The sequence below is a fragment of the Aegilops tauschii genome, chromosome 5 (genome assembly GCF_002575655.3).
Source record: "Aegilops tauschii subsp. strangulata cultivar AL8/78 chromosome 5, Aet v6.0, whole genome shotgun sequence".
Taxonomy (NCBI): domain Eukaryota; kingdom Viridiplantae; phylum Streptophyta; class Magnoliopsida; order Poales; family Poaceae; genus Aegilops; species Aegilops tauschii.
This window is the reverse complement of record NC_053039.3, coordinates 440,012,599-440,084,687: the sequence shown is the minus strand read 5'-3', so window position 1 is coordinate 440,084,687 and position 72,089 is coordinate 440,012,599. Positions and strand designations below refer to the sequence as shown.

The window sequence follows — 72,089 nt, the reverse complement described above, 5'->3', positions numbered from 1 at the left end:
TCTTGGAGGCCTAAATCCGCAACTCCGGTGTACTCTCAGTATGCTTGATTTCCCAGATTCCCAAACTCTGGTGAACAAGGCTTTCATTGCTGAATGGGAGCACAAGCTTATAGCAGATAATATGCCTGTTAACAACGACAACAAGCGTAAGTTGAGCCAAAGAAGGATGGGCAACCAGTGCAAAAGGCTCGTACCTGGTAGCAGACTCATGTGGAATACAAGCCAAATTGGCAGCAGAATGTTAACAAGACCACCACTCAAGTCAAGAATGTCGTGACCAACCCAATACATGAGGAGCGTCAGCGCAATAATTCTTGCTTCAATTGTGGGCGGAACGGACATTATGCCAGACAGTGCCCCAAGAACAACAAGGCGAATGCCCTAATCAGGCCACAAGTCAACTTTATGGAGTCATGGCCAACCCAGCAAAACTTCACTGGGCACGTGCATCATATCTCTGCCGATGAAGCCCAAGATAAGCCAGAAGTCGTCATTGGTATGTTTTCTGTTAATGACATACCTGCCGTAATTTTATTTGACTCTAGGCTTCATTCTTTTATTTCTCGGAGTTTTGCTGCCCAAAAAAACTTTCCTTGCACGCTTTCGGGCAAAAATATGCTGGTACAGACCCCGGGACTATAATCAAGAGCAATCTGGTCTACCGTGATCTGGAAATCAATATCAACGGAGTCTACTTTCCAACCTCTCTGATAATCATTGAGTCTGAAAAGTTGGATATTATATTGGGTATGAATTGGTTGACCAAATATCAAGTTTGCATAAACTGCGCAACCCGAGAAGTCACTTTGACCAGTCTGAATGGGCAGACTACCAAATTCTACGCTCGCAAGAATATACCCAAGCAAGAATTGGTTTGCACCTCTGTGGCTGAATTGGAATTTATTCCTGTGGTCAGCGAGTACCCTGATGTATTTCCAGAAGAACTGCCAGGCATGCCACCAGATCGGGAACTGGAATTTGCAATAGCTCTTGTGCCGGAACTGCACCGTTATACAAGAAGTATTACCGGATGCCCTCATCAGAATTAGTGGAGCTAAAGAAATAGCTTGATGAATTGCTCCAGAAAGGATATATTCGTCCCGGCTCTTCACCATGGGGATCACCTGCTATTTTCGTGGACAAAAAGGATGGCAGTCTCCGTATGTGCGTAGATTACCGCCAGCTGAATGAGGTCACTATCAAAAATAAATATCCGCCGCCAAGGATTGATGATCTGTTTGATCAGCTCAGTGGGGCTAAAGCATTCTCTAAGATCGATTTACGGACCGGATATCATCAGCTCAAGATTAAAAAGGAGGATATTCCTAAGACCGCATTCACTACTCGGTACGGTCTTTACGAATATACCGTGATGTCCTATGGTCTCACCAATGCCCCTGCTTTCTTCATGCATATGATGAACAAAGTATTCCTGGACTTCCTCGACAAATTCGTGGTAGTCTTCATCGATGACATCCTCATTTACTCCAAGGGTGAAGAAGAGCACAAGGATCACCTCCGAGCAGTGCTACAACGACTCCGCGACCATTAGCTATACGCCAGATTCAGTAAATGCGAATTTTGGCTCAAGCAAGTTGGGTTTCTCGGACATGTACTATCCGCCGAAGGTATAGCCGTGGACCCGAGCAAAGTAAAGGATGTGCTCGATTGGGTGCCGCCCACGACTGTGACGCAGATCCGTAGTTTTCTCGGATTGGCTGGATATTACCGTTGTTTTATTGAAGGGTTTTCCAAGATTGCTAAACCCATGACGGAGCTGCTCAAAAAGGATAAGAAGTTTGAATGGACGGAGGACTGTAAGAAAAGTTTCAATGAGTTAAAGATACGTCTGACAACCGCACCTGTATTGACTCTTCCAGACATTTATCGCAGTTTTGATGTGTATTGTGACGCCTCCAGGCAAGATATTGGTTGCGTACTTATGCAAGATAGCAAGGTAGTAGCATATGCATCGCGACAGCTACGACCCCATGAGGGAAATTATCCTACTCATGATTTGGAATTGGCTGCGGTGGTTCATGCATTAAAAATTTGGAGACACTACCTCATTGGAAAACGGTGCCAAATTTTTACCGAACACAAGAGGCTCAAATACATCTTCACTCAGCCAGATTTAAACCTCCGTCAGCGAAGATGGCTAGAGTTGGTCTAGGATTATGACCTTGGAATAAATTACCACCCAGGCAAGGCCAACGTAGTTGCCGATGCACTCAGTCGAAAGCCCATCAGCTTAAATGTCATATTGAGATCCTTGCTGCCCGAACTCCAAGAGGAGATCGCTCAGCTCAACTTGGTCATAGTGGATGCTGGCCTCGCTAATATTTTGGAAGTTACACCCACACTTGAGATAGAGATCCGCATGGCCCAGCCAGCTGACACCGAGATGCAAAGACGTGCCCAGGGCCAGATGGCAGAACAAACCCCAGATTTCTTCAAGGACAAATTCGGTACCCTCCGATTCCGTGGACGGATTTGTGTACCCAATCAACCGGATTTAAGGAAGAAAATTCTGTCAGAAGCACACGAATCCTCATATTCCATTCACCCGGGAGGTACGAAAATGTATGAGGACCTTAGACAAATATTCTGGTGGGATGGAATGAAGAAAGACATCGCCTATTTTGTAGCCTGTTGTGACATATGCAACAAGGTGAAGGCAGAGCATCAAAAGCCAGCCGGACTCCTCCAACCGCTGGCGGTTTCACAATGGAAATGGGATGACGTTTGTATGGATTCATTACGGGATTGCCTAAGACTCAGCGAGGCAATGATGCAATCTGGGTCATAGTGGACACCCTAACCAAGGTCGCTCACTTCATTCCAATCAGCACCAGATACAGAGCAGATCAACTTGCACAGCTGTATGTATCCAGAATAGTCAGTCTGCATGGAGTACCGCGAACTATCACTTCCGACCGAGGTTCCCTGTTTACCTCCGCTTTTTGGTCACGCCTCCATCAAGCCTTAGGGACAGCACTGAAATATAGTACTGCTTATCATCCTCAGACGGATGGACAGACAAAAAGGGTAAATCAAATACTCGAAGATATGTTGCGAGCCTGTGCTTTAGCCCAAGGACCCAAATGGGAAGACTGTTTGCCATATGCCGAGTTTTCCTATAACACCAGCTTCCAGACCAATCTGAAAATGTCAGCATATGAAGCTCTGTATGGCCGTAAGTGCCGCACTCCTTTAAATTGGTCTCAAACTGGAGATAGCCGTATCTTCGGAACAGATCTCATGATGGAAGCTAAGAAACAAGTTAAGGAAATCAGAGACAGATTGCAATTGGCCAAATCTCGACAGAAAAGTTATTATGATGCAAAGCACCGACACATAAGTTTTGAACCTGGAGAGCACGTATACCTCCGAGTCACTCCTATGAAAGGAGTCAAGAGATTTCAGACTTGTGGAAAGTTGGCCCCCAGATTTATTGGTCCATTCCCGGTTATGTCTCAAGTAGGTACTGTTGCATATCAATTAGAACTACCCGCTGAGTTGGCAGACGTGCACAACGTGTTTCATGTTTCACAATTGAGCCGATGCATATCCTCGCCTGAGAAAAGGACTGCTATGGCTGAGGTAGAGTTGGCAAATGATTTAACTTATGAAGAGAGACCGTTCAGAATTTTGGATCAGATGGAAAGGGTCACTCGCAGTAAAGTAAGGAAATTTTACAAAGTTCAGTGGGAGCATCACACAGAGGCAGAATCAACTTGGGAGCGGGAAGAATTTCTACAGTCACATTACCCAGAGTGGTTTTCCCAAGCAACCAAATCTCGAGGACGAGATTCATTCTAAGTGGGGGAGGTTTGTGACAGCCTGGTTTTTGCCCTCTCTCATTTGCTTGATTTTTATTTGGATTAAATTTGAAACTTGGAGTTTTTGAATCTTTTCATATGGACTTAAACACCTGGGCACTCTTGGCTTTCACCCAAGTGCTCCATTTCCCTCTCTAATCATCATTCCCCTTCTCATCCACTCCAAAATAATCTTTGGAATATTTTTCTTAATTGAAAAATATTCATTTTCTCTCAAAAACCCTAGCCAGATCAGTATGCTCCAAAGAAACCCTAATTTTTATGGCCCAGAAAAATCTGAGATAATTCACATATATTCTTTGAACCCTAGGGCACCTTCCTGAGCAAAAATATTTCATCACTTTTTGGAATATTTTTGCTACAAAATTTTTTTTCTGTTCTGGACAGAAATTGTAGTTTCTACAGCAACTACCATTTTACTTGCTCCATTGTGCCTGGGTTTTCTTGTGCATTTTCACCTTAGTAACTCTTGGCTAACCTCCAAAGCACAGCCTCTAACTCCCAGCCATTTGACCTCAGTAACCTCTCAAAGTTACTGACCAGAAACTTACCTAACATGTAAAACTTTCCCTACTGCACCTGGATCCAAACCAAAGCGTGGTAACATCTCAAACTACCACGAACAACACGCCAGACATGAAGTTTAGGCTTAGCTCAGCCTCATGTCATAGTCCACGCGGTGACCGCGTTCGTCCAGGGGTGCTGGCATGCGTGTCGACGCGCTTTGAGTGCCGCCGAGAACTCTGTTTCGCGCATGCTCGCTTCCCCGACTGCCGTAGCGCGCCAAACTTCGCCACCATCTTCGTCTCAACTCCCTTAACTCCCCTCTGGCGCTCGCCGATGCCGAAGCTCACCGCAGCGAGCACGGGCACGGTCCGGCCAACCCAACAGTGCGGTGCGCACTGTGCTCGTCACCTTCTCCTCGTTCCTGTGCTCGTCTCCGTCCGCCAACAGTTGCCGCGTGAGCTGCGTCGCCTTCTTCCCCTCTCACTGACGCTGCTTGTCGCCGGGCGCCGTGGACAGGTGTCCACCGGCGGAGCCCGAAACCCCCCTCGCCGCTCGCCTATAAATGGAGCCGCCCCAGCCTCCTCGAGCACCATCCAGCACTCCCACACACCCCACAAGCGAGTAGGAAGCCGTAGCCCGGCCGGGCAGGCCTCGGGCCGCCGTCCCCGAGCTCGAGCTCGCCAGCGATCCCCTTTGGTCGCCGCGGTAGCTCCAGCCCCTCCTAGGCCAGGGCGACCCTTCCAGGGCCTCCGCCCCTCTCCGTGAAGCCGTTCCGCCCCTCTAGAGCCCCTGGAGTTGCCTCTGCTCGCCGTCTTCTTCATCTCTGGCGACCATCGTGTTCTGCCTCCGCTTGCGAGGTTGATTCCGACGCCGTCCGAACGCCCCTAGCTACGCTACGGGTACGACCAGGTGCGCCTCAACCCCCTCTTGCCATCCCTCCCTCTCGTTTTGGCCAAGGAGTCCTCGTCGCCGGTGAGAGCTCCGGCGGAGCTGCGACTCCCCCTGTTTCCTTCTCCCCCTCCTCCTAACCTGACTGGCGGGCCCGCTAGTCAGCCACTCTGTACGCGCGCGAAGCGGTACGAGTGGTGGCGCCCCTGGGCTTTACGCCTTCGACGTCACCCCCAGCCTGTTTATTTTTATTCAAATTCATTGAAATTTACAGAACACTTCAACTAGCCATAACTCCTCAACCATAAGTCCAAATGAATTGATTCTTTTTGCATCTTGTTCTTTGCAAAGAAATCTAGCAGCTCACCAAAGATGAGATTTTTCTGAGCTGTTTAGAATTTCTGGTGATTTTCAGAAGTGTTCTTGATATTTTCTTTTTGTGTTTAAAATTATTTTCAGAGGGTGAGGCTTGTCTTGAGGATCACCAGAAGGCTTGTGAACCTCATCTGCACTAAGGCAAGCCACAGCAACATTTTCATGGTGTCATTTCAATATTTATGATTTTCTTACTTGAATGAAATGATTAATCCATGCATTTAAATAACTATTGTGTTATTTATATTCTGTTAAGTGTTTGTTAGTTAATATGCTTGATTTACAGAATGTGGAAACTAGCTTAGTTGGTGAAGCAAAGCTAGGATCTATTTGTGGTGATGATAGAAATAATTTTTGTTATGCATGTTATTAATTATTTAAAGTTATGTTCTTGCATAAATAAAATGATAAAAATTTGCTAGAAAATATTCTGTTAAGTACTTGTTTAGTCATTTTACTTGACTTACAGAATGTTTGAACCTCACTTGGTTGGTAAAGAAATTAGGATTTGTTTGTGGTAAATCTTTGTTATTCATGTGAGAAATTAATTGGAGTTACGTTCTTGCATGAGAAAATAATGAAACTTGGTGCAAAATAGTTTGGTTAATATGTGAGTTATCTTGATCAACAAACTAATATGAGTTGTTGATGTTTGTGCTTAGTGTGAATGTGGATGACATCGGTCATTTTCGTTATTAAGTGATGCATGTGTAGTTTTGCATTTCATGGCATGTTATGACATCGGTCATTTTCATTTTAAGTTGAACCTGAATATAACTCAACTTGAATATACCGTTGACTGGGTCATGGTGCCGCTGAATCGAGTTTTTCGCAGTGCAACCACATTTGCCTTTGTGGGAAGGCCTTGATTCGGTCCATTGACATTGCCTCTGGTCGGTGCCTCCAACTAGGGAAGGTTATGTCGTGCTTACCCTGGCCCGGTAAGTAGGCATAACCTTGTGTGCCCGTTGTTGAGATTATGGTACCGGGTCCCCGAGTGGGATCGTTTTGGCCACGACGGTGGTCGGTGTGTCTTTGGTAGACACGGGGCCACCCAGGACTAGCCCGTTGGGGATTGGGTCAGAGTGGCCGGGAGAGTGTCATGACAATGGAAGGGTTTCGTCGGAATGCCGTTGGTCCACCCGAATGGGAGTGCGAGGCCATGGGTTCCGTGGGTACAGTGTGCTACCTCTGCAGAGTGTATAATCTATCGATAGCCGAGTCCACGGTCACGGACACCTCGTAGTAGGTCCCACCATGAGTCAACGTTTAATAAAATTTACACATTAAGCTATGAACTTTGCATTGTTGAGGATGGCAGAAAGGCCATCGAGATATTCGGGACCAGATATTGGTCATGGTTGTGATCGCCGTAAGGATCACGAGTTACTCTGGTTAAGACCACGTTGGTGGTTTGTTTGTGATCCGAGAATGATCACGGTTGGTAAGTTGTCCCGAGGGACGTTCGAGCATGATCACAGCATGTTTGACATATAGTGTTGCATTATTATTAATTGGTTAAGTATCATGATATTGTTTGCCATTATGATTATGCCTGTTGTGAGCTTGCAAGTACATTCAATGTACTGACCTGGCGTGTCATGCCAGATTTCAGGAAAGTCTCGTTGGAGAGGAGGGCTGCTCGAGTCTAGATCGTGTCCTCATCGGTGTCCCTGTGATATGGAGCTTCCACTACGATGTTATTCCGCTGCCAAGTAGTTCTTCTGATCGAGGCCCCTTTATGTTCACTAAATAATGTACATATTGTTCAGCTGCACCGGGTGTGCTGCTTGGCCTCGACAGCTGTTGTAATATAAACTCTGTTCCGCTAGCATGAATAAAGCGGTTGTTTTCTGTACCAAGATGTTGTGTGTTGCCAGAAGACATGGTCTCTGGGCTGGCAATGCATGGTAAACCGGTCGCTCTGAGCCGAGGTGCCACACGTAGTCGGCCTGGACCAGCTCATCGGCGAGGAGCTGAAGGACCGCCTGAAGCGGGTGAACGACCTCCTCGACGCAGCCAACGCGCAGCAGGACCGCCTCAACCAGCTCGCCAAGCCTGCGGGATCCACCTCGCTCTGCGCCGACGATCCTGACCAGTAGAACACGGCGTCTTCGCCACTCGGCGAAGCTCATTCCAGCCGCACCCGGACCCGGCACAACCGCGCCCCGGCGACTATCGGCGGCTTGGCCGACAAGCCGGCCCCGGAAGACCGGTGCCTACGCGGTCCTCCCCCGCCACCCGGCCGTCGTCCGGCTTCAGCCGACCCGGCCCCTCGCGGCACGGTCGCTATCCGGCTTGGCCCGTGCGCCATCGACGAGACCGACGCTCGCCACCGCCTTGACCAACTCGCCCTCTCCTTGGAGCTAGAGGAGAACAACGCTGTCGGGTCGGCTTGCTTCGGCGTGCGCATCTGGGATGAGCCCTTCCACAAAGGGTTCACGCTCCCCTGCGACACCCTCAAGTACAATGGCACAGTCAAGCCGGTGGACTGGCTCATCGATTACACCACCGCCATCTGCATCGCGGGCGGCAATCGCCGCCTCGCCGTGCACCGCGCCCTGCTCATGCTCCAGGGCTCGGCCCGCACGTGGTTGAACAGCCTGCTGGCTGGTAGCATCAATGCGTGGGTCGACTTCGAGCAGGCATTCGTGCGCAACTTCACTGGCACTTACAAGCGGCCCGGCCGCCCCAGCCAGCTCACCATGTGCGTGCAGGGGCCGATGGAGACCGGCTGCGAGTACCTCGCACGCTGGACTGAGCTCCGGAACAGCTGCGAGGGCGTCCTTGTCAGGCCATCCCGTACTTCATCAGCGGTTGCCAGGATGGCACCCTCCTCAAGCACAAGCTACTGCGCTCTGAGCCGGCCACCATGGTCGCGCCCATGGTGACGGCGGACAAGTACGCCAACGCCAACTCTGCCATGAGTTGGCAGACGTGCACAACGTGTTTCATGTTTCACAATTGAGACGATGCATATCCCCGCCTGTTAAAAGGACTGCTATGGCTGAGGTAGAGTTGGCAAATGATTTAACTTATGAAGAGAGACCGTTCAGAATTTTGGATCAGATGGAAAGGGTCACTCGCAGTAAAGTAAGGAAATTTTACAAAGTTCAGTGGGAGCATCACACAGAGTAAGAATCAACTTGGGAGCGGGAAGAATTTCTACAGTCACATTACCCAGAGTGGTTTTCCCAAGCAACCAAATCTCGAGGACGAGATTCATTCTAAGTGGGGGAGGTTTGTGACAGCCTGGTTTTTGCCCTCTCTCATTTGCTTGATTTTTATTTGGATTAAATTTGAAACTTGGAGTTTTTGAATCTTTTCATATGGACTTAAACACTTGGGCACTCTTGGCTTTCACCCAAGTGCTCCATTTCCCTCTCTAATCATCATTCCCCTTCTGATCCACTCCAAAATAATCTTTGGAATATTTTTCTTAAATGAAAAATATTCATTTTCTCTCAAAAACCCTAGCCAGATCAGTATGCTCCAAAGAAACCCTAATTTTTATGGCCCAGAAAAATATGAGATAATTCACATATATTCTTTGAACCCTAGGGCACCTTCTTGAGCAAAAATATTTCATCACTTTTTGGAATATTTTTGCTACAGAAAATATTTTCTGTTCTGGACAGAAATGGTGGTTTCTACAACAACTACCATTTTACTTGCTCCATTGTGCCTGGGTTTTCTTGTGCATTTTCACCTTAGTAACTCTTGGCTAACCTCCAAAGCACAGCCTCTAACTCCCAGCCATTTGACCTCAGTAACCTCTCAAAGTTACTGACCAGAAACTTACCTGGCATGTAAAACTTTCCCTACTGCACCTGGATCCAAACCAAAACGTGGTAACATCTCAAACTACCACGAACAACACGCCAGACATGAAGTTTAGGCTTAGCTCAGCCTGTTGTCATAGTCCACGCGGTGACCGCGTTCGTCCAGGGGTGCTGGCATACGTGTCGACGCGCTTTGAGTGCCGCCGAGCGCTCTGTTTCGCGCGTGCTCGCTTCCCCGACTGCCGTAGCGCGCCAAACTTCACCACCATCTTCGTCTCAACTCCCTTAACTCCCCACTAGCGCTCGCCGACGCTGAAGCTCACCGCAGCGAGCACGGGCACGGTCCGGCCAACCCAACAGTGCGGTGCGCACTGTGCTCGTCACCTTCTCCTCGTTCCTGTGCTCGTCTCCGTCCGCCAACAGTTGCCGCGTGAGCTGCGTCGCCTTCTTCCCCTCTCACTGACGCTGCTTGTCGCCGGGCGCCGTGGACAGGTGTCCACCGGTGGAGCCCGAAACCCCCCTCGCCGCTCGCCTATAAATGGAGCCGCCCCCAGCCTCCTCGAGCACCATCCAGCACTCCCACACACCCCACAAGCGAGTAGGAAGCCGTAGCCCGGCCGGGCAGGCCTCGGGCCGCCGTCCCCGAGCTCGAGCTCGCCAGCGATCCCCTCTGGTCGCCACGGTAGCTCCAGCCCCTCCCAGGCCAGGGCGACCCTTCCAGGGCCTCCGCCCCTCTCCGGTGAAGCCGTTCCGCCCCTCTGGAGCCCCTGGAGTTGCCTCTGCTCGCTGTCTTCTTCATCTCTGGCGACCACCGTGTTCTGCCTCCGCTTGCGAGGTTGATTCCGACGCCGTCCGACCGCCCCTAGCTACGCTACGAGTACGGCCAGGTGCGCCTCAACCCCCTCTTGCCATCCCTCCCTCTCGTTTTGGCCAAGGAGTCCTCATCGCCGGTGAGAGCTCCGGCGGAGCTCCGACTCCCCCTGTTTCCTTCTCCCCCTCCTCCTAACCTGACTGGCGGGGCCCGCTAGTCAGCCACTCTGTACGCGCGCGAAGCGGTACGAGTGGTGGCGCCCCTGGGCTTTACGCCTTCGACGTCACCCCCAGCCTGTTTATTTTTATTCAAATTCATTGAAATTTACAGAACACTTCAACCAGCCATAACTCCTCAACCATAAGTCCAAATGAATTGATTCTTTTTGCATCTTGTTCTTTGCAAAGAAATCTAGCAGCTCACCAAAGATGAGATTTTTCTGAGCTGTTTAGAATTTCTGGTGATTTTCAGAAGTGTTCTTGATATTTTATTTTTGTGTTTAAAATTATTTTCAGAGGGTGAGGCTTGTCTTGAGGATCACCAGAAGGCTTGTGAACCTCATCTGCACTAAGGCAAGCCACAGCAACATTTTCATGGTGTCATTTCAATATTTATGATTTTCTTACTTGAATGAAATGATTAATCCATGCATTTAAATAACTATTGTGTTATTTATATTCTGTTAAGTGTTTGTTAGTTAATATGCTTGATTTACAGAATGTGGAAACTAGCTTAGTTGGTGAAGCAAAGCTAGGATCTATTTGTGGTGATGATAGAAATAACTTTTGTTATGCATGTTATTAATTATTTAAAGTTATGTTCTTGCATAAATAAAATGATAAAAATTTGCTAGAAAATATTCTGTTAAGTACTTGTTTAGTCATTTTACTTGACTTACAGAATGTTTGAACCTCACTTGGTTGACAAATAAATTAGGATTTGTTTGTGGTAAAATCTTTGTTATTCATGTGAGAAATTAATCGGAGTTACGTTCTTGCATGAGAAAATAATGAAACTTGGTGCAAAATAGTTTGGTTAATATGTGAGTTATCTTGATCAACAAAGTAATATGAGTTGTTGATGTTTATGCTTAGTGTGAATATGGATGACATCGGTCATTTTCGTTATTAAGTGATGCATGTGTAGTTTTGCATTTCATGGCATGTTATGACACCGATCATTTTCATTTTAAGTTGAACCTGAAAGTAACTCAACTTGAATATACCGTTGACTGGGTCATGGTGCCGCTGAATCGAGTTTTTCCCAGTGCAACCACATTTGCCTTTGTGGGAAGGCCTTGATTCGGTCCATTGACATTGCCTCTGGTCGGTGCCTCCAACTAGGGCAGGTTATGTCGTGCTTACCCTGGCCCGGTAAGCAGGCATAACCTTGTGTGCCCGTTGTTGAGATTATGGTACCGGGTCCCCGAGTGGGATCGTTTTGGCCACGACGGTGGTCGGTGTGTCTTTGGTAGACACGGGGCCACCCAGGACTAGCCCGTTGGGGATTGGGTCAGAGTGGCCGGGAGAGTGTCATGACAATGGAAGGGTTTCGTCGGAATGCCGTTGGTCCACCCGAATGGGAGTGCGAGGCCATGGGTTCCGTGGTGTGGGTACAGTGTGCTACCTCTGCAGAGTGTATAATCTATCGATAGCCGAGTCCACGGTCACAGACACCTCGTAGTAGGTCCCACCATGAGTCAACGTTTAATAAAATTTGCACATTAAGCTATGAACTTTGCATTGTTGAGGATGGCAGAAAGGCCATCGAGATATTCGGGACCAGATATTGGTCATGGTTGTGATCGCCGTAAGGATCACGAGTTACTCTGGTTAAGACCACGTTGGTGGTTTGTTTGTGATCCGAGAATGATCACGGTTGGTAAGTTGTGCCGAGGGACGTTCGAGCATGATCACAGCATGTTTGACATATAGTGTTGCATAATTATTAATTGGTTAAGTATCATGATAGTGTTTGCCATTATGATTATGCCTGTTGTGAGCTTGCAAGTACATTCAATGTACTGACCTGGCGTGTCATGCCAGATTTCAGGAAAGTCTCGTTGGAGAAGAGGGCTGCTCGAGTCTAGATCGTGTCCTCATCGGTGTCCCTGTGATATGGAGCTTCCGCTACGATGTTATTCCGCTGCCACGTAGTTGTTCTGATCGAGGCCCCTTTATGTTCACTAAATAATGTACATATTGTTCAGCTGCACCTGGTGTGCTGCTTGGCCTCGACAACTGTTGTAATATAAACTCTGTTCCGCTAGCATCAATAAAGCGGTTGTTTTCTGTACCAAGATGTTGTGTGTTGCCAGAAGCCATGGTCTCTGGGCTGGCAATGCATGGTAAACCGGTCGCTCTGAGCCGGGGTGCCACACGTAGTCGGCCTGGACCAGCTCATCGGCGAGGAGCTGAAGGACCGCCTGAAGCGGGTGAATGACCTCCTCGACGCAGCCAACGCGCAGCAGGACCGCCTCAACCAGCTCGCCAAGCCTGCGGGATCCACCTCGCTCCGCGCCGACAATCCTGACCAGTAGAACACGGCGTCTTCGCCACTCGGTGAAGCTCATTCCAGCCGCACCCAGACCCGGCGCAACCGCGCCCCGGCGACTATCGGCGGCTTGGCCGACAAGCCGGCCCCGGAAGACCGGTGCCTACGCGGTCCTCCCCCGCCACCCGGCCGTCGTCCGGCTTCAGCCGACCCGGCCCCTCGCGGCGCTGTCGCTATCCGGCTTGGCCCGTGCGCCATCGACGACACCGACGCTCGCCACCGCCTTGACAAACTCGCCCTCTCCTTGGAGCTAGAGGAGAACAACAGTGTCGGGTCGGCTTGCTTCGGCGTGCGCATCTGGGATGAGCCCTTCCACAAAGGGTTCACGCTTCCCCGCGACACCCTCAAGTACAATGGCACAGTCAAGCCGGTGGACTGGCTCATCGATTACACCACCGCCATCGGCATCGCGGGCGGCAATCGCCGCCTCGCCGTGCACTGCTCCCTGCTCATGCTCCAGGGCTCGGCCCGCACGTGGTTGAATAGCCTGCTGGCTGGTAGCATCAATGCGTGGGTCGACTTCGAGCAGACATTCGTGCGCAACTTCACTGGCACTTACAAGCGGCCCGGCCGCCCCAGCCAGCTCGCCATGTGCGTGCAGGGGCCGATGGAGACCGGCTGCGAGTACCTCGCACGCTGGACTGAGCTCCGGAACAGCTGCGAGGGCGTCCTTGTCAGGCCATCCAGTACTTCATCAGCGGTTGCCGGGATGGCAGCCTCTTCAAGCACAAGCTACTGCGCTCCGAGCCGGCCACCATGGTCGCGCTCATGGTGACGGCGGACAAGTACGCCAACGCCAACTCTGCCATGAAGATCTAGGTGGCGCTAGATGAAGCCGGCAAGGCGAAGCCGGTTCCCCCTCCCAAGCCAGCCGGCGAGAGCAGCCGGCAACAGAACAACAAGCGCAAAGCCGACCAGCTGGCTCATCGCTACGACAACCGGCTCATCGCGGCCGCCGAACAGGCACCCGCGGCCGAGCCAGCCACCAAACGCCGGCAGACCGGCAAGACGGCGTGGCAACCCGCCATGAGCTTCGAGGAGATGCTCGACGCTCCTTGCAAGCACCATAGCGGCGTGAGGCCGTCAACGCACATGCTCCGGCAATGCGCCATCACCAAGCGCATCATGAGGGGCGACATCCCGCCTCCTCCAGCCCCGGCTCTGGGTGCGGGGCTGCCGCCTCCGCCTCCTCCACTCCCGCCCCCAGCTGGCGGCGCGATGCGCGATGACATCTACCCCGACCAGAATGCGACCTACGTCGTCTTCACCAGTCTCGGCGACGACAAACGTAGCGAGCGCCTGCTCCGACAGGAGGTGAACACCATCATCCCGGCCAAGCCGGAATACATGCATTGGTTGGAGCGCCCGGTCACCTGGACCCGGGAAGACCACCCGGCCGTGATGCCAAATCCAGGTGGCTACGCCCTCGTCCTCAACCCCACCATTGTCACACCCCGGTGCACGTGCAAGTTCTCCCGGGTCCTCCTCGATGGCGGCAACAACATCAACATCCTCTACCGCGACACCACGACCAAGCTCGGCCTCGAGGCCAAAGACTTGGAGCTGATGATACGTCTCCAACATATCTATAATTTATGAAGTATTCATACTATTATTTTATCATTCTTGGATGTTTTACAATCATTTTATAGCAACTTTATATCATTTTTTGGGACTAACCTATTGACCCAGTGCCCAGTGCCAGTTGCTGTTTTTTGCTTGTTTTTTACATCATAGGAAATCAATACCAAACGGAGTCCAAATGCAACGAAACTTCACGGAGATTTTTATGGACCAGAAGACCAACAGTGGGCCAAAGAAGCACCTGCGGGGTACGCCGAGGGGGGCACAACCCACCAGGGCGCGCCTAGGGGCCCAGGCGCGCCCAGGTGGGTTGTGCCCACCTCGGTGGCCTCTCGCACCCCCTCTTTACCCTATAAATTCACAAATATTCCAAAACCCTTCGGGGTTAACCTAGATCAGAAGTTCCGCCGCCGCAGGCCTCTGTAGCCACCGAAAACCAATCTAGACCCCGTTCCGGCACCCTGCCGGACGGAGGAATCATCTCCGGTGGCCATCTTCATCATCCCGGCGGCCACCACGATGAGGAGGGAGTAGTCCACCCTTGGGGCTAAGGGTTTGTACTAGTAGCTATGTGTTTAATATATCTCTCTCTCTCTCGTGTTCTTGAGATGTCACGATCTTGATGTATCGCGGGCTTTGTTAATATAGTCAGATCATATGGTGTTTTCCCCTCTCTATCTTGTTGTGATGAATTGAGTTTTCCCTTTGAGATTTCGTTGTTATCGGATTGAATACTTTTATGGATTTGAGAACACTTGATATATGTCTTGCAATTGAATACTCGTGGTGACAATGGGGTATCGTATTGATTCACTTGATATATGTTTTGGCACTCATCTTGCGGATTCCTAAGGTGACATTGGGGTAATCTATGCATAGGGGTTGATGCATGTTCTTGTCTTTGTTTCTCCGGTAGAAATCTTGGGGCACTCTTTGAAGTTCTTTGTGTTGGATTGAGTATTAATTATGAATATGAATTTGCTTTGGTGTTATTTTAGTACGAACTCTAGGATAGATCGAACGGAAAGAATAGCTTTGTGTTATTTTAGTACAGACTCTTGAATAGATCGAACGGAAAGAATAGCTTTGAGGTGGTTTCGTACCCTACAAACAATTTATTCTTATGTTCTCCGTTAGATAGGAACTTTGGAGTGATTCTTTATCGCACTTTGAGGGATGGTTATATGATCCAATTATATTAGCACTGTTAAGAGATTGCACTAGCAAAAGTATGGACCATAGGCCTCATTTTCAAGCATTGCAATACCGTTTTTGTGTCCGTTTACTATTTGCTACCTTGCTGTTTTTATTTATTCAGATTATAAAAATATATTTCTACCATCAATATTACACTTTTATCACCATCTGTTCGCCGAACTAGTGCACCTATACAATTTTCCATTGTATTGGGTGTGTTGGGGACACAAGAGATTTCTTGTATTTGGTTGCAGGATCGTTTGAGAGAGACCATCTTCATCCTACACCTCTCACGGATTGATAAACCTTAGGTCATCCACTTGAGGGAAAATTTCTATTGTCCTACAAAACTCTGCGCTTGGAGGCCCAACACGTGTCTACAAGAATAAACTTGCATAGTAGACATCAGCTAACCCGGACGATCTTCCACGGCATCGTGACCGGCCTCTCCTGCTCCCCCATCGGCCGAATCCGGCTCGATGTCCTGTTCGGCACCAGCGACCACTTCCGACGTGAGCCGCTCTGGTTCGAGGTGGTGGACCTGTCCAACGCGTATCATGCGCTGCTGGGCCGGCTTGCACTCGCCAAGTTCATGGCGGTCCCCCACTACGCCTATTTGAAAATGAAGCTGCCGGGTCGGAAGGGCCTCATCACCATCACCGGCGATTACGGCAAGTCCTTGGAGTGCGCCGGAGACGGCACCAGACTGGCCGAGTCACTGGTCATTGCCGAGGAGCAGCGCCAGCTCGACCGGATCGTCGCGCTGGCCAATGAGACACCGGCCGTGCCGGCTTCGGCTAAGGAGCCGGCCGACGAGGCCTCGTTCCAGCCCTCCAAGGAGACTATGAAGGTCAAGCTGAACCTGGAAGACCCCAGCTGCAGCAAGTACGTCCTCATGGGCACCCGCCTCGTCAGCAAATTGGAAGGCGAGCTCGTCGACTTCCTCCGTGAGAATCGGGATATCTTCGCATGGACCCCAAAGGACATGCCGGGTATCCCGAGGAAGTATGCCGAGCACAAACTCCATGTCCGTAAGGACGCCAAGCCCGTCCGTCAACCCCTATGTCGCTTCTCCGAAGAGAAGAGAAGAACCATCGGTGAGGAGGTCGCCAAGCTCCCGGAGGCCGGCTTCATCATGGAAGTGTTCCACCCGAGTGGCTGGCCAACCCTGTCCTCGTCCTGAAGAAGAACAAGACCTAGCGCATATGTATCGCTACACCAGCCTGAACAAGGCCTGCCCCAAGGATCCATTCGCCCTCCCGCGAATCGACCAAATCATCGACTCCACCGCCAGCTGTGAGCTCCTGTCCTTCCTAGATGCTTACTCCGGCTATCACCAGATAAAGCTGGACCCGGCCGACGCCCTGAAGACGTCCTTCATCATGCCCTTCAGGGTGTATTGCTACATCACCATGTCGTTCGGCTTGAAGAACGTCGGCGCCACTTTCCAACGCTGCATGCAGAAATGCCTGCTGCCGCAACTCGGCCGCAACATCCACATTTACGTGGACGACATCGTGGTCAGCACGAAGCAGCACCTCATGCTCCTCGACGACCTGAAGGAAACCTTTGCCAACCTGCGCGAGTACCGGATAAAGCTCAACCCGGAGAAGTGCGTTTTCGGCGTCTAGGCTGGAAAGCTACTCGGCTTCGTCGTCTCAGAGCACGACATTGGGGCAAACCCGGAGAAGATCAAGGCCATCGAGCGCATGCACAGGCCGGCTCAGCTGTGCGATGTCCAGAAATTCACTGACTGCTTGGCCTTGGTCAGCCAGTTTCTCAGCCGGCTGGGCGAGAGGGCCTTGCCCCTATATCAGCTGATGAAGAAGACGGCGCCGTTCAAGTGGAATGACCAGGCGGACGAAGCTTTCCGGGATCTCAAGCGCATGCTCTCCACCGCACCCGTCCTGGCCGCAACGACCGAGAAGGAGCCGTTGTTGCTCTACATTGCCGCCACCTCGCGGTCGGTCAGCACAGTGGTGGTGGTCGAGCGACCAGAGAAGGGCAAGATCCAGCCTGTTAAGCGCCCAGTCTACTACCTGAGTGAGGTGCTTTCCGCCTTGAAGAAGAACTACCTGCACTACCAGAAGATGTGTTACGGCGTTTATTTTACCGCCAAGAAGTTGAAGCAGTATTTCCAAGAGCATGTTGTCACAGTCGTCAGCACGGCCCCCATCGGCGAGATTATTGGTTGCCAAGACGCCTCTGGCCAGGTCACCAAGTGGGCGATCGAGCTAGCCAGCCGCACCATCCTCTACGAGCCCCGCACCACGATCAAGTCCCAAGCTTTGGCCGACTTCCTCATCGACTGGACCGATACCTAGTACCTGTCACCGCCGCCGGATTCGATGCACTGACGCATGCACTTCGACGGATCTAAGATGCGCCTCAACTTGGGAGCCGGCATCGTGCTGTCTTCCCCGAAGGGTGACCGGCTTCGGTACACGCTCCGGATCCACTTCACCGCCCCCAACAACGTCGCCGAGTACGAAGCCCTTGTGCACGGCCTCCGCCTTGCCAAGGAACTCGGCATCTGGCGCATCCTATGCTACGGCGACTCAGATCTGGTGGTGCAGCAGTGTTCCAGTGAGTGGGACTCTCATGACACCAACATGGCGAGCTACCGCTTCCTCGTCCAGCAGCTGTCCGGCTTCTTCGACGGCTGTGAGTTCCTCCATGTCCCGCGCATGGAGAATGAAGCCGCTGACGCACTAGCCAAGATTGGCTCATCCCGGCAGTCCATTTCGTTTGGCGTCTCCCTTGAGCACGTGCACAAGCCGTCTGTCAAGCCGTCTCCGGACTCCGAGTCCATCTTCGTCCCGGACAACCCGACCGCGTCTCTACCGGTCCCGGGGGCTGCTGAACCCAACCTAGGGACTGCCCAACCCGGCTCGGGGGCTGCCACACTCAACCCGTCCGCCGTCGTCCCCAACCCGGGGGCTACCACCTCCGGCTCGGGGGCTGCCGCCCTAGAACCTGCCATAGTGGCCATCTTCGCAGTGGTGACGGCCCCATCATGGGCCCTACCCATCTCAGAGTTCCTGGAGAACGGGGTTCTCCCCATGGACGAGACCAAAGCCTGGCAAGTGCAGCGCCGGGCGCTGATGTCGCTTGAAGCTACGTCGATATTTCCCTTAGATATGAAACCAAGGTTATCGAACCAGTAGGAGAACCAAGCAACACAACGTAAACAACTCCTGCACATAGATAACAAATCCTCGCAACCCGACGTGTTAAAGGGGTTGTCAATCCCTTCCGGGGTACGGCACCTCAAGATAGGCAAATGGACGTGAGATAAATTTGTAGTAAATTGATAGATCGAATGCCAAATAAAATAAATAGGGAACATTGCAGCAAGGTATTTTTTATTTTAGTTTAATAGATCTGAAAATAAATGCAAGGAAAAAGTAGATCGCAAAGGCAAATATATGAGAAAGAGACCCGGGGGCCGTAGGTTTCACTAGTAGCTTCTCTCGAGAAAAATAGCAAACGGTGGGTGAACAAATTACTGTTGGGCAATTGATAGAACTTCAAATACTCATGACGATATCCAGGCAATGATCATTATATAGGCATCACGTCCAAGATTAGTAGACCGACTCCTGCCTGCATCTACTACTATTATTCCACACATCGACCGCTATCCAACATGCATCTAGTGTATTAAGTTCATGGAAAATCGGAGTAATGCAATAAGAACGATGACATGATGTAGACAAGATCTATCTATGTAGAGATAGACCCCATCGTTTTATCCTTAGTAGCACCGATACATACGTGTCGGTTCCCTTTCAGTCACTGGGATCAAGCACCGTAAGATCAAACCCACTACAAAGCACCTCTTCCCATAGCAAGATAAATAGATCAAGTTGGCCAAGCAAAACCCAAATATCGGAGAAGAAATACGAGGCTATAAGAGATCATGCATAAAAGAGATCAAAGAAACTCAAATACTTTCATGGATATAAAAAGATAGGTCCGATCATAAACTCAAAGTTCATCGATCCCAACAAACACACCACAAAAGAGTTACATCATATGGATCTACAAGAGACCATTGTATTGAGAATTCAGAGAGAGAGAGAGATAGCCATCTAGCTACTAACTACGGACCCGAAGGTCCAAAAAGAACTACTCACGCATCATCGGAGAGGCACCAATGGAGGTGGTGAACCCCATCCGAGATGGTGTCTAGATTGGATTTGGTGGTTCTAGACTCTGCGATGGCTGGATGAATATTTCGTCGACGTCTTTAGGGTTTTTGGAATATTGGGATATTTATAGAGCAAAGAGGCGGTCTGGGGGGCACCTGAGGTGGGCACAACACAGGCGCGCCTGGCGCGCCCTGGTGGGTTGTGCCTCCCTCGGGGCATCCCCCAGGCGCAGCTAGGGCTCATTGTGTTCCTTCTGGCCCATAAAAATTCTCCGTAAAGTTTCATGGCATTTGGACTCCGTCCGATATTGATTTTTTGTGATGAAAAACATGAAAAAAACAGCAACTGGCACTTGGCACTATGTCAATAGGTTAGTACCAAAAAAATGATATAAAATGATTATAAAACATCCAAGATTGATAATATAACAGCATGGAACAAGCAAAATTTATAGATACGTTGGAGACGTATCAGCATCCCCAAGCTTAACTCCTACTCGTCCTTGAGTAGGGAAGTGATAAAAACAGAATTTTTGATGTGGAATGCTGCTTATCATGTCATATCATATTTTCTTTTCTTTATAGCATGGACATTTGGACTTTTATATTGTTCGAAGCAATAGTCTAGTTTTGACATGACAATTTAAATACTCAAGCATACCAACAAGCAACCATGTCTTTCAAAATATCAACGCTAAAATAAGCTATCCCTAGCCCATCATGCTCAACCATTGATCCATTAATGAAACACACTGGCATATTAGTTACACCCAATACTTAAGTACGATCATATTGCCTCCTAGTTGGTGCTTCTGTAAGAGAAGATGGAGACTCAAATTCAAAAATAAAAAATTTGCATAAAGTAAAAGAAAGGCCCTTCGCGGAGGGAAGTAGGGATTTGTAGAGGTGCCAGAGCTCAAAGAGAAAAACTTAGAGATAAAAACATTTTGGGAGGTGTATCCATCCCACCAACGAAAACGACTTAGAGTTCCCAACACTTTCCACGCTAGATATATCATAGGCGGTTCCCAAACAGAAAATAAAGTTTATTCCTTTTTCAACCATACTTTCACTTTCCATGGCTAGCCGTATCCACGGTTGCCCTCCATACCAACACTTTCCAAGGAATTTATTATTTGACAACATAAAGTAAATTCATTTTTCATTTCGGGATTGGGCACCCTAATACCTTTGCCTTACTCTCGTGCAATGACAAGTGAATAAACACTCATCTTGAGAATAACACATCTAGCATGGAAAATATTAGCTACCCCTCACCGCTCCGCGAGCGAAACAAACACACTAAAGAGAAGTTTATTTTAAAAATTAGAGATGGCACATACAAATTTGCTTAGAACGGCAAAATAATACCGCATATAGGTAGATATAGTGGACTCATGTGGCAAAACTGGTTTAAGGGTTTTTGGATGCACAAGTAGAGATCATACTTAGTGCAAAATGAAGGCTAGCAAAAGATTGATAAGCGACCAACCAAGAAATGAATAATCTCATAAGCAAGCATTAAGCATAAATAACACCGAATAATGTACCACAAGTAGGATATAATTTCATTTCATGACTATTGACTTTCGTACTTGCATAGGGAATCACAAACCTTAACACCAATATTCTTACTAAAGCATAATTACTCATCAACATAACTCACATATCACATCATCATATCTCAAAACTATTACTAAGAATCAAGTTTATTTTGTCCAATGATCTTCATGGAAGTTTTTATTATATCCTTCTTGGATATCTATCACTTTGGGACTAATTTTCATGTGTTGCTTTTCATAAGCTCAAACAAATATAAGTGAAGATCATGAGCATAAATTTTCTTTCTTTCTCTCAAATTAATTTAAGTGAAGCAAGAGAGAATTTCTTGAAAATTTTACTAACTCTCAAATAAATCTAAGTGAAGCAAGAGAGCATTTCATCAAAAATACTAAGCACACCGTGCTAAAAAAGATATAAGTGAAGCACTAGAGCAAGTCCATAGCTCATAAAAATTGAAGTGAAGCATAGAGAGCAATTCTAACAAGTCATGACATAATTTTGGCTCTCTCAAATAGGTGTGTCCAGAAAGGGATCAAGACTTAAAAAACAAAATAAAACAAGCAAAGACTCATATCATACAAGACGCTCCAAGCAAAACACATATTATGTGACAAATAAAAATATAGCTTCGAGTAAAATATCGATGGTCGTTAGAAGAAAGAGGGTATGCCACTCGGGGGCATCCCCAATCTTAGTTGGTTGCTCATCTTTGGATAATAGCTTGGGATGCCGGGGCATCCCCAAGCTTAGGCTCTTCTATCCTTTATTCCTTCATCCATCGTAAGATAACCCAAAACTTGAACATTTCAATCACACAAAACTCAACAAAACCTTCGTGAGATCCGTTAGTAAAAGAAAGAAAATCACTACTATAAGTACTGTACCAAACCAGTTCATATTTTGTTTTTGCATTATATCTACTGTATTCCAAGTTTTCTATGGCAAAAAATCATCAAAGAAAACCACAGAGCCATCAAAATAAGCACACAACACAAAGAAAACAGAATATGTCAAAACAGAACAGTCTGTAGCAAACTGACTATTTTGTAAACTTCTGGAACTCCAAAAATTCTGAAAAATTAGGACGACCTGAGCAATTTGTATATTAATCTTATTCAAAAAGAATTAGTATTTTATCACGCTCTGGTAAAAAAATGAGAATTGTTTTCGTGAGTGCAAAAGTTTTTGTTTTTCAGCAAGATCAAACAACTATCACCCAAGAAGATCCTAAAGGCTTTACTTGGCACAGGCACTAACTAAAACACAAAAAACACAATCATAACAGTAGAATAATTGTGTAAACACTCAAGAATAGAAAGCAAAACGCAAAAATAAATTTTATTCATTGGGTTGCCTCCCAACAAGCGCTATAGTTTTACGCCCTTAGCTAGGCATAAAGCAAGAATCTAAGTTTTGTCATCTTTGGTTCGAGATCCATAAGATGCCCTCATGATTGATTCATATGCTGGACTAATTCTTATTATAGGGAAGTGTTCCATACCCTTCCTCAAAGGAAATTGGAACTTAATATTGCCTTCTTTCATATCAATCACGGCAGCGATAGTGCATAAAAACGGTCTACCAAGAATAATTGGAAAAGACGGATTGCAATCAATATCAAGAACAATAAAATATATGGGCACATAATTCCTATTTTCAAGAATAAGAACATCATTAATTCTTCCCATAGGCTTTTTAATAGTAGAATTCGCCAAGTGCAAATTTAAAGAACAATCTTCAAGATCAGTAAAACCAAGCACATCACATAAAGATTTCGGAATTGTAGAAACACTAGCACCCAAATCACACAAAGCAAAACATTCATAATTTTTAATATTGACTTTGATAGTAGGTTCCCACTCATCATGCAATATTCTAGGAATTGAAACTTTCAATTCCAATTTTTCTTCAAAAGCTTTCATCATAGCATAGGGTGAACTTATCATGGACTGCAACAAAGAAATACAATCAATCAAAGAGCAGCTATCACAATTAAAGTCTTTGTATTCCAAAAGAGTGGGCACATCACTAGCTAAAGTTTTGACCTCTTCAAACCCACTTTCATCAATTTTCTCAACAAGATTTTCACCCTCCGAAATATTGGGACGCCTTCTACCTAAAGTTGACTCTTCTTCAGTCCCTTTTTCATCAATCTTAACTTTTCTAAACAAGGAATCAATAGAAGAAACACCAATCATTTTAAAATCTTCATCACTTTGCGAAAGAAATCACTAGAAAACACTTTTTCTAAAATTCTCTTTTAGCTCTAAGCGTAGCGGTTCTTTTCTTGCTTTCATCCATATAAACATAAAGAGATTTAATTGATTCATCTACTTTAGGCACAAAAATTTTCATCTTGAGATTTTCCACATCATGAGCAATTCTATCAACACTTCTAGACAAATCATCAATCTTACTCAACTTTTCTTCTATGGAAGTGTTGAAAACTTTTTGCGTGTTGATAAATTCTTTAATATTATTCTCATGATCAGAGGTGTTCCTATTATTATTATAAGATTGATTTCCATAGGAATTACCATAATTATTTGAGGAATTACTAGGAAAAGGCGTAGGATTAAAATTACCTCTATAAGCATTGTTATTGAAATTATTTCGAGAGATAAAATTCACATCTATGGCATCACTACTTTGCTCAATGAAAGTAGACAAATGCATATCATTAAAATCAATAGGAGCACTTTTACTAGCAACAAATTTCATAAGAGCATCAACTTTTTCACTCAAAGAAGAAATTTCTTCAACCGAATTAACTTTTTTACTAGTAGGAGCCCTTTCGGTATGCCATTGTGAATAATTTGCCATGATATTATCAAGCAATTTGGTGGCTTCACCCAAAGTAATTTCCATAAAAGTACCACCCGCGGCGGAATCTAAAAGATTACGAGAAACAAAATTCAATGCCGCATAAATTTTTTGTATGATCATCCAAAGATTTAACCCATGAGTTGGGAAATTCCTTAGCATAATTTTCATCCTTTCCCAAGATTGTACAACATGCTCATGTTCAAGTTGCTTGAAATTCATGATTTGGGTTCTAAGGGAAATAATTTTTGCAGGCGGAAAATACTTAGTGATAAAAGCATCTTTGCACTTATTCCAAGAATCGATACTATTGCGAGGCAAAGAAGAGAACCAATTTTTTGCGGAATCACATAAAGAAAACGGAAATAATTTCATCTTCACCACATCATTGTCCACATCTTTTTTCTTTTGCATATCGCATAATTCCACGAAGGTATTAAGATGGGATGCAGCATCCTCATTAGGAGTACCGGGAAATTGATCTTTCATAACAAGATTCAGCAAAGCAGTATTAATATCACAAGACTCCGCACTAGTGGCGGGAGGAGCAATCGGAGTGCCAATAAAATCATTGTTGTTGGTATTTGAGAAATATCATAACTTGGTGTTCTCTTGAGTCATGATGACTACTCAACAAGATTGCACTCAAAAACAGATCCGGCAAGAAACGGCAAAAGAAAAAAGAGAGGCGAATAAAACGGCAAATTTTTGTGAAGTGGGGGAGAGGAAAACGAGAGGTAAATGACAAATAATGTAAATTGCAAGGAGATGAGATTTGTGATTAGGAACTTGGTATATGTTGAAGATCCTCCCCGGCAACGGCGCCAGAAATTCCTTTTGATGTCGCTTGAAGCTACGTCGGTATTTCCCAAAAGAGGAAGCGATGATGCAGCACAGCGGCGGTAGGTATTCCCCTCAGATATTAGACCAAGGTTATCGAACCAGTAGGAGAACCAAGCAACACAACGTAAACAGCTCTTGCACACAGATAACAAATCCTCGCAACCCGACATGTTAAAGGGGTTGTCAATCCCTTCTGGGGTACGGCGCCTCAAGATAGGCAAACGGACATGATATAAATTCGTAGTAAATTGATAGATCGAACGCCAAATAAAATAAATAGGGAAAATTGCAGTAAGGTATTTTTGTATTTTTAGTTTAATAGATCTGAATATAAATGCAAGGAAAAAGTAGATCGCAAAGGCAAATATATGAGAAAGAGACTGGGGGGCCGTAGGTTTCACTAGTGGCTTATCTCGATAAAAATAGCAAACGTTGGATGAACAAATTACTGTTGGGCAATTGATAGAACTTCAAATACTCATGATGATATCCAGCCAATGATCATTATATAGGCATCACGTCCAAGATTAGTAGACCGACTCCTGCCTGCATCTACTACTATTACTCCACACATCGACCGCTATCCAGCATGCATCTAGTGTATTAAGTTCATGGAAAACGGAGTAATGCAATAAGAACGATGACATGATGTAGACAACATCTATCTATGTAGAGATAGACCCCATCGTTTTATCCTTAGTAGCAATGATACATACATGTCGGTTCCCTTTCTGTCACCGGGATCAAGCACCATAAGATCGAACCCACCACAAAGCACCTCTTCCCATTGCAAGATAGATAGATCAAGTTGGCCAAAGAAAACCCAAATATCGGTGAAGAAATACGAGGCTATAAGAGATCATGCATAAAACAGATCAAAGAAACTCAAATACTTTCATGGATATAAAAATATAGATCTGATCATAAACTCGAAGTTCATCGATCCCAACCAACACACCGCAAAAGAGTTACATCATATGGATCTCCAAGAGACCATTGTATTGAGAATTCAAAGAGAGAGAGAGAGATAGCCATCTAGCTACTAACTACGGACCTGAAGGTCTACAAAGAACTTGTCACATCCCTAGTTCTGGTAATGCCTAGTGCTAGCATCTGGTGTTGCATCATGTCTACTTTTCTAAGAAAGTTGAAATGGGGATGACAGAACCCCCAGCACCCCCCCTTAATCCAACTAGGGATTACTAAAATATTTTTTCAATGAACCTGAAATGCCCTTCTAAAATGTCCATCATTTTTGCCTTGGGTTAGAACCTCTGCCAAAATTGGTTCACATTTTTCTAGGACACATAAGGTCACTGGATTAAATCATTACCTACTTGCATTTGGGCATTTAAATGCTATGAAATAATCTAAATGCCCAAATAATTCTGGAAATAAGTGAGGGTTGTTGGGAATAATCTAAACATAGCCCACAATTATTTTCAGGATTTTTGGAAGTGTCTAGCTATTTTTAATAAAGCCCAACAGATACAGAAAAACAGAAAAACAGAATTAAACGGAAAAGAGAGAGAGAGAGAGAGAAAGGCCACAGGCCACTTACCTGGCTGGGCCGGCCCACCTGGCCCGTGCCAGTCATCACCTACCTCTGCCAGAAGGCAGAGGAGGGAGACAACGCACGCGCGCGCGTCGCGCCACGCCACCTCCCTGCTCGCCTGCCTCACCAGCGCCTCGAAGCAGCTCCGCGGCACCGCCCCGATCCCCTGGACACCTCATTCGCCCCCTGCTCCTCTCTCTCGCCCTCTCCCGCCATGGCCGACGTAGCTGCCGCCGCACCGTCGACACAGACGCGCCCACCGTCGTCCTCGCGCCACCCCACCGTGCCCACGAGCTCCGCCGTCGTCTGCTTCACCGAGCTAGCCGAGCCCCGAGCGCTCGCATGCTCTGCACCGCCTCGATCGACCTCGTCTTCACCGATCGTCGCCGGAGACCCCCCTCGCCGCCTCGTCGCCATCCGACCTCCTCCGAGCTCACCGTTCGTCTCCCTGGAACCGATGTGAGCTCCTGCCCCTTCTCCCCCTCTCCGTTCGCCCTTCCGCGCACCACAGATACCGCATCGAGCTCGCCCGCATGCACCGCCGCCTCTGCTTATCGCCGCCGTGTCCACAACCACGTTGGCTCGAAACCGAGCACGCCACCGCACTCACCACATCCCCAGGACCCGTAGCACCACTCCATGCGCCTCGCCGTGCCCCCTAGCGATGAGCCCGAGTTCGCCCGAGCTCCGGCGTCCGCCAAGGTCGTCGCTGGCGTCATTTCCGGCGACCCCGAGCTCCACCTCCACCCCCAATCGACGTGGTTTTCTTCCAGCTGCTTGTAGATGCCCTCCGCCGTCCATTTGGTCACCGGAGGAGGAAAGCAGCACCTCTCCGCCGTCCCTGGCCTTGCCGGCGACGAGCCCCGGGTCAACTCCGGCGAGTTTGACCCGGGTTGACCCAGTTTGACCCCCCTGGGTCACTGACGTGTGGGCCCCGGGCCACCAACTAAACTAGATTAGTGTTAGTTTAACGCTAACTAAATTAGATTAGTTTGGTTAGTCACTGACCGATGGGACCCACAGGTCAGGTTTGACCTGGACCGTCTCCGTTGACTGCTGACGCCACAGTGATGCAGTGCTGACGCAATAAGTATTTTCTGGATTTATTCTTATTCAGGAAATTCCAGAAAATATCACAAACTTCAAAAATTCATAGAAATTAATCTGTAACTCCAAATGCAAAGATTTATATATGAAAAATGATCAGAAAAATCCAATCTTTCCATCTGTACTCGTTCCATGCATGTTTAATCAACTTAACCTTGCTGTTTAGCGCAAAACATGATAAGGCACTAACTAAAATCATAATTTGAATTTGGGGTTGAACCTTTGGTTCAAAATGACCCAAACCCTTCTCGTTTTAGTTGCATTAGCTCAAAACACAGCATATTGACATGTCATGATCATGCATCATATTGTGCATTGCATTGCTTGTGTTTTCCTTCTCTGTTGCCGGTATTTGTCCCCTCTCGATAGACGTGCTTGCCGACGATGAGTTCAATGACACCGATGAAGAGCTATAATATCTTCAGAAGTGCCAGGCAAGCAAAACCCCCTTGTTCATTCCGATACAATCCCGCTCTCTTGCTCCTGCTGTCTTTTACTGCATTAGGACAACAACGATTCAACTGTTACATGCTGCGGTAGTTGAACCCCTTTCCTCTGCATGACCTGTCATTGCCACAGTAAATAGATGAAACCCACTAGCATGAGTAGGAGTTGTTTGAGCCCTGATGTGCCTACTCATTCATGCTTGTTGTCATGCCTGCTACTGCTTAGAGTTGAGTCAGGTCTGATTCATCGGGGATGAATTGGAGGTGTGTGAACATGTTCTACTGTTGAGGGCTAAGTGTGTGAACACGATTTGGTAAAGGTAGCGGTGAGAGGCCATGCAGGAGTACATGGTGTGTTGTCTCATTGAAACCGTCCTCAGGAACTGAGTTCTGTGTTTGTGATCCATGAACAGCTACTACCACGCGTTGGGCCCGAAACCAATGGACCCTCTCGACTTATTAATCGCCTTGATCTCTGTCCAGGAGTTGCAACTAGTTTCTGGTGTTCGTAGGATATGTGTTGGAGGCCGTGCGTAGCGCTGACCCTAGGGGTGGGCTATGATGCGGTAGGTACACCGTGGCCCGGTGTACCGGGCGCCCGTTTGGTGTCTCGGGAACCCTGCACACATCGTTTGGGGCTGTGAGCGAAACCCCGGCCGGATCTCCTCGCGGATGGAACCCGAATAGGCGATAAACCTGGACTAGAGACTTGTGTGGTTAGTCAGGTCGTGGCCGACTCCCTCGCCAGGCTTCCGCTTGAAGGTTACCGAGATACACGACGTGTACATGGTGGTAAGTGGCGAGTGCGTGTGTGAAGAAGTACACCCCTGCAGGGTTATAAATGATCTTTTCGAATAGCCGTGTCCGCGGTAAAGGACTTCTAGGTTGCCTATACAGTTCATAGACAAGTGAAAGTGGATACTCTAAAATGCACAAGATAAGCGTGAGTGCTATGGATGGCGTTCTCGTAGGGAGATGGGAGCGGATCCATAGTGGTGTATTGATATGGTGAATATGTGGACGCGTGTGCGCCACCTCAAAGAGTTACTTGCAGTAGTAGTTCAGGTTAGCCACTGAGTCAAAGTTGGCTTGCTATAGTTAAACCCCACCATCCCTTTGTTGATAATGATGCATATGTAGTTAGTTCTGATGTAAGTCTTGCTGGGTACATTTGTACTCACGTTTGCTTAATTTATGTTTTTGCAGAGAGACTTCAGTCTCGCTAGTAGTTCCGTGTGGACTTCGACGTTTAGCTTGATACCTCAGCTACGATCTTGTGCCCTCGGCAGGATCTGATAGATAGTCAGGCTTCTCAGCCTTTTTCATTTGTAGATGTCTGTACTCAGACATGTTAAGCTTCCGCATGTGCTTTGACTTGTATGCTCTGAATGTTGGGTCATGAGACCCATGTTTGTAATATCTCGCTCCTCGGAGCCTATTGAATAAATACTTTGAGTCGTAGAGTTTTGTTGTGATGCCATGTTGTATTTACACATATCGAGCATATTGTGTGTATGATTGAAATGCTTGGTATGTGTGGGATCCGACAACCTAGTTGTCTATCCTTGGTAGCCTCTCTTATGGGGAAATGTAGTCTAGTGCTTCCACCGAGCCATGGTAGTCTGCTACAGCCCGGCTTACCGGAGTCCTTTTAGCCCAGTTGCTACTGCTCCGGAACACTTAGACTGGCCGGCATGCACTACAAAAAAAAGACACATCCGTGACATTTTGGGCCGAACGAATTTTTTTCCTGTCATACATATGACACTTCTATGACGATAATTGTGACAAAACCCGGTATCATCATAGATGTGGTGGGCTCCTACTTCTATGCCAAAAAATCATGACAGAAAATGGGCTTTTCGTCCTGCGCGGGCCCGAGACGCAGCTGCATGACATTCTTTGGGCCGTCCATGACGGAAAAAACCGTGGTAGAAGTGAGGGGGAGGAAAATTTCGGGGAGTTCCCGGTTACGGTGGGAGGTCGGGGGCCGAGCGATGCGCGTTTCTCTCATACACGTATGCATGTGTGTGCGAGGCGTTGGCTCTAACTGAACTCGAGCGAGGCGTTGGGCTCTAACTGAACCCGAGCGATTGCACTGCAAGCTAAGCATTACTGAACCCGAGCGATCGATCGATGGCTATTAACTGAACCCGATCGAGCGATTCCTTCACTACTGCTGCTAACTGAAGCCGATCGATTGGATGAACAGTGAGCATTGCGCGGGGGGGGGGGGGGTTGGATGAACAGTGAGCGGTGGCGTTGCCTCTAGATGAATAGGACACCGTGGTGTGGAGGGCTAGATGAATAGTAGACAGTGGAGGGGTGCCCGTGGAGGGGTGGTTGAACAGGACCCCGTGGTGTGGAGGGCTGGATGAACAGTAGACGGTGGAGGGGTGCCTGTGGAGGGGTGGTTGAACAGGACCCCGTGGTGTGGAGGGCTGGATGAACAGTAGACGATGGAGGGGTGCCCATGGAGGGGTGGTTGAACAGTAGCCGGTGGAGTAGCGCGCGGTGGAGGCTGGATGAACAGGAGCCCGTGGAGGCTGGAGGAGGTCGACGGTAGCCCGTGGAGGCTGGAGGAGGTCGACAGTGGAGATGAACAGTATCCCGTGGAGTCCCGTTTTGCGGTACGCCACACCCCTCCCGATGAACAGGACCCCTGTTTGGACCGTAGGAGGTCCGTTTCATCCGTTTTGCGGTACGCCACACCCCTCCCGATCAACAGGACCCTTGTTTCGACTGTAGGATGTCCATTTCGTCCGTTTTGCGGTACGCCACACCCCTCCCGATCAACAGGACCCCCGTTTCGACCGTAGGAGGTCCATTTCCTCCGTTTTGCGGTACGCCACACCCCTCCCGATTAACAGGACCCCGTTCCGAACGTAGGAGGTCCGTTTCCTCCGTTTTGTGGTACGCCAGGCCTCGTTTCCATCGCCTGTTCCGTCGCCCTCCCGATGAACACGACCACGCATTCCGTTCCGACCCAGCCGGTTGGCTCCCAAGCGTTCCATTGCCTCCCGATGAACACGACGCATTCCGTTGCCTCCCCATGAACACGACGCATTCCGTTGCCTCCTCATGAACACGACACATTCCGTTGCCTCCCCATGAACACGACAACGACGCTGTTTCTCCGTTCCGACCCAGCCATGTACACGAGCCCTGGCCGTACGTATGCGCGAGTAGGCGTTCGAGACCCCGCCCGTATGTACACATACGTGACCGTATTTTCTTTCTTGCACCCTGGCCGCTGTACGTACGTGTACATGCTATGTGCGCGCCTCTACTACGACACGTGCGCGCCTCTACTACGACACGAGCGCGCCTCTACATCGACCAGTATGTACGTACACGTTCGCGACCAGAATGACAACGCTACGTACGCTTCGACCAGGTGGGTCCCGACTGTCAGGCACTTCCTTGCCTGCGAAGATGTAGCTGGTGGGTCCCAGCAGTCAGGGGGGCGAATCGTTTTTTTGCCCGGACGCACTTGCGTGCGAAGATGTAGCCGGTGGGTCCCAGTAGTCAGGGGGGCGAATCATTTTTTTGCCCGGACGCACTTCCTTGCGTGCGAAGGTGTAGCTGGTGGGTCCTAGCAGTCAGGGGGGCGAATCGTTTTTTTGCCCGGACGCACTTCCTTGCGTGCGAAGATGAAGCTGGTGGGTCCCAGCAGTCAGGGGGAAACGTTTTTTTTCCGTGAAATACAGTGGACCGTCCGGTGGGTCCCAGCTGTCAGGTGGAGGAATCATTATTTTCCGCGTAACAAGGAGGCACTTCCTTGCTGCGGCGGTGGACCGAGCTGTCAGCCTCTCCACGTACAGTCCACGTCCGATGGAAGTCGTTCCTTGACCACGTTGACCAGGCCTCGCCGAGAGCACCACGGCGGTGGACGACGACGAGGCCTAGGAAGGGGACAACGCGGAGCCGGGGAAGACGTGGCAGTGGAAGCCCACGCGGAGAGGAGTACGAGGGTTCACTGGTTCGGCTGCGGTGTGAGGCTGCCGTCGCCGCAGGGCCTGGCTAGCGGTGGGAATAGTAGGGGGCGGTGAGGCCTCCGCGGCAGCACAGCCGGCCACGGGAGGCAGGAGCATGCGGCACGACCGGCGCTGCTTTGGGCGGCTGGAGCAAGAAGAAAAAAGGTTGAAGAAGCACTACGGCCGTTGGATGGACATCGTACAGTCACTAGAGCTAGAATCGTTCATATTGACTAAGTTGACAAAGCCCTCCGTCCCCGTCAACTTAGTTGGCCCACAAGTCATCCTCCCACTATGGTGGGTCCCAGCTAGCAGGGGGTATTCATTTTTTTGTGCGTAATAAGGAGGCACTTCCTTGCGTGCGAAGATATAGCTGGTGGGTCCGACATGTCAGCGGGGGGAACGTTTTTTTCGCGAAATACAGAGGCCCTTCGGGTGGGTCCCAGCTGTCAGGTGGAGGAATCATTATTTTGCGCGTACAGTCTACGGCCGATGGATGTCGTTCGTTGACCACGTTGACCAGGCCGCGCCGAGAGCACCATGGCGGTGGACGACGGCGAGGCCTAGGAAGGGAACGACACGAAGCCGGGGAAGACTTGGCAATGGTTGCCCACGCGGTGGGGAGTACGAGGGTTTACTGGTCCGGCTGCCGTCGCCAGAAAATAACAGGAGGTGTGGGTGAGTAGAGGAATGGCCTGGCCAGCAATGAAGTAGGGTGGGGCAGTGCGGCCTGTGCGGCACCACAGCCGGCCACGGGAGGCGGGAGCAGGCAGTCCCACCGGAGCTGGTTTGGGCGGCTGGAGCAAGAAGATCAGATATTGAAGAAGCAGCACGGCCGTTGGATTAACATCCAACGGTCACTGTTGCTAGAATTGTTTGTGGACTAAGTTGACAAAGCCGAAGTACACGTCAACCTAGTAGACCCACAAGTCAGCCTCCAAATCTGTCCCAAACAGCATACAACCCAAAATTTCTAGCCAGATTCAAATTAATTTTAAATCTAAATATACCTTAATTTAAATTCAATGAAATTTTACCCGCACAAAAGCAATGAAATTTAAAATATCAAAATCCGAAAGAAAACAATATTTTGGAACTAATTGCCTGTTTGCTGTATTTTTTCATTTTACAGCCCATTTATTATTACTTATAGCCCATTTCTTATTACTTATAGCCCATTTTCTGGGCAAATTGCATCCCTCCTCGTCTTGAAAGATTTTCGGCTCAGCAGGGCGTAGAAAAGCAAGTAGGCCTACGTTGGTTATTCTGCAAAAAACTAAATAGCTGGCTAGCCATTTTTCAGAAAGGAAAAAAACAATCTGGGCTGGTCATGTGCTAAACATATGAAATAAAAGCCTGGGCTAGACGGGCCATGGGTCCCGCACAACCCAGTTGATACCCTTCTCTGTCCCGAAAAAACAAAATTACTGCGCGCGCTGCTGGGTCCCTACTGTCATCCTCACCATGTATAGTCATCTCCTTATTCCTCTTGGTTGTTGACCATGTTGACAACACTGGAGGGCGGCGCCGCAGCGAGCGAACCAAGGCGGAGGACGATGGTGAGGCCTCGGACGGGAACGAACTGGAGCCGGGGAAGATCACAGCCAGCCGTGGGAGGCGGGAGCAAGCGGTCCCGTCGGCGCTGGTTTGGCTTTGGCGGCTCGAGGAAGAAGAGACTGAAGAAACGCGACAGACGTTGAATGTCAATCCAACGGTCAAGGTTGGCACAATCGTTTGTTGACTAAGCGGACACCAAGTAGCATACTTTTTTATATATAGGAAGAAAACTGCAAGGAAAATGCGTTCGTCTCCCGTCCTCCTCACAGGGAACGTTCGCCACATAAGTGACTAGCACCCTTGTTTTTCAACCGAGAGGTCTTGGGTTCGAGTCCCAGGAACTCTCAATTTTGTCCTCCTTCCTTCCTCGCAAAAAAGGCAAAGAAAATCAAAGACTTGGGAAGGCGTACAGAACAAGCTAGTGTACCAGTAAAGAGACGTTGCCGAGTTTTAGAAAAAAGAAAGACGTGCTCCTGTAGCTGGTTCGGATCCAAACCTAGACTATGACTATATATGGTGCTATGCTACTCTGCAAGTAATGAAACTGACATATCCAACGTTCGCTTCTCCTCTTCTCTACTTACTCTGCCTAGCATCAGAAGCTCTGGCCTCAGCAACCATGTCCGCTGGCTACTCGTCCACCTGCTCTTCAGCAGGCAACAACCAGATATGCGCCAAGTCGCCACCCGTACCATCGCCTGTGGGTCTCATCACACCCCCGCCGGCACGCGCACCGCAGCCGATTGCTCATCGCAACCCGCTGCCGTTGGTGTGGTGCCACTACTGCAAATCACGCAGAGTCATCCGTCGCGTCTCAACCACAATCCGCAACCCTGGCCGAGTCTTCTACAAATGCCCGAATCATGGGGTAATAATATGTTTAAGTGTTGTTCTGCCGCTTTCAGTTGCTGATTTTTTTAATAGTTTGGTTGATGATCTTCCAATTTGATTCGTGCAGAAAAGGGAAGATTCGTGTGATTTGTATTTCTAGGAAGTTGCTGATGTGGGGGAATGCAACTACGCTGATTATTTGGTTAGCCGAGGAATCCCAATACCAGCAGGTTGGGGTGTTGGACAAGTAACTGAAGGAACGGCAGAAGAGGAAGATGCAGAGCAGAAGGTTAAAGATGCAGTTCCTCTGATCATGGCCAAGCAACAGCTGCTGAACGGCCTTGACAGCAATGAGGAGATGAAAGAGCTTGTGAAGATAATGGGCAAAATCGATGTGCTCTGTAAGATGATTGTCTCTTTATTTGCAGTGTATGTAGCACTCGTGATGTATTCAGTGGCTACGACATGCGCACTTTGCTGAAACTAGTAATGAATGAAACCTGTGTAGCAGGCTGGGCGTAGTGTTGTGAACATCTAATGATTTCTATTAACGGAAATCAGGGGGTATCCCCTTTTGCTCATATAAATAAATAAATTAGCAGAGGCCCTATCGGGTCAGCTTTGTTCTCATTCGAAGACGTCGAGCAAATTGCAGTCCAACAGCAAACTATGTCATCAAATTCAAGTTTCACAGCCAAATATGAGTACAACTAAACAACAATGTCATCATGTTTTAGTTGTCATACAATCACCAAACACAAATCAGCATACATAACAAGTGATGTTCTCATAGCAAAATACTAAGCAACATGTTCATCAGGTTTCAGTTGTCATAGCAAACACAATTTCACATAGTAGATAAAAAAATGTCTTCTGACAGGCAAATACGACAAAAGCAATGTAATCATCATCCGCAGCAGCAGCGTCAACATCTTCGCCATGTGTATCAGTCTGAATCGTAATTCCCCACAGTGTCATCTTCTTCTTCGTCCTCAACGTCCTCGAACATTGGCTTCTTCTTGATCAACTCTTGTATGTCCACAGCACGACAGGCAATCTTTTCGCTGGCGTCATTGACGTGATGGTTCTCAAAGATATTAGGAACATCTGTGTTATCTTGTACATCAGGAGCAGTGTAAGCATCGTCTTGTTGTGCAACTTCATTAAACGAATTCCTCTGCTCAAACCTTTGCAATACTCTGCAGTCATCGCTACGTGCAAATGTGTCTTCCATGAAAAATATATGTGTTGCTTGATTTGCCAAAATAAAAGGCTCGTTGGTCTGGTACGCCGCCTTGACATTGATGGATTTGAAATAATCATCAGCTCTGGGTTTTGCGATCCTGGAAAACAGGTTATACCAACGACAGCACAACAGAACCACACACCGATGATCCTCGAAACTGGAGATATACTGCAACTGAACAATGTGTGTTATGTTAGCATACATTTCAGTTGTCTCTTTGTCATACGTATCCGTGCTCATGATGGCACTGTTTTGTGTCTTCCTGCCTTCGTCTCGTGCAAGGGTGTTGTAGCGCACATCTCCAACAACGCAAGATTCATAATGTCTTACCCGAGTATCAGGACCCATTGCTAGTGAGTAAAGGGCATCATCAACTGCCTGCCCATCCTCCCGCATCTTCTTAACCTATGGTTAGAAAATAGACAAGCTGATCATCTTATGTACTCAATATATTAAAAAAACTGACACTGCACTTCAAAAGCTTACATGGTTCTTGAACCATTTCGCAAATCCTGCCATAACCAGTTTGTCAATGTTTCTTGGATTTTGCGGCAGTAACTCCTCTTTGTAGATGCTGCACAACATAGTGATCACGTCAAACATCTAAATATATAAGAATGTGCTACAAGTTTAGTAGATTACGATGTATAAGCTGCAGTACTGCACTTACTTGATATAAGGTAGTATCTCAGGACAGTTATTCAACACATACCAAACCATTTTGTCCAAATCTTTAGGTTTGTCCTCTTGTCGACTCTTCCCTGTAACTCGAACAGAATAATCGAAAACATTGAGCCCGGGATTGTCTTCACCCACCTCTTTGCTAAGCTGATCAGCTGTTTCAATGTATTTTGAGCATAATGTCAATGCTTCTGTAGCAATGTAGGCCTCTGCAATGGAACCCTCGGGTCTAGCTCTGTTCCTAACATAGCCCTTGAAAGTGCCAAGCCGCCTTTCAATAGGGTACATCCAGCCATACTGTACTGGACCTCTAAGTAGTGCCTCATCAGGTAGATGAACAGCCAAATGCACCATCACATCAAAGAAGGCTGGAGGATATATCTTCTCAAGGTCGCATAGGATAGTTGGTATCTTGTCTCTAAGACGCTCCAAAGCATCTATCCTGATATTCCTACTGCAGAGTTCCCTGAAGAATTGTCCCAACTCTGCAACTGCTCTGTATAAGTCAGGGCGGCCCAATCCTCTAAGGATAACATGTAAAACCCTTTGAAGTAGGACGTGGCAGTCATGAGTTTTCAACCCTTGTACCTTGTTTCCATCTGTACTGACTCTCCTTTCAAGGTTGGAAGCAAATCCATGTGGGAATCTCACACGTGACAGGACCTCGCAGAATTCTTTTCTTTTTACCTTGTCCAAGACGTACACAGCTGGTGCCATATCCCGTGGTTTACCTTCATCTTGCACCTGCAAATCCTTTCTGATACCCAGGTGTGTCAAATCAATCCTAGATTTTAAGGTATCTTTCGTCTTGCCTTCAATATTAAGAAGTGTGCCGATAATGCTGTCACATATATTTTTCTCGATGTGCATCACATCAAGATTATGCCGCAGATCCAAATCTTTCCAATACTCCAAGTCCCACAAAGTGGACCTGCGGGTAAACAATAATCTCTCTTCTACCCTGCCACGCTTCCTTTTCCCGCTACCATTACCAGGATGGTTTCCTGGTGTAATATGCCTGACCTTCTCTAATTCCACCTGCAACTCATCGGCGGTGAGCCTCTTTGGCGCATCACGGTTTTCATGCTTTGCATTGAGCACATGTCTTTGGTATTTTCTAGGATGCAGCTTGTCCTTGGCAAGGAAACGGCGGTGTCCAATGTAACAGATCTTGCTAAGTATTGCATATGACAGCGGATTCCTGTCACAGTGAACACATGCATTGTAACCATGTGTCATTCGCCCTGACATAGTGCCCAAAGCCGGATAATCATGGATGCACCAAATTATAACATCACACAGAAAGAAATCAGCTGGTGGGCTGCTATATAGGTCTCGAGTGAGAACACCCTTCCATAGTTGTTGAAGTTCCTCCACAAGAGGCTCCATGATAAATCAAAATCCTTTCCAGGACTTTTTGGACCTGGGATGAGCAAGGCCATCATGTAGTTTGATTCTTTGGTGCAGACATTTGGAGGCATGTTGTAAGGGATAACAAGCACTGGCCACATGCTATATGTGGCGCTCTGGTGGCCAAATGGGTTAAATCCATCTGAAGCTAAGCCAAGTCTAATGTTTCTCGGGTCAGCAGCAAACTCTTTGTGTTTACCATTGAAGCTTTTCCACTCACTACCATGAGATGGATGGCTCATTACATTCTGATCTCTGTACTCCTGGTTCCTAGAATGCCACAGTACATCCTCCCTTGTTTCAGCATCATGAAACAACCTCTGCAATCTTGGTGTAATTGGAAAATGTCTCAGAACATTATGAGGAATCCTCTTCACAGCATCGCCATCTTTCCATCTTAATGATTTGCATTTCGGGCATTCACTTAAGTTGGCATAATCCTTTCGGAACAGAACACAATTATTCTTACAAACAAGGGTCATATCATATCCAATTCCAACTGCACGAAGGAAACTCTTCATTTTACTGTAGGTGTGTGGCAGCTCAGACGCATCTGGGAAAGATTTGCGGAAAGCAGCCAACATCGCATCGAATGATTTGTTGGTCATCCGCTCAGATGTCTTCACCTGAAGAAAGGTGACCATAGCTGAGAATACTGACAGCTTATTTCCTGGGGTGACAGCAACGTTGCATTGTTCCAACATGCGGGCCCACCGTTTTTATTCTGCAGGTGAAAGTTCACGAAATGCACGAGCATTTCGTAGCATTGTTTCAATGTTGGTCAAACTCACTGGCTCTGCCACCACCACCTCCTCCTCCTCTTCCACCTGAGCATCAGGCAGATCAAGATGGTGATCTGCTGCTTCCACGTAGTCAATAACATTGACGTTCATAGCTTCACCATGATGAACCTACCTAGTATATGTGACCGACATCCCATACAAGTGTAGATGATTTTGCACAGTTGACTGGGGTCTTGTAACTGAATTTATACAACTGCTACACGGGCAGAGCACATCTGATTTCGGACCACCGTACTCAGCTCTGATAATGTTCATGAAGTTTTCAACCCCCTCGACATATGCAGCGGAGAATCTTCGAGCAGAAGTTATCCAAGTCCTGTCCATCTGTTAGACATACAAATTAGTTCTTCTACTAGATATTACAGGAAAAACACATATGCTTTTTTATGAAGTACAGAAAAAAAAATACCTAGGTCGATGTCTAAAGCTATGGCAAGATATTTGGATGAGCAGATCTAAGTAACAAAATATATGTAAAGCTAATTCAGCAAACAGATTTGAGTGCCAAATTATGGCAGGCTGTTTCAGCAGTCAATGAGGCCGAGCACACATCCATCAAACTATCGAAGGCCAACGCAGCAACAAAGATCGAGTATAAAATGGTGTAGAGCTATTTCACCTAACAAATTGGCTACTAGACCACGGCAATCTACGTCACAATAAATATATGGCAGGATATTTTACCAACTAATCGGCCTTGGCATGCCATCTCGGCTAAGCAGATTGAGTGCAGAATAGGGCAAGGAAGCTTCTTAAGCAGAGCATATTGACAGTAAACTACTTCGGAACAGTGAGATTAACAGCGTCTATCAGCTAACATTCAGCGCTACACTGACATGAACGGGGCCTCACTCTAGAATGCGCGTACTGTGGGAGAAGCTGACCGCCGTGCGTCTCCACACGAACGTCGCCAGCGGTAGCGGCGCTGACCGCCGTGCGCCTCCACAAGAACGTAGCCAGAGGTGGCGGCGCGGCTAGAGGACGTTAGTCTACGAGAGCGTACTGTGGGAGCGAGAGGATTGCCGAACCGCGGCGCCGACGTATCGGCGCGGCGGGGAGGGCGGCTTTGGAGGAGCGAATGGAGTGGAGGGGGGCAGGGGGGAGGGGGGTTTGGGGAATATTATTGGCTAGTTGGCCGAAGGGCGGTTGAATCGGATTTGGGGGGAATTTTTGGGTGTGGGGGGGGGGGGGGAGGATTTTCGCGCGGTGGGCGGGGGGAGTTTGGCGCATGGTCGGTTTCTCCAAGTGCAGTCCCACGTGTCAGTGAAGAGGCAAGCCGAAGCGCGTTCCGTTTGTGTGAGCCGTGTGCAGGACCGAACGTGTGTGGTGTGCAATGCGACCGCGACAGGAGTGCTGTGAGTGTACCGCCTTTTTTCCTTTTAAACTAGGTGCTTCGCCCCCTCAAAAAAAAAATTTGTTGCTTCGCGCGATCCATCGATACTACTACTAGTAATCCGGTAATCCCGACTAAAACGGCGCGGCCGGGTCTTTTCCCGCGCGATATGCTGGGAGGTTGGCTTAGTTGGGTTTTTTAGGACGAGTAATGCTACACCTACGTAATCCCAGTTACGTAATTAACGTAATGTGAAACGTGTGAGCTGTTGATTATAGATTGGGGAGAGGGAGGGGCCCACCACCATGAAAATCAGGGGAGGAGAGAGAGAGAGTCAATTTACGTTAACCCTTTCGTAGGTTCCCGTAGATGTAGAAAGATGTCAAATGCGTGAATGTGTAGTGGACGTACTATTGGAGTGCCTAAGATAATTTGTTGTATGTATAGACCCTATGTGTTTATTTTACTTCGCATGTTAGATTTGTCTCGGTTCAATAAAAAGCAGAATTGGTGATGATGGTGTGCCTGTCATCCTGCAATATAGGCCGTCCGATCTATATCTAACGGATAGGAAGGAAACTATGACAATTTACCCGCACTCCTCTCCACATTTGCAGATAAGGCTTTCCCTCGTTCATCCTTTTCTCCCACAAGATCTTGATCTTCCGTGCAACGCACGGGCATCTTGCTAGTACTCCTACAATATGTATATTATTGTGAAAGTTCATATACACCGGCCGAGATTAATTCAAACACGGCAGATTTTCATTACATTTCGAACTTTTATAGGACAGAAAAATAAAAGAAACCCGACCCTAAACCTATTCTATGGCGGCGACCGACGTCCTCCATCTGCGATCTCTATGTACGGGGGCGGGGTTCAAGACCCGTGAAGTGAAGGTGCGGTCTTCGGCGAGGAAGAGTAGAACACGGGATACGGACGGGCCAGTTGGCACACCATGCCCTACCGCCTCCCATGCCCTACTCATCCTCGGAGGAGTCCCCGACCTCGGCGGTGCCGGACGTTGGACGGTGGCAAGTAGGACGCGTGGCTGACGGTGCTTCCGTCACCGGCCGCCAGCGTGGCCACCGCTTGTGCGGTCGCGTCCGCGTCCGGCTACGCCGCTATTGCATCGCGAGAGGCGACTTGAGCGAGGGCGGCGACCTCGAGCTTCATCCCCGAAGACAAGCTCTCCCACAGAGCGTTCACACTTGCGGTCATGGCGGATGTGGTGCCAGGTAGGAGGACGATGCGCTATGGTGTGGAGGTTAGCTGGGCGTTGCCGCTTTAAGTAGCGCATTCCGGTGAGGCCAAGCGTCCGGGTGCGTCATTAAGTCACCGGAGTTGGTTCCTCGGGCACCGAGCCTCTTAACAACGACATACGAACGGACGACATGAATGCGGGCAGCTGGCGCCGGCTGGGAACGCACCGCGCGACGGCACGAGGGATGAGGGTTTTGGTGTGCCAGGGTAGTCAGCTGCGGTCGTGGCAACGTTGGAGATGCCCTTTGCTCACATGCGATCCCCGCATGTCATTGAAAAAGCAAGACGACCCGACATGGTCTCAGGTCCAAAGGATGCAGTTGGTCGCGCTACACCACTCCGCGGACGCGTCGCGGCGCCCCGTGCATCCTCGACGAGCCGGGTGTTGGGGTGTGTTTGGATTGTGGCCAAAGTGCACCTTCCCAAAATTTTGGTCATGACCCAAAGATTGGTCTTTGTTTGGATGGTTGCCATTTTTTTGGCATGCCAATGAACTCTAGCCAACTCTAGTTCATTTTTCTTGCCAATGTCGGCCAAATCATGGGCAACCAATACCTCAACCAAAATATTGGTCATGACCCAAAGATTGGTCTTTGTTTGGATGGTTGCCATTTCTTTGGCATGCCAATGAACTCTAGCCAACTCTAGTTCATTTTTCTTGCCAATGTCAGCCAAATCATGGGCAACCAATACCTCAACCAAAATTTTGGCTACCCAATGCTTTGATGGGGCAACCTTGGGCACAAACCAAACATAATCATGTGGCATTTTCTTATTTCTCATTCCTCTCCAACCCTCTTCTCCATCGATCATGTCGCCCTCCAGTCGAGTCCATCCTCCCACATGCCTCATTTGAACATTGCGCCGAGTATCATTTGCATGTACCCACCCTAGTCCTCTTTCAATAGATCTCCGGACCCCGAGATGAAATCGAGAGGGAACGAGTGGGGGCACGTGATACCTAAGGCGGATTCACAATTTTGAACCGGTGATCATAGCATCCGCAAATCATATATAAAGGGTATTCAATGTTCATTTCATTTTTGAACATACAATATACTCCCCCTATCCTTTCTAGTTTACATATAAGTTTTATGTGTAGTCAAAGTATCTCTACTTTGATCAAAAAGGTATCAACAGTCAACAACGCCCAATCAATATTGTTAGATTCGCACGTACTCCTAGATTTGTACTCGAGATGGTTTCCAATTTGACTATTGACAAGATTAATAGTACATGAGATTTATAATGTGAAAATTATATCATTGGAAACTCCTTTCACATACGAATTTGACCGTATGCTTTGTGTAAGTTGCATGTCATATATTATTACTCTAACATTTGGTCAAAGTTAGCCTCGAAAAACGCATTAGACCCTGTATGCTTTGTGTAAGTTGCATGTCATATATTATTACTCTAACATTTGTGTAAGTTGCATGTCATATATTATTACTCTAACATTTGGTCAAAGTAGTATAGTGGAAGTGGATCCTCTGACGTAGGTATCCCTGTCTTACCCTCCCTTTCGGTCACTTACTGGCGGACCCCATGCTTGCTAGGCCCCGCATGTCAGTTACTCAATGGGTTCGGCCATGTCAGGGGATCCTCATCCGTAGTATACTCCCTCTGTTTTTATTTACTCCGCATAAAACAGAGGGAGTGGTGGTATAATAAATGACGCGGGCGGGGGAGGGGGAGGGACGTCGGTTTGCTCTCAACTGCGGTCCCACAAGCGAGCGAAAACGCAAGACGAAGCGCGTTCCATTCGGTGAGCGACGTGGAGGGTCCAGCGTGCCGGGCTGCAACGCGAACGCGACAAGAGCGATGTGCAGTCGAAACCGATTGACCGGTCGTCACCGGAACCACTATTCACACCAGAACCTTCGCTGCTCGGCCTACGCCAGCCACTGCCCTAAAACCACACCAAATCTCCAGTCCATTCCCCCACCTTTCGATCCCCTAGCCCGCATCAAGCGTCCCCTAGTTCGCCGGAAAGCCATGGTGCGCCGCAAGATCACTTACTACAAGATGCTGACCCCGGAGCGCCGCGCAGAAATCGCGGCAGCGGTCGGCGCCACAGACCTCCGTTCCCAAGCTCACTTTGCGGCGGGCCAATCCCCGAGTTCTCTGGAGCCAAGCTACGAGGAGGAGGAAGCCGATCCAATGTTCATGGCGGAGGTCGCGGCGCAGAAGGCCCCCGATGGGTATGAGACGATGGACGTCGACTTCGTGCCGGCGTCCGAGTCCCCCATGGTGCAGGCGGACTAGCGGTTCAACATGGAGATACTAAAGGAGGACCGGGAGGTAGAGGCTCAACTCGACGCGGAGCACGTGCATGCTGCTGCCATCGAGGCTCTCCTGCAGGCGGAACTGGATGTCGTGGATGTGAACCGGGCGGCGGAGGCTCAACTTGAGGCTGAGCGTGCGGATGCCGCTACCATCGAGGCCCTCCTGCAGGTGGAACCGGACGTCCTGGACTTGAACCGGGCGGCAGAGGCTTGACTCGACGCAGAGCGCACGGATGCCTCTCTCATCGACGCCCTCCTACAGGCGGAACCGGACGTCCTGGACTTGAACCGGGCGGCGGAGGCTCGACTCGACGCGGAGCGCGCGGATGCCGCTGCCATCGAGGCCCTGCTGCAGGCAGAACCGGACGTCCTCGACTTGAACCGGGCTATTCTCTCGTCCGTGCAGAGCGCCCGCACGCTCCGCTTGAATGAGTAGCTGGAGGCCAAGGACAACCACGGTGCAGAGACACACGTCGGCAGCAACGGCTGGTTCGCGCCGGCAGCCAAAGACGACGAGGCCGTCTCTTTCCGCGAGCAGTGATAGTTTTTCTTTATGTTGTTGTTTTTATGGATCTTTTGCTGTGTAAAAACATATATTTGTTATGCAAGTTGCCTGACTTGGGTCAGTCTACCATTTCAGGCGGTTGGATGAATATCCTACGTCTCCTAACCCTGCTTTCCTTCTTCCTCACCTCTTCTTCTTCCCCAACAGACCACCGCACGGGCCGTACGGATACTCCCCAACATGCGGTTGGATAAACATACTATATGAACGAAAATTATGTGTCAGCGATAGGATGGCTGAGTTTGGTTTGTTCACATGTGACAACACGTGTCAGTGAGGGTGCGTTCCCTTGGTTGGGTTTGCGGCGTGCAGGAGCGACTGTGTGAGGGTGCGGTGCGACCGCGGCGTGCAGGAGCGACCGTGTGAGGGTGCGGTGCAACCGCGAGAGCCGTGCGCAAGTGTACCTCCTTCTCATTTTGAAAACTTTAGGCAAGCTTGGCAAAAATGTGTGGCAAAGTTTGGCAATGCAAGGCCTAGACCCAAACAGGATAAGTACGTACGTACTAGGAGTACTAGTGTTAAAAAAGAAAGGCGGGGTTTTCCTTCACGGGATTTAATCGATACAAATCCTCATTTCACGTGTCAATTAATGCGTATTTTTTCTCCAAAGACCAAAGAGCTAACCATCTCACTCCTCATCGCTTGATTAATGCAGCGCCATGGAAACCAACCTTCTCACTTCCGCATGCATGCAGGGGATATTAATGTCCTTGGTTGCTAACCCCATCAATTTTGCCTCGATTAGTGTTAGTGGCCCTTTGCAAATTGTAATTTTGATATACTAGCCTTGTGTACAAAAAAATGGAGGTAGTAACTATATTTGACTTCCTTCCCCATTGCGGTGACGTCGACGATATCTTTTTTTGGTGGTTTGGCGAAGTGCGTTCGACGGAGAACACCATTGAGGGAGACCACGGTAAGTCGTTGGCAAGTGCCGCCTGCAAGCCGAGACAACCGCCTTATTTGCATCCAGGAAGTCCTTTACTAGTACTACTAGGAGTACTAGTGCGGTGAGATGGTTTCTCGAAGAAGATGATGGAGAAGTGGAGTCAGCGAAGAGTGAAATGATGGTTGCTTCGTCCGTGCTTTTGTGATTTGACGCCTCACTGCTTTGTGATTTGTGATAGAAGGGACAGGGGAGTAGACTCTGTGCTCTATACTGTACTACATGCGTCCAAGCATGGGAGAAAGAGGAGAGGCATTGCATTTTTCTATTCCTTCAATCAATCAATCAGGGAGCTTCGGTTCCATCTTTTTGGCTTTGGCAACACCGTCCACAATGGTTCCCACGATGCCAAAAGCTATTTTCACATTTGGCTACACATTGTGGATGCCCTTAACCGTACCACTTGGTTTTGCTCCTGTGTGCTATCTATACAAATCTCAATTATATTGATCTAAAAAATTATAGAATCAAGATTAGTAAAAAGGAGGTGATTTTGCCGCGCGGATGGCGGGGGAGGTTTCTTATTTGAGCAATGCTACATCCACGTAATGTTTACGTAAAGTTACGAACTGATGTGATGTGGGACTATTTGATTGGATTAAAGGAGAGGATTAGGCCCACCCCACCTGAAAATCAGGGGGGCATATATAGATTAGATGGAAAGTATACGTAGCAGCTACATAGCCCTTTGTAAGTCTAGGATTAGGCTTCTTATTTTCGGAGGACGTTGTCCTGGCGGTTTGCTAACATGCGGTCCCACGTGTCAGTGCTTTACCAAGCCGATCCGCGTCCCACATGAGGCAGAACAACGGCAGAAGCAACACGTGGTTAAGTTGAAGAAGATGAGGGAGAAGCGGATTCAGCAACGAGTGAAATGATGTGATGGTTGCTTCGTCCCTCCAACTTAACTGCGGGAAAGGTGCAGCTTTGTGATTTGACGCCTCATTGCTCATTACTACGCCGGCGCCATGACTGGGGTGCTTCACCCCGGCTGCTCTGCACTGTATTCCGGTATGGCACGTGGACCCGGTAGCTTGATGTCCCACATGTCGGCGAAAGGGACTAGAAGATTTATGAAAGCGAGCGCTCCACTCTTACGACGGAGGAGTAGATGACACGACGGCCTAGTGAACTGTCACTTGTAGTACTGTATAGTACTATAGTTTTGCTGTTTCGCACGATCCATCGATACAAACCCGATTAAACAGGAAAGGGCGGGATTTTTCCCGCGCGGTAGATGATACTGGCCATACATTTCAAAGGCAATTTTAATGTATGCAAAGTGAATAATTATAAGTAACAATATGATATCTAGTAAAACTAAAAACACATATGATTTATTGTGTTAGAGTGTAGTAGTAGTGCTGTATTGCATAGTTGTTAGATGTAACATGCGAGAACGTGTAGAGATGTAGTTTTGGAGGGCCTACAGAGAGAAAAGCGTAATACGGTCACCGAACTTCAGAATAAGCTGATTACGGTCACTATATACGTTTTGCGGTGATTATACGGTCACTTGCTCACAGTTCAGCATCGGATTGCACTCTGTTGACCGGTCAAATAGTCTGCGTGGCGCCATGTTGACTAGTTAAATTGACCATGTTCCTTGTGGGTCCCACCTGTCAGTTCGCATAGGCAAAAGGTCAGATAAACACAAATTTACGCAGGCGCGACAAGGCTCCAACCCGTGCGCGGGAATCACCTGGTTGTGTATGTGTCTGTCAGGGCCTGATGTGTGCGCATGCACGTGTAGGTTGAGCACTTGAGCGTGAGAGTGTGTGTTGGTCGTGTGGTGTACTGGTGTGTGCATGCATGCGGGCGTGTGTGCGTGTGAGTGTTGCGTGCGTGCGTGGCTGCGTGTGTACGTGTGAGTGTTGCGTGCGTGCGTGGGTGCATGTGTTTGTGTGAGTGTTGCGTGGAGGCAGTTCGTGTGCATGCGTGCGTGTGTGTATAATCACCACACCAGCTCCTGTGTGTTAAAACAGACGGCTCATCATACCAATACAAGGCCACCTTGTCCGCTGTGCCCGCGGTCATGACTTCGAACCACCGTCCAAATATTTTTTTGTCATTTGTTTTCATTCTTACTAGCAAGATTCCCGTGCGTTGCACGTAACATCAAGATGCATTTGTATGACTTGTTTATCTTGTGAGAGAAAAGGATGAACGAGGGAAGGCCTTATTTGCAAATGTGGAGAGGTGTGTGGGTACCTTTTTGCAAAATTGCCATAGTTTCTTTCCTATCCGTCAGATATAAATCGGACGGCCTATATTGCAGGATGGTAGGCACACCATCATCACCAACTCTGTTTTTATAAGAGTGTATTTTATGTATTTTATAAGAGTGTAGATGTAGAGTAGATACAAGTCGACAGGTGGGCACGATGGTAGTGAGATAATGTGATGCAACACTAGAGGTGCCACGTGGAGCATTTAACTGGTCAACTAGTCATGTCATGAGTAAATACAGAGTTGTACGGTGAGCCCGTGACTGTATATTAACCACTAAACGTAAATGGTGACCGTAATGAGTGGATTCTGAAGTCCAATGTACGTATCATGCTTTCGCTTCAAATACAATGATCGTCATTGCATATATCGCGAGAGAAAGATGAAACATGCGTGAATTTTCTGGGGGCTTACTTTTAGAGGACCTGGAGATAGTTTTGTGTGCATACATGAAAGGGGCGTACAGGGGGTATGCGATGGAGAGAGATGCTCTTCGTTTCTCTTATTATGACTAACTTTGTATATAGTATAAAAATATACAAATTCACAGTGCGGAATAAATATCATTGTGGGCACCATGCAATGCAAATTAGCGTTCGTCCTCCTCCATATAACTTTGTAATGTTGTATATATGTAGAAACTCTAAAATAATTTTTTGGCCACACTTTATTCAAAAGGAATGTTGTATGCGAAATAAACGTGAAGAGAGGGCTTTTTAGATCAATGGGGTACGTGATGTAACATGTGTGAATGTGTAGTTGATGCATTTGGCGTGGCCTAGAGAGGTATGTGTGTGTATTACTTATTCGAGAGAGGCATGGATAGAGGGGCCGACGGGGGGGGGGGGGGGGCGTGGGAGAGATAACACGAGAAATGAGAGTGGTCTAGAGAGAGAGACGAATATGACGTCACGACAAGAGATTCCATTCCCTTGAGTGTGTATATGCAAGGGGGAGGGAATAGAGGCACCAGGAGAAATTTTCTGTGTGTGTGGTGTTTGTGTTGGTATGTGTGGGTGTGAGAAGATAACGAGACGTGGGGGCAGAGGGTGTGTCACCGCGTGAGGTCCGGTGGGTCGAGGTGAGGCCCTTCGTTTGGTTCCGTCCTGCGCCACATTGGTCGGCCCGTGACGCATTTATGAAGACCCATGGATGACTAGTCGTACAAGACAAAGATAGCATAATTGTGAAGGACTCTGTGTCCACTGACAAAGCCGGCTAGGATTTGTAACCCTAGGTTCTCGGACTAAGGTAACCCCTTTATCTCTGATATTACTATTCATCCAACCTAACTTTAAGGGGCATCCTACAGAATGCTCTGCTAGAATCGTACTCGTCGATTAGGAAGAGAGGTGTGAGACAATGCGTGAGAGACAGGTGTAAAGATAATGTGCGTACATGAGACACGTAGGCAGGTCCATGTATATAGAAAGGGTCGATGAGGATTGTGCGTGTGTATGTTTGCGAGAGGAAGAGTGCTTGTGATAAAGGTTAGTGAAAACAGTTGTGAATGGTTACGAGAGGGAGGGAGGGTTGTATCTAGAGCATGTTCGAGAAAGACACCTCGGGAGAGAGTGTGTGAGCATGTGTGAGAGACCACCGATGGAGAGTGAAACTACACGTAAAAGACTGCTGTACACATTGATTAAAGATATAAATTGTATCCAAATATTAGGATGGGATCATGATATTTGCAATTTGCGTAAGGAGCGGTCATTGATCCATCAGACATCTAGATTCTATCGAATTTGAGCATGTCTATGTTATTATTCGACACAATTGATCCACATAGTTAGTATTTTGAACTCCAGACAATGCATCGCTTTAGCAATCGAATATAAACGTGAGTATAGTTCATGTTGTGTGTGTAAAGCACATTATACATACGAAAGTTACACAATGGACATTATAAATAGCTACCTATGCACTGGCATACATTTGAAATCAACTTAAGGTGGTTTAAAAAAATCAAATTCAACATGAAGTCCATTCAATTATTTGAATTTGATATCATGGCATTTGTAAACCATACCTAAATTATGGGGGCACTAATCTTTGCTCTGATTTTGTACATAATAGCATATGTAGTCGTGTACAAAACAGATTCAAATTTAGCTCCTCCATTCCAAAATAATCGTAGTTATAGGATTTTCAAGTGTCAAAATTTCAAAAAGAAGCGGATAATTTAATGAGGTTTTCAAACATACAAGGTCAAATATAACGTTGTCTATTTAGGTCAATCCTCATAGTTCAAGAGTACTCTAAACGTGAATGCTTGTGTTTCAAAATTTCGAACGAAGCGCCAAAAGAGCCTCTACTGGCCCGAAACCGCGTGAGACCAATGTTTGGTAGTACAAGGAAAATACTTTTCTAATAACTCCGACCCGTGAAACCTACCGGCCCGACTTCCAAAGGTCTAAACCGAGGTAGGTTTGTAGCTTCATCTAGACGCCACACAACCGCATCCAAAAAACATTCATACACAATGGCCGCCTAAGCACACATGCGCGCGGACGAAATCGCTCCCGCCCACTATTTGGGACACCTGGGATTACCATCCTACCCCTGACCCGCAGTAGGTTCGAAATTTAAGAGGGGGGCAAAGTTTGTATTTTCCCCAAATTTCAAACAAGCGCGTCCCATCTTCTGATCAAGAAAGCCAAAAACAAGCGCGTCCCAGACCGAAACATGGTCCCCCACCCGTTCGATTCCCCATTCGTACTCCGTGGGCGCCAAAACTACCTCTCCACCAGCCGCGAAACCCCGGCGTCCTCCATCCGCCACCCCATCCCACCCATCAACCGCCGCCCTCCTCCATCACGTCGGAGCCGATACCCCGATGTCGTCGTCCACCGCAACCTCAACCGCAACGCCCTCCACGGCTAGTAGTTGAAGCCGAGGCCGAGCCGTCCGTACCCGAGCTAGTTCAACCACGCCGTCCTGCGCCTCACCGCTGCCGCTCCAACTTTGCCACCCTCCACCGCACCGGAGCTGTTCCTGCTACGCCGCCCTTCGCCGCCTCGGATCTGCTTCCCCTCCGCCGACATACGGCCACGGCAACACAGTCAAAAATTTGGCCATGGGTTCGTCCAAGCCTGCACCCTCCAGAACATCGGTTTCCCCGATAAAAAGAAGAAGATCGGCGCGACATGTGGAGGTGACCACACCGGCAACCGAAAAAGGTACTCCTCTTCCCTTATTCGTGCAAATCTTACGTCTCTGCTTGCACGGTATTCATCCCACAGAAGAAACTAGTTGACCGCTTCTTCTTGATACTAGATGTTCCTAGTAACTCGTGATGCACAAGGTTTCTCCTCATATACTATTTCACCTTAGCTAGAGGTCCGTCGCCCCCCTGAATTTCAATTTCTGGCCAGTTGATTCCCAATTAACGGAAGCATTCCCCGGCGTAACAGGCGCTAGTACGCCTATTATGCCGGGGAAGCAGTGCCTTGGTGTTTATCTTAGGGGCATGTGCGGCCTAGAGCTACTGGCGCCCGATTTGGAGGTCGGCCGGGATTAAAGGGATGGCTTGGGGGCGCTGCCAAGCACGGCAGTGGTGTGAGGTCGATGGGAGGGCAGGGCAGCGGAGGCAGGGGTCTGGGCCGGTGGTCGCTGGCGGTTCGAGAAAGATCGTCAACAGTGACTGGCGGGAGGTAGACGAAGGCCATCTGCCCGTTCCTTATAGATCAGACGGTTCATTAAAAAAATCGACTGACCTATTTATCTTCAGTTGACTGTTATCTTAGATATGACCACATGTGGTGGTGTGCTGGAGGAGTACCTGCATTTCCTGTGCTCATATATTACAAAATCATACGGAGTAGAATCTAATTTTGTTTGCCATGCAATGTTGTAGAGCTATCATATGTCTCCTGTCATTTATTTTTCAGCCACCTGCTATCTGCTACTTTTACAGTGCACTAGTTCTGCACACACTTCACCCTTACTCTCACTATTGTGTTTTTATGCAAGGGTATTTCAGACTCTGCTGCCATGAGAGAAGCCAAAAAGAAAAGAAGTCGCTCCAGCTTCATATGCGGGTAGGCAAGACACGTTACAGCGCTATAAAGGGTGCAGTGTCAGCAGATGGAGACGGTAAACGTAGCTCTGGAGTTGATGACCTCGCTCACAATGAACCACCATCCCAGGTGCTTGCTTTAACTTCGCGGTGTCATATGTGGTTGCATGTTCCATATGGTGTCTAGCTTGTATTCGAAAGGCTGAAGTCGGTAAGATAAGGAAAGATATTTTTTTTACATGAACCACCATCCCGTGAGCACTAGAAGACAAATAGCTAGTAAGGGCACTGGCCGAGCCAGTGACAAGCCCAACAAAGATAGGCATCACCTAGAAGCCAACTAAAAAGCTGTGATGGTGGCGAAGCAGCCCGCCTCCCACCAGGCTCTCAGGTCCTAGATGATCATGCTCACCACTCCAGCCGGATGTCTAGCTTGTATTGCTTCCAATTTGGTTAAATTGCATCTGCTTAGCTTACACATTATACCTTTGAATATGACATACCTTTCTATTTTTGGTACATACTAGTACATCTGTGTATTAACCATGTTCTTACATCAAACTAATGTTCTTGTGTATCCCTTATCAATCACTTATGACGAGGCAGGCAGGCAAGGGGACTACTCCTCATTTAAAGAATGCAGCGTCAGCCTCCTGACATGATTCTCAAGAAACAGAAATGCTAGATGAAGATAGTGAACGTAGCTCTGTAGTTGATTACAACATTTCCTCTAACTTGGCAGCGTGATATGTGGTTGCATGTTGCATATGGTGTCTAGATTGTAATTCTTCCAATCTGGTTAAACTGCATGTGCTAGTCTGCTTAGCTTATACATTATACCTGTTAATGTGACATGCATTCCTGTATTTAGTACATAGTACATCTCTCTATTAAGCATGTCCTTACATAAAACTATTGTTTTTTTGTATACCGCATCAATCAACATGATGAGACACCTTTAGTATATGCAGTGCGATATTAGTTGCATCTTTCATATGATTTATAGCATGCGCTGCTTCTAATTTGTTGAAATTCCATTTATGATGGGACGCTTTTAACTTGGCAGAGTCATATTGGTTGCATCTTTCATGTGGTGTCTAGCTTGCATTGCTTCTTATTTGCTGGAATGGTTTCTGCTTAGTTTACACAAACAGTTGTGAACATGCCATGTCGTCCTGTTTTTCGTACATATTCCATCCTGGTATCATGTGTTTGCCTTACATCAAAGTAGTGATTGTGAGTATCATGCATGAATGAGTTCTGAAGAGAGAATTTTATTGCTTTTTCTTGTCCGTTTTACTTGACAATTCAAAATCAATAAAGCGGAAGGAAGTTAGCAAGGCAGCGGATAAAGGTGCTCCTTCCGAATGGAGGGCCTCTACAGTTTCTACTCCTCCACACCCCCAAGATGATTTCCAAGACAACACATGCATAGACACTCAACAAAGCTGTGTTTATGATGAGCACGTCTCCCCTAGTGCCGCATCACCGGTGCTCCCTCTAACTTGGCACTGTTATATGTTGTTGCATGTTATGTGTGATGTCTAGCTTGTATTGCTTCTAATTTTGTTGAATTTTATCTGCTTACTTTACACATTATACTTGAATAAGACACGTGTTCCTGTTTCTAGAACATACAATATCTGTCTATCACACCATGTTCTTACATCAAATTACTACTGTTGTGTAACCTGCAACAATCACTTATCATAAGACACGTTTGACTTCGGAGTGTGATATAGGTTACATCTCACATTCTTTTCTAGCTTGTACTACTAATTTGTTGAAATGGCACTTATGACGAGACAGTTTTAACTTGGTAGAGTGATATTCGTTGCATTTTTCATATGGTGTCTAGCTTTCATTGCTTCTAATTTGTTGAAATGCCTTCTCCTTAGTTTACACATCATAAGCTGTGAATATGCAATGCTGTGAATATGCAATGGCACTAAAGACGAGAGACCTCTAACATGGTAGTGTGATGTTGTTTGCATCTTGCATATGATTTATTTCTTGTACTGCTTCACATTTGTTTAAACGCCATTTATGATGAGACACTGTTAAGTTGGTAGAGCGATATTTGTAGCATCTTTCATATGGTGTCTACCTTCCATTGCATTGCTTCTAATTTGGTGAAATGTCTTCTTCTTAGTTTACACATCATAGTTCTGGTTATCTCTTCCGTCCTGTTTTTCATACATATTACATCCTCCTATCATGTGGTTGTCTAACATCAAAGTTCAGTTCGTCTTCATCACGCATCAATTTGTTCTGAAGAACTAAATTGTTATTCGTTTTTCTTGTCGGCTTGACTTAACATGGCACAGAGAAAGAGGAAGAAACATAGAATGGCAGGGAATGAGAAGTGGATGAATCCTGCAGATTCTGCTGGTACTGATGATGCAATAGAAGGTCAAAGTCCAGCGGAAAATTCGACAAACACGGCATCCCATGCTACACGAGTTGCAAAAAAAGCCAAACAGAAACAAATAGCTGCCACCAAACAAGCAGAGACAGCCCTAGTTCTTGCAACACCTACCATAGTACTACCAGCTGCACGACTTACTTGTGCGTCAACTGAGCTAGCAGCACCTTCCCAAGCTCCGTTGCCACCTGACACTACTTCCCAAGAACTCTTGACACAAGACGAGTTGGCAATATCAGATGAACCTTGTGAGCTTCAACAGCAAGAAGGTAGTTGCTGGAGTCAAGTTACATTTGCATGCTTCTTTATATGTAGTCTCACAGTTTGATGTACACTAACACTTCCTATGTTCGTTGTTGGACTAGCACCTAGGCGCAAGAGGAAACAAACATCAGGGTTAATGCTCGATAGGTTAACTAAATTTAGAGGATGAAGAATGGAGATCCGTTTTGAGGCAGGTTTAAAAAGGCCACGTGATGCTACAGAGTCAGCCAAGTTAGTATCGGAGGCAGCGGTTGCCGTTAGGTGTCATGTATGTATCCTCCCAACATGGATTCAGTACAGGAATGACAAAGACGAAACCCAGTTCAACACCTTCCTCGACCATTTATCTGTAAGTATGGTTATGTATGGAAACTAGTAATATCGTCTTGCTCTGTCCCATACTTTCTAGGTTGCTGATAATGAGACTCCCATAATTTTCAACAGATGAGGTTCAAGTTGGATAGCCAAGATGATGCAACCAGACAAGCTTGCACCCATGTTTTCAAGTCTGCTCTGCGACAGTATCGGTATAACTTGAGGAAAACTCACTTTGAAGGCAAGGCTAACAGTGAACTTTCCCAAACATCTCCAGTGGAAAATATATCGGATGAAGACTGGAGGGGCCTTGTTAAACACTGGTCTGATCCGAAGTATCAGGTACATTATATATATGTGATCAGATAACATGTTGAAGTCCTATTTACACATGTGCCACACAAATCTATCTTCTTGTAGGTGAACTATTCAAAGAACAAGGCCAACCGTACGAAAGTGAAATTCCAACAGACGACAGGATCTCGTAGCTATATTGCACACTGCGAGGCTCTTGTAATTAGCTGCTGTTTCACTCTTTTCGCTGTACCGTATTATCAGATCTATATTGACTTGTTCGAAATGCAGAGGAAAGCCCGCAAGGACCAAAAAGTACTTGAACCAAATGCTGTGGAAATCTTCAAGGACTGTCACACCAGCAAGAAGAAGGGCATGACTACACCAGTCAAAGCCGCTGTTGTAAGTCCTTAATCCTCATGCCTTTCAACTACTACTTACTCTGACTTGTGCCTTGAACTTCATGGTTTGCAGCCAATGTCTATTACTCTTTTCAATTTTATACACAATTATCTTAGAGTATCATTTCACCTTACAAGGTTTAAAAGAGAGGAGTGATGTTCCTTTGATCTTGACCCGTAATCTAGTTCCGTGCTGGACTTGCCCACACAACGTTACAATTGCCTGTTTGTCTGTTCTCAGTTGTTTTGTGATATGAATGATGTCATACTATGCTTGCCGTATTATAAACTTCGTCTCTTTATCCTTAGCCCTCAATACAATGTGAAGAAATAGACAATACATTAGCGATGATACATGGTCATATGTTTGGAACCTGGTTTTATTATATACTTTGCAATAAAATACAACTAATATTTTACATGGGTTCACCAGAATAAGTTCTGTATATAGACCAAAGCTATTTTGTTTGGTTTTGATGCCTCCTTAATATCTTCTGTTCTGGTACTACTAATGTAAAACCTCAACTTTTCAGCGAGCTATGGAAAAAATGGTGGAACCGCCACCTTCTGAAGGTGGCGAGGCAACTATAACCGCAATGTCAGCTCTTGCTGCAGTGGGTCAGTACCTGTCCACTAACAGTGCCAAAAGCACGTTCCTGCGTAATACTGGGTTGGTTGTTAAGGCAATATCGTCCAACTGCCTCATGATCAAGATATGCAAGCTCAAAGCAATGTTGTATCTGCGCTCCAGACACAAGTCCATTCCCTAACAGAGACCCTTTGTGAAACAAGGAGAAACATTGCTCAATGTCCTCAAGATATGCATGGTTTTGAAACCAGACTATCAGACATTTGCTCTGTTGTTCAGGAGCCTAGGGGAAATGAATGCGAGGGTTATGGTGCTCCATCGGACAATAGAGCATGAAAACATAACAGTCAGGTCAAATGAACTGAGCTTCTGAACTTCTGGTGGTGCATTTATCTGCTAGACTGTTAAGTTTTATGCCAACCTTCCTTTTGTTATATAGTTGTAATTTGTTTTGGTGCGATACAAAATTTATTCTTAATAGCCTAGCGTTAGTTTCGGCCTTATTTATTTCCTAGTCTTCTTTTTCCTGGTTTGCTAGTGGCCGCAACTACCATGGGCCATATACGGGCCGTAGGATCCATGGGTCTCCTACGGGCCGTCGATAAATGGGCCTGTAATCGGTGGGCCTTGGGCCGTCGGATAAATGGGTCTACATGGGCCGTAATCGGGCGTAATTGGTATCGGCCCAGCACGGTAACAGGCCGTAGGATAGCAAAGGCTTAATTCTGTCACAGGCATAACGGGTCGTTAATGGGCCATTATATAGGACGGGCTGGAAACGGCGCAACGGCTTAACATGCCAGAAACGGGCTGACTCTTGCCATGGGCCGAATTTGGCCCTTTAGGGTAACAGGCCAGTAACGGGCCGACTCTTGCCATGGGCCGAATTTGGCCCATTAGGGGAACATGCCAGTAATGGGCCGACTCTTGCCATGGTCCCAATTTGGCCCATTAGGGGAACAGGCCAATAACGGGCCGGAAGTAATCGAGGGCCGAAAAGGAGCCCAAGAACGTATGGGCTGTCAATAGGCCGAAAGCTAACACGGGCTGGAAACGGCCCATGTAAATCACGGGCCGTTAACGGGTATAAAGGAAATTACTGTTCATTATGGGCTAGAGTCACCGTGGGCCTGTAAAGGGCCGAAAGATACGAAGGCCTCATATGGGCCGAAAGACGTCGTGCGCCATACATGGGCCGAAAGTGAAATGGGCTGGTGTTATATTCGACGGCCCACATGACGTTGTTGGGCCGATTTCCTTTAGGGCCTAACGGGCCATGAGTTAACGGGCCGTAAAATGGGCTATTTGCAAAGAGACCGTTAACAGGCTTTTCATGGGCCAGCCCGTTAACTTTTGACCAAGTCAAACGGGCCGGCTTTGTAAGCTAAACGGGCCAGTGGTGGGCCATGGCACGTGTCGACATATCATAGGGGCCTATGACCCACTGACGAGCTGACATGTGTTTCGTCCGGCCAATAAGAATTTTACACGTGGAAATGTCCCATTGGTCGGGGCTGTTAACGTGTTATCGGATCCAAAACCCGACCCGATAGCTTAACGGCATTCCGTTACGGTGGATGCCATGTGTCGGTCACCCTTGACGAAAGCACTTCTGTGACGCGCGATTTATCGTCATGGAAGTGGACACTTCCGTGATGATAATTTTGGTAATGTCATGGAACACTTCTACGATAGCACAGGTATGACTATCTTGATTCTGTCATAAAATCGTCATGGATGTACATGCATGACAAAAAACGCGACCTACTGTGACAAACACGTATCATCACAGAAGTGTATTTTTTTTTGTAGTGATGTGTCCTTCTTCGATCTTTTGTCTGTCCCTTCGGGGAAATGTCACGCGGTGTCTTTCGGAGTCCTGTTAGCCTGCTACAGCCCGGATTCCCGGAGTCCTGCTGGCCCAGTTGCTACAGCCCGAATTCACTCGCTAATGACCGACACGTTCGTTGCTAGGTCATGTATGCCTGTCCCTGTAAGTTAGTGCCACTTTGGGTTCACCACTAGTCATGTCGGCCCGGGTTCTCTGTCATATGGATGCTAGCGACACTATCATATACGTGAGCCAAAAGGCGCAAATGGTCCCGGGCCAGGTAAGGTGGCACCCGTGGGAATACCATGCGTGAGGCCGCAAAGTGATATGATGTTTTACATGCTAGATCAATGTGGCTTAGGATCGGGATCCTGACAGAACTACTCACACATCATCGGAGAGGCACCAATGGAGGTGGTGAACCCCATCAGAGATGGTGTCTAGATTGGATCTGGTGGTTCTGGACTCTGCGGCGGCTGGATGAATATTTCGTCGACGTCTTTAGGGTTTCTGAAATATTGGGATATTTATAGAGCAAAGAGGTGGTCTGGGGGGCACCCGAGGTGGGCACAACCCACCAGGGCGCGCCTGGGCCTCCTGGCGCGCCCTGGTGGGTTGTGCCTCCCTCGGGGCACCCCCTAGGCGCAGCCAAGGTCCGTAGTGTTCCTTCTGGCCCATAAAAATTCTCCGTAAAGTTTCATGGCATTTGGACTCCGTCTGATATTGATTTTCTGCGATGTAAAAAACATGGAAAAATAGCAACTGGCACTTGGCACTATGTCAATAGATTAGTACCAAAAAAATGATATAAAATGACTATAAAATGATTATAAAACATCCAAGATTGATAATATAACAACATGGAACAAGCAAAAATTATAGATACATTGGAGATGTATCAGGCGTCCACCTACAACATCATCAACAACGAGCGCGTCAAGCGCAGTTCAACGAGCGTTTTCCAATGTTGTGTCGAACAAGACAAGGGCATAGAGATCCTCCTCGACATATACTAGGGTGAGTGCGGGCACCACGCCGCCTCGAGATCCCTGGCGGCCAAGGCTTTCCGCCATTGTTTCTATTGGCCCACGGCCCTCCAAGATGCCAAGTCGCTTGTCCTCAAATGTGAGGGATGCCAGCGCTTCAGCAAGCGCAGCCACCAGCCGGCTTCAGCGGTGCGAACCATCCCGATCACCTGGCCCTTTGCGGTCTGGGGGCTCGACATGGTGGGACCTTTCAGGACCGCTCGAGGTGGCATGACACACTTGTTGGTGGCGGTGGACAAGTTCACCAAGTGGATTGAAGCACGGCCAATCAAGAAGCTGGACGGGCCAACAGCCGTTCGGTTCATCAAGGATATCGCGGTGCGCTACGGCGTCTCGAACAACATCATCACGGACAACGGCACCAACTTCGCCAAGGGCGCGCTCACGCAGTACTGCTCCGTCTCCGGCATCTGCCTTGACTTGGCTTCCGTGGCACACCCGCAGTCGAACGACCAGGTCGAGCAGGCCAACGGCCTCATTCTATCCGGCATCAAGCCACGGCTTGTGGAGCCGCTTGTCCGCTCACCAGGCAGCTGGCTCGACGAGTTGCCGGCTGTCCTCCGGAGTCTCCGCACAATGCCAAACCGGTCGACCGGGTTCACCCCGTTCTTCCTCGTCTATGGAGCCAAAGCCGTCATCCCGACCGACATCGAATTCGACTCACCACGAGTCATGATGTACACCGAAGCTGAAGCCAAGGAAGCCCGTGAAGACGGCTTCAACCTACTCAAAGAAGCACGCCTTTTGGCGCTCAGTCGATCAACCATTTATCAGCAAGGCCTGAGGCACTACCATGGCAAGAAGATCAAGCCCCTCGCGTTCCGCGAGGGAGACCTCGTCCTCCGACTCGTCCATTAGCAAGCCGGCCAACACAAGTTGTCCTCTCCATGGAAAGGCCCCTTCATCGTCAGCAAAGCCCTGTGCGACCGCAATGCGTACTACCGCATCGATGCCCGCAAGTCGAACAAGCGCAAGAGAGACACCGCAGGAGAAGAAACAACCCGGCCATGGAATGCAGAACTCCTTCGCCCGTTTTACAGTTAGCTGTGTGCATGTATGTATCACTGCCTTTTGTAACCGTATGAAAACTATGGGGTCCCCGGATGATGCTCGGGGGCTGCCCTTTCCGACCAAGTTATTGTGTCTCACACGCTTGTGCAATTTTTCTTAAAAACCCCCACCGTCGGGCTGACTCGCTCAACCTGGGGGCTCGGGGGCTGGCCGGCTTGGCCACCACCCGTCGCCTTCCTTAGCAAATCTTGGCGTGTTCAGGTTGCCGCGGCCCTCCACTTTGCCCTACGCCACATAACCGGCTTGGGCTGTCGGCCGGCAAGAAATATGGGCCAAAGCACCAGCACGCTACAAATACTAAGTTAGGTTCGCCGGGTTGGCCAACCCGGCCCCGCCACCTTAGCTTACCGCACGACCGGCTGCTTGCCAACCGGCTTCGCCGGCTGCCTCGAGCCGGCCCAGTGGGTGTATCGCTCGCGCTCAACGTTTTTTAGGCCTAAGTACAACGCACTCCTCCCGAGGACCGAACTCCTTGTCACAAACTGGAACTATGACTCGCGGGGGGTGGGGTGGGGAGGCCCGAAGGGGAAGCAAGCAAGAAAACGGCCCGAAAAAACAGAAGCAAAAGCGCAAACACTCACGAAATATTTACATCAAGTTAAAAGAGGCCCAAGGCTGGAGTTCATTACATTAAACCCAAAACCCCCCCAGTGGGTGAGTAGACCTGCTACCTAACAGAAATTATCACTAAGATAAAAAAGGACGGGCCCAGCTTTAGGCATCTCCAACGCCGGGTTGCGCAGCTGCCGGCTCCCCCTTGGTGGCCTCTGGATTCACCGAGGCACTGATATCTCCCACCTCGGCGTCCTCGTCCCAATAAACGCCCGTCTCCTCGGAGCTGCCCTTCGTATCGTCCAAAAGTAGGCCGAAGTCGTCAACAGGAACGACCCCGCCATCGTCTGTTCACTCCGGCTGGAACTCGTCGTGAATCGCGAACCCGACGATGTAGCTGGCCCGAGCGGCGATCCGTCTGGTGTAACATCCCAAATTTTCAATTTGGAATGTTATACATAGATCATCATTTGCATATCATGTTTTGTTGCATTTTGACAAATCCTCGATAAATCCTAAGCAACTCAAGGACCCTCGGAGAGAGTTGGGGATTTTCTCGAATTTTCTTATTTGATTTTTCAAACGAGGATTGGGGATTTTTTTTAATTATTTTTCTCTCCGGAAAAATATTTCAACATTAAATAAACGAGAGGAGAAAATATGACTTCTCCAAAACATTGAAATACTGGAGGAAAAATGTTAAAAATCATTATTGGAATTTAATTGGATTTTATTTGCAATTTTTATTGCATTTAAAAATATGCATGTTTTCAAAATATTTATTTTTGATTTTTAAAAATGTTCACCCTATTCTAGATTTTCTAACTAGACGGGTAAAATTTATTTCATATTTTTCTAGTTTTTATTTATTTTTCTACGCAATATTTTCCGCGGAAATTATTTAAAAAAAAACGAACGCGCCCGCGGCGACTGGGCCGAGCCCAGCCGACGGCCCGCCCCGTTGCCCTCTCCTCTTCCAGCACGCGACGCGCCGCCGGAGTCCGAGCTCGCCACGGGAGCCGCCGCCGCCTCGGGTTTGCCCCTCCCCCAAGCCGCCCGCACCCCCCCCTCCATAAATACCCCCCTCCGTTTTCCTCATCACCGCCGCCGGAGGAGCCCGCCGCCGCCGCCCGCATCGCCCGCCGCCGCCGCCCGCCGTTTGCCTCGTCGCCCGCCGCCGGGAGTTGCCGGAGCCCCGCCCCCTCGCCGCCGGAGCCCCCCCGAGCCCGCACCCCTCGCCGCCCGAGCCCCGCCCGCCGGAGCCCCTCGCCGAGCCGCCGCCGAGGTACTGCCGCCGGTTGTCTCGTGTTGACCGGTTTTCTGTAAAAAAAAAACTTTTGTTAAAAAAAACCCTAGATCGTTTTTTTTGGTTTTCTTATGTCGCGAGCGTTCACCGAACCGTTCGTTTTAACGAACGCGTTCGTCGGTTTTTCTCTGTTAACGAACGTCCATTATTTAACCGTTCATCCGTTTTTCTTTTTCGTCGGATTTTCTCATTATTTTCTCGGATTCGATTTCTGAACGAATTTTCGAATCTGTTTAACTTTTCGCTCGTTTATCGGAATCAGGCGATTCAAGCGCCTAGAGTTTCGTCTCGAAATTCTCTTTCCGTTTAACCTACTCAAACAAGTTTTGCTACAGTAAATTTGACCTAGCTCCAGATTAGCAAACGAAGTTTCTTTCTTTCACCGTTTGACTTTCGTTGCTTCTTTCGAGTTGATTCTTTTTGCAAACCGGAGTTCTTAAGTTGAACTTTCTGGTTGGATCTTTCATTCGAGTTTTACCTGTGCATTAGTTGAGTACTGATTGTATGCTTGTTTGTTTGCGATAGAGTACCCGGAGTGTGCCGCTTGTTACTTCGACTCGTTAGGTTTTGCGGATCATCAGCAAGGCAAGTAACACTTTGATCATACCCCGTTCATACCCAGTTTTTATTGCATTAGATCTATTTCCTCAAACACTTGCATGATTAGGATCTAATTAAACTGTGGGTATTGGGAAGTAGTTGAGGTAGTACCTATTACCTGTTTTCTATTCAAACCCTTGGGAGTTACTTCTACGTTGCTTTTATTATTGCCATGCTATGCTCGTAGACGTGGATTGGGTTTGAGTGAAATTCATGACAGATGTGAGATGCTTAATAAGGTTCAACTTAAGGTGGCAACTAAAACTCACATCTGGGTGGATTGAGGCACCTGGAGAACCCAGTGTTGTCTGTGTGTATAAGGTCCGCCACCCAGGCTCAAAGGGATCATAAGATTATTCATGCTAGAAACTTCCGTGTGCAGCCACAAGCTATTATGGGCTCTAGCATAGCTGAGTAGGTTACAGGATCTCTTGAAGAGGTGGACTAGCAGATGTAGGGGAAAGTAGGTGTACCGGTCCATCCAGAGTAGAGAGTGATTGTTTCTGAAAGACTGTGTCTCGGTCATCCGTTTCTCAAACATCATGCAGTGCGAGAATCAAGCGGAGGCGATCGAGTCTTGTGGGGAAAAGTGCACAAACCTCTGCAGAGTGTACAAACTGATCATGATTAGCCGTGTCCCCGGTTATGGACAACTTGAGTAGCTAGTATCTGGATTATCATTTGAATCTCATCACCGTGATACTTAAAATTAATTTTGTTGGGTTAATGATGACACTTAATTGGGATTGAGTTGGAGGTACCTTCTCAATGTTTCAACCACCATGATAGTTAAATAAAATTTATTCCTTGAAGTAGGATAAAATTGGCTTTTTGCAAAAACTGTAACCATAGAGCCTTTCCACCAGCCATATATGCATATAGTATAGCAGTACTATTGTTCATTGCTCTCTATGTGTTACATTGCCAGCATATTCTATGTGCTGACCTGTTTTCGGGCTGCAACGTTTCATGTTGCAGACTTTTCAGACGACGAGTAAGGTGCCTTAGGTCGTGGTCTTATACTCAGTGATGCCGCTGGAGTTGATGGACTCACTTATCTTCCAAGTCTTCCGCTGTTATCGTTATTAGATGGCCTTAAGCCATGTTTATACTTAATCTCTTCGGAGATATTCGATGTAATAAGTGTGTGATTGCTACTCTGTTATAAATCCTCCATTTGTACTGTGCGTGTCAGCATTACTGATCCAGGGATGACACTGGTGCACAGCAGCACAGGCCATTTGAGGTCTGATCGCTACAAAGTTGGTATCAGAGCACACGCTGACTGTAGGACACGACCACTAAGCTTAAGCCCTAGAAAACTTCTCTCTTCTCATTTCTGACCCCTCTCCACTTTCTACTCTTTTAGGAATGGCGGATGCAAGGAGCAAGTTCATGCAACCAGATGAAGACACGCCGTTTGGACGACACTTGAAGGAAGTCACCAAGTACTTGAACATAGGAATACCAAGCGTCACCGGAACCTACAACGCCACCTTACCTGAAGAGGAGAGCTGGAAGATTCAAGTTATCATTCCAGGAAGGATGTTTAGTGCCATGAGATTGGTTTTCGAAGCACCAACTTGGAGTTTAGGGAAGAGCATGGCCGCACACATCGCCATGGGACGCATTGGAGAAGTCTATCACCAGGAGCTTAAGGATACAATTTATCAGATTTGTGGACGTCGAGACGCGCAATGGGAGATGATCAAGACCAAGAAGGATGGATCAATTGCAGCTTTCATCCAGGAGCAGAACCAACATATTCGACGCCAGGAGAACCAGATGTGCACGGACAAGGAAGAACTGAAGAAGGCATTCACGAAGATCAAGGAACTCCAAGAAGAACTCAAGGCTACACGCGAAGATTATTTGGAGGAAATCAACGCACTAGTAGGGAAGATTGACGACCTGGAGAATATGATTGGAGCATCTGTGGGAAATCCAGTGCTAAAAGCAGAAGTCGACGAATGCACTTGTCCGGATAACTACATCATCATCGACGACACCGACTCGGAACCAAGTGAAGAGGAATGGATTGATGAAGCTGGAGCAGACATCATGGAGTCTTCAACGGATCAGAATTTTTAGTAGACCACCATATCAGTAGTAGTTTTTCCCCCATTTAGTAGTATAGCTCAAGCACTTTGTAATGTTAGTTAGATCGATTGTTTTGCCTTGTTTGGATTGATTGAGTGATATTGATTGAATTCGTCTCATGAGCATATGGGTAGTGTTTTCTCTCTAGACCTCATTCTATTCTTAATTCTCATCTTTTCTAAACCAATCAGATGCCTCCGAGACGCGACACCGGATTTGTTTTCCCGCCAGAGATCACCCAGTTGATTCAGCAACAGAATGCCCTGATGCAAGTGTTAGTGCAGAACGAAGGCAACAACAACAACAACCCACCGCCACCGCCACCCGTTGATCACTTAGCCCGTTTCTTAAGGCTAAACCCGCCGGTGTTTTCCAGTAGCACCGAGCCGATTGTAGCAGATGATTGGCTCCGCAAAGTTGGAAGGGAGTTGACCACTGCAGGATGCACAGATGCGGAAAGAGTGCGTTTTGCCGCACATCAGCTTGATGGACCCACAGCATCATGGTGGGAGAATTATACAGCCACGCACCCCATTGACTCTGTCACATGGGACCAGTTTCAGCAAGCTTTCCGTACAGCTCATGTTTCAGCAGGAGCTATGGCTATGAAGAAGCGTGAGTTTCGCAACCTACGCCAAGGAGGACGCACCGTAGGCCAGTATGTGGAAGATTTCAGTAAGTTAGCACGTTATGCACCAGATGACGTTGCTACGGATGCTGCCAAGCAGGAGAAGTTTCTGGAAGGATTGAATGATGAGCTGAGTATGCAGTTGATGGTAGCAACCTTCAACAACTACCAGGAGCTGGTAGATAGAGCTCTCATGATTGAAGGGAAGCAACAGCAGATTGAAAACCGCAAGAGGAAGTATGGACAAGGGAAGTACAATTCTGGAGCTCAGCAGAAGCCATGATTTACCCCGAAGCCGGGAGGACAGTTTCAGCATACCCATGGAGGAGGTAGTTCGCACAACCATAATGGCTCCAAGAATGGTAATGGGAATGGAGGAGGAAACGGACAGAACCGCACCAACCCATCTACCCCAACCAAGAGAGATCTAAGTCACATTACCTGTTTCGAGTGCCAGAAGACGGGACATTACGCAACCGATTGTCCCGAAGCCCAAAATGGAAATGGCAATGGAAGCTCTGGGAAGAAGCCGAACCCGTTCAACAAAGGACATGTGAACCACGTGAGCGTGGAGGAGATTGAAGCTCAGCCTGATGTAGTAATAGGTAAGCTTTTGGTTAAGTTATTTACTGCAACTGTTCTTTTCGATACTGGTGCATCGCATTCATGCATATCAAGGGGATTCGTAAACAAGTTTAAGATGTCCACCCAAGTTCTCAAAAGCCCCATGTTAGTAACCTCGCCAGGAGCAGAGTATATGGCCACCCAAGGATGTTTTCAGATACCGTTGGCCATTGGAAGGCATGTTTTCCCCACAGACCTCATTGTTTTGGAATCGCAAGGCTTGGATGTGATTTTGGGAATGGATTGGCTATCGTTGTATGGAGGAAACATCGATTGTGCCAGCAAGACGATTTTGCTTACCACCCCGGAAGGAAAAAGGATCAAGTATGTATCCAGGCATATGCCGAAGAAGACTCAAGTAAATTCCTTATCAGGAGTTGTACAGGAGGAAGTACCAGTGGTGAAGGACTATCCGGATGTATTTCCAGAAGAGTTGCTAGGCATGCCACCAGATAGAGACATTGAGTTCTTGATTGAACTTTTGCCAGGCACAGGGCCAATATCTAAGAGACCGTACAGGATGCCCGCAAAGGATTTGGAGGAAATTAAGAAGCAGATCAAGGAGTTATTGGATAAAGGCTATATTCGCCCAAGTTCGTCACCTTGGGGATCACCAGTACTTCTAGTAGAGAAGAAAGATGGATCACTAAGGATGGTTGTTGATTACCGAGGATTGAATGAAGTGACAATCAAAAATAAGTACCCACTGCCGATGATCAATGATTTGTTTGACCGCCTGCAAGGAGCTAAAGTATTTTCCAAGATCGATCTACGATCAGGGTACCATCAGTTAAAGATTCGAGAGCAGGATATACCTAAGACGGCATTTACCACCAGATATGGATTGTATGAGTATACCGTTATGTCATTTGGACTGACTAACGCACCTGCCTATTTCATGAACCTGATGAACAAAGTGTTTATGGAGTTTCTGGATAAGTTCGTCGTGGTGTTCATTGATGATATTTTAATCTTTTCCAAGGATGAAGAAGAGCATGAGGAGCATTTACGATTGGTACTTGAGAAGCTCAGAGAACATCAGTTATATGCCAAGTTCAGCAAATGTGAGTTTTGGTTGAAGGAAGTTGGATTCCTTGGACATGTTATTTCTGGAGAAGGAATAGCAGTAGACCCTGCCAAGGTTGACACAGTGACAAGTTGGGAATCACCCACTACAGTTGGAGAAATCCGGAGTTTTCTGGGACTTGCAGGATACTACCGGAGATTTATCGAGAATTTCTCAAGGATTGCTAAACCCATGACTGAGCTATTAAAGAAGGACACCAAATTCAATTGGACTGAGGAGTGTGAAGCTAGTTTCCAAGAGTTGAAGAAACGATTGGTTACCTCACCAGTGTTGATTCTGCCAGATCAACGCAAGGACTATGAAGTTTATTGCGACGCTTCTCGTCGAGGACTTGGAGCAGTGCTTATGCAGGAAGGAAGAGTTGTTTCGTATGCTTCACGACAACTTAAACCCCATGAGAAGAATTATGCTACGCATGATTTGGAATTAGCAGCCGTGGTGCATGCATTGAAGACATGGAGACATTTTCTCATCGGAAACCATTGTGAAGTGTACATGGATCACAAGAGTTTGAAGTACATTTTCACGCAGAAGGAGTTAAACCTCAGACAGAGAAGATGGTTGGAGCTCATCAAAGACTATGATATGAGATTGCATTATCACCCTGGAAAGGCTAACGTAGTAGCAGACGCGTTGAGCCGCAAGAGTCATGTCAACACCCTCATGACAGGAGAGTTACCTCAGGAGTTAGCCGAGGACCTACGTGAGCTATGTTTGGAGATAGTCCCTAGAGGCTATTTAGCGACATTGGAGATTCAGTCTACCTTGATGGAAAGGATCAGAGAAGCTCAGAAGACAGACAAGGAGATTGAAGAGATAAAGGAGAAGATGAGCAAAGGAAAAGCCAAGGGATTTCGTGAGGATGAGCACGATACCTTATGGTTCGAGGACCGCGTATATGTGCCAAATGATCCGGAGATCAGGAAGTTGATTTTGCAAGAAGCCCATGATTCACCATACTCGATTCACCCAAGGAATACCAAGATGTATTTAGATTTGAAGAATACTTTCTGGTGGACCGGAATGAAGAAGGATATTGCGGAGTTTGTAGCAGTTTGTGATGTATGTCAGAGAGTGAAGGCAGAGCATCAGAAGCCAGCAGGATTGCTACAGCCATTGTCGATACCCGAATGGAAGTGGGATAAAATAGGCATGGATTTTATCACAGGATTACCCAGGACTCGTTCAGGCTATGACTCGATATGGGTTGTAGTCGACCGTTTGACGAAAGTGGCTCATTTCATTCCAGTGAAGACCACTTACACCAGTGCTAAGTTGGCAAAGATATACATGACCAGGATAGTATGTTTGCATGGAGTTCCGAGGACCATTGTATCAAACAGAGGAACCCAATTTACCTCGAAGTTTTGGAAGCAGTTACATGAAACATTGGGAATCAGACTGGAATTTAGTACAGCATTTCACCCGCAGACAGATGGACAGACCGAGAGAGTCAACCAGATTTCGGAGGACATGTTGAGAGCATGTGCGCTGGACTATGGATCTAGTTGGGACGACAATTTGCCATATGCGGAGTTTTCTTATAACAACAGTTACCAAACCAGTTTGAAGATGGCCCCTTTCGAAGCCTTGTACGGAAGGAGGTGTAGAACACCGTTGTTATGGGACGAAGTTGGAGATCGTCAGTTGTTTGGACCAGATTTGATTAAGGAGTCTGAACAGAAAGTGAAGTTGATTCGCGATAGGCTCAAGGTAGCCCAGTCCAGGTAGAAGAGTTATGCTGATTCTAAACGCAAGGAGACAGTTCACAAAGTCGGAGACAGAGTGTATCTCCGAGTATCACCACTTCGAGGAGTAAAGCGCTTTGGAGTTAAGGGAAAGTTAGCGCCTCGTTTTATCGGACCATACAGAGTGTTGGAACGTATGGGAGAACTTGCCTATAAGCTGGAATTACCCGAAGGATTGTCTGAAGTTCATGATGTATTTCATGTTTCGCAGTTGAAGAAATGCCACGCAGAGATGGCTGAGATACCACTGAGAGATACTGTGCCACCGGAAGCGATTTAGTTGGAAAGTGATTTGACCTATGAGGAGAAACCAGTTAAGATTCTCGAGTATGCCAGCCGAGTTACCCGCAGCAAGGTTATCAAGTTTTGCAAAGTCCAGTGGAGTCACCACACAGAAGATGAGGCCACCTGGGAGCGAGAGGAAGATCTACGGAAAAACCACTCCCACCTGTTTTCTAGCCAACCCGAATCTCGAGGGCGAGATTCATCTTAAGGGGGGTAGGTTTGTAACATCCCAAATTTTCTATTTGGAATGTTATACATAGATCATCATTTGCATATCATGTTTTGTTGCATTTTGACAAATCCTCGATAAATCCTAAGCAACTCAAGGACCCTCGGAGAGAGTTGGGGATTTTCTCGAATTTTCTTATTTGATTTTTCAAACGAGGATTGGGATTTTTTTTAATTATTTTTCTCTCCGGAAAATATTTCAACATTAAATAAACGAGAGGAGAAAATATGACTTCTCCAAAACATTGAAATACTGGAGGAAAAATGTTAAAAATCATTATTGGAATTTAATTGGATTTTATTTGCAATTTTTATTGCATTTAAAAATATGCATGTTTTAAAAGTATTTATTTTTGATTTTTAAAAATGTTCACCCTATTCTAGATTTCCTAACTAGACGGGGAAAATTTATTTTATATTTTTCCGATTTTATTTATTTTTCTAAGCAATATTTTCCGCGGAACTTATTTAAAAAAAAAACGAACGCGCCCGCGCCGACTGGGCCGAGCCCAACCGACGGCCCGCCCTGTCGCCCTCTCCTCTTCCAGCACGCGACGCGCCGCCGGAGTTCGAGCTCGCCACGGGAGCCGCCGCCTCCTCGGGTATGCCCGTCCCCCAAGCCGCCCGCACCCCCCCTCCATAAATACCCCCCCTCCGTTTTCCTCATCACCGCCGCCGGAGGAGCCCGCCACCGCCGCCCGCATCGCCTGCCGCCGCCGCCCGCCGTTTGCCTCGTCGCCCGCCGTCGGGAGTCGCCGGAGCCCCGCCCCCTCGCCGCCGGAGCCCCCCCCCCCCGAGCCCGCACCCGTCGCCGCCCGAGCCCCGCCCGCCAGAGCCCCTCGCCGAGCCGCCGCCGAGGTACTGCCGCCGGTCGTCTCGTGTTGACCGGTTTTCTGTAAAAAAAAACCTTTTGTTAAAAAAAAACCCTAGATCGGTTTTTTTGGTTTTCTTATTTCGCGAGCGTTCACCGAACCGTTCGTTTTAACGAACGCGTTCGTCGGTTTTTCTCTGTTAACGAACGTCCGTTATTTAACCGTTCGTCCGTTTTTCTTTTTCGTCGGATTTTCTCGTTATTTTCTCGGATTCGATTTCTGATCGAATTTTCGAATCTGTTTAACTTTTCGCTCGTTTATCGGAATCAGGCGATTCAAGCGCCTAGAGTTTCGTCTCGAAATTCTCTTTCCGTTTAACCTACTCAAACAAGTTTTGCTACAGTAAAATTTGACCTAGATCCAGATTAGCAAACGAAGTTTCTTTCTTTCACCGTTTGACTTTCGTTGCTTCTTTCGAGTTGATTCTTTTTGCAAACCGGAGTTCTTAAGTTGAACTTTCTGGTTGGATCTTTCATTCGAGTTTTACCTGTGCATTAGTTGAGTACTGATTGTATGCTTGTTTGTTTGCGATAGAGTACCCGGAGTGTGCCGCTTGTTACTTCGACTCGTTAGGTTTTGCGGATCATCAGCAAGGCAAGTAACACTTTGATCATACCCCGTTCATACCCAGTTTTTATTGCATTAGATCTATTTCCCCAAACACTTGCATGATTAGGATCTAATTAAACTGTGGGTATTGGGAAGTAGTTGAGGTAGTACCTATTACCTGTTTTCTATTCAAACCCTTGGGAGTTACTTCTACGTTGCTTTTATTATTGCCATGCTATGCTCGTAGACGTGGATTGGGTTTGAGTGAAATTCATGACAGATGTGAGATGCTTAATATGGTTCAACTTAAGGTGGCAACTAAAACTCACATCTGGGTGGATTGAGGCACCTGGAGAACCCAGTGTTGTCTGTATGTATAAGGTCCGCCACCCAGGCTCAAAGGGATCATAAGATTATTCATGCTAGAAACTTCCGTGTGCAGCCACAAGCTATTATGGGCTCTAGCATAGCTGAGTAGGTTACAGGATCTCTTGAAGAGGTGGACTAGCAGATGTAGGGGAAAGTAGGTGTACCGGTCCATCCAGAGTAGAGAGTGATTGTTTCTGAAAGACTGTGTCTCGGTCATCCGTTTCTCAAACATCATGCAGTGCGAGAATCAAGCGGAGGCGATCGAGTCTTGTGGGGAAAAGTGCACAAACCTCTGCAGAGTGTACAAACTGATCATGATTAGCCGTGTCCCCGGTTATGGACAACTTGAGTATCTAGTATCTGGATTATCATTTGAATCTCATCACCGTGATACTTATAATTAATTTTGTTGGGTTAATGATGACACTTAATTGGGATTGAGTTGGAGGTACCTTCTCAATGTTTCAACCACCATGATAGTTAAATAAAATTTATTCGTTTGCAGTAGGATAAAATTGGCTTTTCGCAAAAACTGTAACCATAGAGCCTTTCCACCAGCCATATATGCATATAGTATAGCATTACTATTGTTCATTGCTCTCTATGTGTTACATTGCCAGCATATTCTATGTGCTGACCCGTTTTCGGGCTGCAACGTTTCATGTTGCAGACTTTTCAGACGACGAGTAAGGTGCCTTAGGTCGTGGTCTTATACTCAGTGATGCCGCTGGAGTTGATGGACTCACTTATCTTCCAAGTCTTCCGCTGTTATCGTTATTAGATGGCCTTAAGCCATGTTTATACTTAATCTCTTCGGAGATATTCGATGTAATAAGTGTGTGATTGCTACTCTGTTATAAATCCTCCATTTGTACTGTGCGTGTCAGCATTACTGATCCAGGGATGACACTGGTGCACAGCAGCACAGGACATTTGAGGTCTGGTCGCTACATCTGGCCGCCGCCTGCAACTGGCGCTCCGCGCCGGCTCGCTGGCACATCAGCTGATCTAGCTTCAAGTTCGGATGCCAACACATCACAAACCAGAGCGCCATCTCAGCGCCGGCACGATTGGCGGAGACACGCCACGCGTGAAGCCGCTCCGGGCCCGCCTCCAACCACTGCGCCAGCCGCGAGAAGCTGTTCGGCATAACAGCGTCAGGCCAGGGGGCCGCCGTCATCCCCGCGCCGGCCTCGGAGAGCCGCGCCATCTTCTCGCCCAAGACTCACGGACGAGCTTCGGCGGCGGTCACAATCTCCGAGAAGGTCCAGGCGACCTGCGGGTTGGTCCCGGAGCCCACGACCCCTCGCGGATCCTGCTGGAAACGGACGGCCTCCTCCGCCAGCCTACGCGTCTTCGGGAAGTGCCCTATCAAAAAGAAGAGCAAGACAAGTCAGCAACCCGATGTCTACTACACAACCTTCTTCTTGTAGACGTTGGTTGGGCCTCCAAGTGCAGAGGTCTGTAGGACAGTAGCAAATTTCTCTCAAGTGGATGACCTAAGGTTTATCAATCCGTGGGAGGCGTAGGATGAAGATGGTCTCTCTCAAACAACCCTGCAACCAAATAACAAAGAGTCTCTTGTGTCCCCAACACACCCAATACAATGGTAAATTGTATAGGTGCACTAGTTCGGCAAAAAGATGGTGATACAAGTGCAATGTGGATGGTAGATATAGGTTTTTGTAATATGAAAATATAAAAGACAGCAAGGTAACTAATGAT

At 47.6% G+C, this 72,089-nt stretch overlaps 2 protein-coding genes across 2 annotated transcripts; both read left to right on the top strand.

Annotated features, from left to right (window-relative positions):
- Positions 1 to 17,359: 17,359 nt before the first annotated feature.
- On the top strand, positions 17,360 to 17,863 carry LOC141022968 (uncharacterized). The gene has a single exon (XM_073499260.1). The coding sequence runs from the start codon at positions 17,360 to 17,362 to the stop codon at positions 17,861 to 17,863; it is 504 nt and encodes a 167-aa protein (XP_073355361.1).
- Positions 17,864 to 18,151: 288 nt separating this feature from the next.
- Positions 18,152 to 59,203, top strand: LOC141022967 (uncharacterized). Its single transcript, XM_073499259.1, has 3 exons — positions 18,152 to 18,625; positions 58,655 to 58,861; positions 59,120 to 59,203. Exons 1-3 carry the CDS (start codon positions 18,152 to 18,154, stop codon positions 59,201 to 59,203), a joined length of 765 nt encoding a protein of 254 aa, XP_073355360.1.
- The last annotated feature ends 12,886 nt before the right edge of the window (positions 59,204 to 72,089 follow it).

Excerpts from the sequence above, each read along its gene's own strand:
- LOC141022968 (XM_073499260.1), top strand. The coding sequence starts at position 17,360 with ATGAAGAAGACGGCGCCGTTCAAGTGGAATGACCAGGCGGACGAAGCT.
- LOC141022967 (XM_073499259.1), top strand. The coding sequence starts at position 18,152 with ATGGCGAGCTACCGCTTCCTCGTCCAGCAGCTGTCCGGCTTCTTCGAC. Across the intron at positions 18,626-58,654 it reads ACGAGACCAAAGCCTGGCAA|GATATCGCGGTGCGCTACGG; the intron begins GTGCAGCGCCGG and ends CGGTTCATCAAG. Across the intron at positions 58,862-59,119 it reads CACGGCTTGTGGAGCCGCTT|CAAGGCCTGAGGCACTACCA; the intron begins GTCCGCTCACCA and ends ACCATTTATCAG.